This window comes from Camarhynchus parvulus, unplaced genomic scaffold (assembly GCF_901933205.1).
Source record: "Camarhynchus parvulus unplaced genomic scaffold, STF_HiC, whole genome shotgun sequence".
In the NCBI taxonomy this organism is placed as follows: domain Eukaryota; kingdom Metazoa; phylum Chordata; class Aves; order Passeriformes; family Thraupidae; genus Camarhynchus; species Camarhynchus parvulus.
Genome location: NW_022147770.1, coordinates 1 through 72,089, shown reverse-complemented (window position 1 = coordinate 72,089; position 72,089 = coordinate 1). Strand labels below are relative to the sequence as shown.

Sequence of the window (72,089 nt, the reverse complement as noted above, 5' to 3'; positions counted from 1 at the left end):
GGGATCCCCCAAATTCCCCCAATGGGCCCCCCGCCTGTCGCCAAAACCCCCCCATCCCATGGTGAGTCCCGCGCATTTCCGTGGGACGCCAATGGGCTGCCCATAGGTGAGACACCCCAAAAAAAAACCGGCACCCCAAAAACGGGACACCCCGAAAATGGGACACCCCAAAAACGGGACACCCCGAAAACCGGCACCCCAAAAACGGGCGCCCCAAAAAACGGGACCCCAAAACCCAAAGGGACCCCAAAAACGGGACACCCCAAAAACGGGACACACCAAAAACGGGGCGCCCCCAAAACGGGACACACCAAAAACCGGGACACCCCAAAAACGGGACACCCCAAAACCGGACACCCCAAAACGGGGCACCCCAAAAATGGGAAACCCCAAAAATGGGACACCCCAAAAACAGGGCACCCAAAAATGGGGAACCCCAAAAACAGGGCACCCCAAAAATGGGAAACCCCAAAAATGGGACACCCCAAAAAGGGACACCCCAAAAATGGGAAACCCCAAAAAATGGGGACCCCAAAACCCAAAAACCAAAATGGGCACCCCAAAAATGGGGAACCCCAAAAACGGGACACCCCAAAAAATGGGGAACCCCAAAAACGGGGACCCCCAAAATGGGGAACCCCAAAAACGGGACACCCCAAAAATGGGAAACCCCAAAAATGGGAAACCCCAAAAACGGGACACCCCAAAAATGGGAAACCCCCAAAAACAGGGCACCCCAAAAACCAGGGCACCCCAAAAAACGGGACACCCCAAAAATGGGAACCCGAAAACCAGGGCACCCCAAAAATGGGACACCCCAAAAACGGGAAACCCCAAAAACGGGACACCCCAAAAACCAGGGCTCCCCAAAAATGGGGAACCCCAAAAACCAGGGCACCCCAAAAATGGGAAACCCCAAAAATGGGAAACCCCAAAACGGGACACCCCAAAAACGGGAAACCCCAAAAACAGGGACACCCCAAAAACCAGGGCACCCCAAAAATGGGGAACCCCAAAAACGGGACACCCCAAAAATGGGGCACCCCAAAAACCAGGGCACCCCAAAAAGGGACACCCCAAAAAGGGACACCCCAAAATGGGAAACCCCAAAAATGGGAAACCCCAAAAACGGGACACCCCAAAAACCGGGACACCCCAAAAACGGGACCCCCAAAAATGGGAAACCCCAAAAACGGGAAACCCCAAAAACGGGACACCCCAAAAATGGGAAACCCCAAAAATGGGAAACTCCAAAAACAGGGCACCCCAAAAACGGGACACCCCAAAAATGGGAAACCCCAAAAACTGGGAACCCCAAAAACCAGGGCACCCCAAAACGGGACACCCCAAAACGGGACACCCCAAAAACCGTGGCCCCCAAAAATGGGACACCCCAAAAACTGGGACCCCAAAACACTGGCGACCCCAAAAACCGGGACACCCTAAAACCGGGAACCCCGAAAACTGGCAACTGGGAAACCCCCAAAAACAGGGCACCCCAAAAACCAGGGCACCCCAAAAACCGGGAACCCCAAAAACCAGGGCACCCCAAAAACCGGGGCACCCCAAAAATGGGGAACCCCAAAAATTGGGAACCCCAAAAATGGGGAACCCCAAAAACCAGGGCACCCCAAAAACCAGAGGACCCTCAAAGGGGGAACCCCAAAAACCAGGGCACCCCAAAAACCGGTAACTGAGAAACCCCAAAAAACAGGGCACCCAAAAACCAGGGCACCCCAAAAATGGGAACCCCAAAAATGAGACACCCCAAAAATGGGAACCCCAAAAATCGGGAACCCCAAAAACCGGGAACCCCGAAAACCGGGGCACCCCAAAAATGGGGAACCCCAAGAATGGGGAACCCCCAAAAATGGGGCACCCCGAAAACCTGGAACCCCGAAAACGGGACAGCCCAAAAACCGGGACACCCCAAAAATGGGACACCCCAAAAACGGGACACGCCAAAAACCAGGACCCCAAAAACTGGGACCCCAAAACACTGGCGACCCCAAAAACCGGGACACCCTAAAACCGGGAACCCCGAAAACTGGCAACTGGGAAACCCCCAAAAACCAGGGCACCCCAAAAACCAGGGCACCCCAAAAACCGGGAACCCCAAAAACCAGGGCACCCCAAAAACCGGGGCACCCCAAAAATGGGGAACCCCAAAAATTGGGAACCCCAAAAATGGGGAACCCCAAAAACCAGGGCACCCCAAAAACCAGAGGACCCTCAAAGGGGGAACCCCAAAAACCAGGGCACCCCAAAAACCGGTAACTGAGAAACCCCAAAAAACAGGGCACCCAAAAACCAGGGGCACCCCAAAAATGGGAACCCCAAAAATGGGAACCCCAAAAACCGGGGAACCCCAAAAGCCGGGGCGCCCCCAATGTTGGACCCCAACAACGGGCAGGGGGGACAATGTCTGTGTGTCCCTGTGTCCGTGTGTCCCCTGTCCCCCTGTCCCTGTCCCCCTGTCCCTGTCACCGTCCCTGTGTCCTTGTCCCTCTGTCCTTGTGCCCCTGTCCCCCTGTCCCTCTGTCCCTGTCCCCATCCCTGTCCCTGTCCCTGTCCCCCTGTCCCTGTCCCCCTGTCCCTGTCCCCCCATCCCCCTGTCCCGTGTCCCTGTCCCCATCCCCTGTCCCTCTGTCCCTGTCCCCCTGTCCCTCTGTCCCTGTCCCTGTCCCCATCCCTGTCCCCGTGTCCCTGTCCTTGTGTCCCACTGTCCTTCTGCCCCTGTCCTTGTGTCCCCACCCCTCTGTCCCTGTGTCCCTGTCCCCCTGTCCCCTCTGTCCCTGTGTCCCTGTGTCCCTCTGTCCCCATCCCCCTGTCCCTGTGTCCCTGTCCCTCTGTCCCTGTGTCCCTCTGTCCCCGTGTCCATGTCCCTCTGTCCCTGTGTCCCTGTCCCTGTGTCCTTGTGTCCCCCTGTCCCTGTCCCCATCCCCCTGTCCCTGTGTCCCTGTGTCCCTGTCCCTCTGTCCCTGTCCCTGTGTCCCTGTGTCCCCCTGTCCCTGTCCCCATCCCCCTGTCACCGTGTCCCTGTCCCCTGTGTCCCTGTCCCTCTGTCCCCGTGTCCCTGTCCCTCTGTCCTTGTGTCCCTGTGTCCCTGTCCCTGTGTCCCTGTCCTTGTCCCTCTGTCCTTGTCCCCCTGATCTTCTCCCCCTGTCCCCCTCTCCCCTGTCCCTCTGTCCCTGTGTCCCCCTGTCCCTGTCCCTGTGTCCCTCTGTCCCTCTGTCCCCCTGTCCACATGCACCTTGTCCCTGTCCCTGTGTCCCTGTCCCTCTGTCCCTGTGTCCCCCTGTCCCTGTCCCCATCCCCCTGTCCCTGTGTCCCTGTGTCCCCCTGTCCCTGTCCCCATCCCCCTGTCCCTGTGTCCCTGTCCCTGTGTCCCTGTGTCCCTGTGTCCCTGTCCCCTCTGTCCCTGTCCCCTGTGTCCCTGTGTCCCTGTCCCTCTGTCCCTGTGTCCCTGTCCCTCTGTCCCCGTGTCCCTGTCCCTCTGTCCTTGTGTCCCCCTGTCCCTGTCCCTGTGTCCCCCTGTCCCTCTCCCCCTCCCCCTGTCCCCCTGTCCCTGTGTCCCCCTGTCCACATGCACCTTGTCCCTGTCCCTGTGTCTCTGTCACTGTCCCCAGATCCCTCTGGCCTGGCTGGTGTCACAGGGCAGGGAGGTGACAGTGAGGTGACACTCAGGTGACACTCAGGTGACACTCAGGTGACAGGTGACATTGAGGTGACACTCAGGTGACACTCAGGTGACACTGAGGTGACACTCAGGTGACACTCAGGTGACACTCAGGTGACATTGAGGTGACAATGAGGTGACATTGAGGTGTCACTGACTGTCCCCTTTGCTGTCCCCGCAGATCCCGCTGGCCTGGCTGGTGTCACAGGGCAGGGAGGTGACAATGAGGTGACATTTGACAGGTGACACTCAGGTGACACTCAGGTGACACTCAGGTGACACTGAGGTGACACTCAGGTGACGCTCAGGTGACGCTCAGGTGACATTGAGGTGACAGTGAGGTGACACTCAGGTGACACTCAGGTGACACTCAGGTGTCACTCGTGTCCCCTTTGCTGTCCCCGCAGATCCCGCTGGCCTGGCTGGTGTCACAGGGCAGGGAGGTGACAGGGAGGTGACATTGAGGTGACAGGTGACAGGTGACACTCAGGTGACATTGAGGTGACAATGAGGTGACACTCAGGTGACACTCAGGTGACACTCAGGTGACACTCAGGTGTCACTCCTGTCCCCTTTGCTGTCCCCGCAGATCCCGCTGGCCTGGCTGGTGTCACAGGGCAGGGAGGTGACAGTGAGGTGACACTCAGGTGACACTCAGGTGACACTCAGGTGACACTCAGGTGACGCTCAGGTGACAGGTGACGCTCAGGTGACACTCGTGTCCCCGCAGATCCCGCTGGCCTGGCTGGTGTCGCGTTCCTGCGCGGGCACTACGGCAACGCGGCCGTGTGGATGTCGCTGATCCTGGGCCAGCCCATCGCCGTGCTCATGTACGTGCACGACTACTACGTGCTCAACTGCGACGGCTGACCCGGGATAAACCTGGGATGAACCGGGACAAACCCGGGATAAACCCGGGACAGACCCGGGATAACCCAGGATAAACCGGGGATGGATCCTGGGCAGGGGTCCAGTGAGGTACGTGCACACTACTACGTGCTCAACCGGCGACGGCTGACCCGGATAAACCTGCTCAGGTGGACAAACCCGGGACAGACCTGGGACAGACCCGGGATAAACCCGGGATAAACCCGGGATGGATCCCGGGCCAGCCCATCGCCCACGTGCTCGTGTGCGTGCACGACTACTATGTGCTCAACTGCGACGGCTGACCCGGGATAAACCCGGGACACACCCGGGATAAACCCGGGATACACCCGGGATAAACCCGGGATAAACCGGGATAACCCAGGATAAACCGGGGATGGATCCTGGGCCAGCCCATCGCCCCGTGCTCGTGTACGTGCACGACTACTACGTGCTCAACTGCGACGGCTGACCCGGGACAGACCCGGGATGAACCGGATAAACCGGGATAAACCGGGATAACCCAAACCCTCCCCGCAATGGATCCTGGGCCAGCCCATCGCCGTGCTCATGTACGTGCACGACTGCTGCATGCTCAACTGCGACGGCTGACCCGGGACAGACCCGGGATGAACCGGGATAAACCCGGGACAGACCCGGGATAGACCCGGGATAAACCGGGATAAACCGGGATAACCCAAACCCTCCCCGGGATGGATCCCGGGCCAGCCCATCGCCCCCGTGCTCGTGTACGTGCTCATCTGTGAGTCCTGACCCGGGACAGACCCGGGACAGACCCGGGACAGACCCGGGATAACCCAGGACAGACCCGGGACAGACCCGGGATAACCCAGGATAAACCCGGGATGGATCCCAGGCCAGCCCATCGCCCCGTGCTCGTGTACGTGCTCATCTGTGAGTCCTGACCCGGGACAGACCCGGGACAGACCCGGGATAATCCCCTGGGGCACCCCCAGCTCCCCCCAGAACTGCCCCGAGCTCCCCCACCCACCGGGGTCCCCCAAATCCTCCAGGGGGTCCCCAAACCCCACCCAGAATCCACCCGGGACAGACCGGGACAGACCCGGGACAAACCCGGGACAAACCTGGGACAAACCGGGACAGACCTCCGGCACACCCCCAAAACCGCCGGGGGTCCCGGGGGTTCCCGGGGTCCCCAAAATCCCCGGGACACCCCATATCCTCCAAGGGGTCCCCCCAAATCCCTCTGGGGACCCCTAAACCTCTCTGGGACCCCAAAAATCGGCCCTGGGACCCCAAATCCCCCCTGGGAGCCCAAGCCCTTCCTGGGACCCCCCAAATCCTCTCTGGGACCCCCAAATCTCTCTGGGACCCCCAAATCCTCTCTGGAACCCCCCAAATCCCTCTCTGGGACCCCAAAAATCCCCCTGAGACCCCTAAATCCTCTCTGGGACCCCCAAATTCCTCTGGGGACCCCTAAATCCCTCTCTGGGACCCCCAAATCCCTCTCTGGGACCCCAAAAATCCCTCTCTGGGACCCCCCAAATCCTCTCTGGGACCCCCCAAATCCCTCTGGGACCCCCAAATCCCCCCCAAAATCCCCCCTGGGACCCCCAAATCCTCTCTTTGACCCCCCAAATCCCTCTGGGACCCCCAAATCCCCCTGGGACCCCCAAATTTACCCCCAGGATCTCCCCCAAATCCCCCCTGGGACCCCTAAATCCCCCAGGACCCCCCAAAATCCCCCCTGGGAGCCCCAAATTCCTCTGGGGACCCCCAAATCCTCTCTGGGACCCCCAAAATCTCTCTGGGACCCCCAAACCTCCCCTGGGACCCCCAAAATCCCCCTGGGACCCCTAAATCCTCTCTGTGACCCCCCAAATCCCTCTGGGACCCCCAAATCCTCTCTGGGACCCCCAAATTCCTCTGGGGACCCCTAAATCCCCCTGGGACCCCCAAAATCCCCTCTGTGACCCCCAAATCCTCTCTGGGACCCCCAAAAATCCCCCTGGACCCCCAAATCCCCCCGAGGGACCCCAAGCCCTTCCTGGGACCCCCCAAACCCCCCAGGAGCCCCCCCCCCAGCCCCGTCCCGGGGCTCTGCGGTGGGTGGGTGTGGGGTCAGTGCAATTCCGGGGGGCTCGGGGGGGTTTGGGGACCCCCGGGGGGGTTTGGGGACCCCCCCGGCCTCGGTGGAGCCCCCGCGGCGCTTTCGGCACTTTATGGACTGAGCCTGACCCTGCCAGGACCTGGCCCTGTTCACGGCCCTGCCAGGACCTGGGGGTGTCCATGGCCCTGCCAGGACCTTCCAGGACATTTCCATGGCCCTGCCAGGACCTGGCCCTGCTCATGGCCCTGCCAGGACCTGGGAGTGTCCATGGCCCTGCCAGGACCTGGGGGTGTCCATGGCCCTGCCAGGACCTGGGGGTGCTGCTCTCCATGGCCCTGCCAGGACCTGACCCCGTCCATGGCCCGCCAGGACCTGGCCCCGTCCATGGCCCTGCCAGGACCTGGGGGTGTCCATGGCCCTGCCAGGACCTTCCAGGACATTTTCATGGCCCTGCCAGGACCTGGGGGTGCTGCTCTCCATGGCCCTGCCAGGACCTGGCCCTGTTCACGGCCCTGCCAGGACCTGGGGGTGTCCATGGCCCTGCCAGGACCTTCCAGGACATTTCCATGGCCCTGCCAGGACCTGGGGGTGCTGCTCTCCATGGCCCTGCCAGGACCTGGCCCTGTTCACGGCCCTGCCAGGACCTGGGAATGTTCATGGCCCTGCCAGGACCTGGCCCTGTTCACGGCCCTGCCAGGACCTGGCCCTGTTCATGGCCCTGCCAGGACCTGGCCCTGGCCCTTCCAGGCCCTTCCCGTGGCCCTTCCAGGACCTGCCCCTCCCCCCAGTGATTAAAATTCTCAAATTTTCTCAAATTTTTCTGTTTTATTTTTTTTTCCTGGGACTGGGAGGGACTGGGACCAAACTGGGATGGACTGGGACAAACTGGGAGGGACTGGGACAAACTGGGAGGGACTGGGAGGGAACTGGGAAGGACTGGGACCAAACTGGGATTGACTGGGATTAACTGGGAGGGACTGGGAGGGACTGGGATGGACTGGGATGGACTGGGACTGAACTGGGATTAACTGGGAAGAACTGGGAGGGACTGGGACCAAACTGGAACAGACTGGGAGGGACTGGGAGGGACTGGGACCAAACTGGGATGAACTGGGATGGAACTGGGATGGAACTGGGAGGGACTGGGATGGACAGGGATGGACTGAGACTGAACTGGGATTAACTGGGAAGAACTGGGAGGGACTGGGACCAAACAGGGACAGACTGGGATGGACTGGGACTGAACTGGGATTAACTGGGAGGAACTGGGAGGGACTGGGATGGACTGGGATGGACTGGGAGGAACTGGGATGGACTGGGATGGACTGGGAGGAACTGGGATTAACTGGGAGGGACTGGGACCAAACTGGGATTGACTGGGATGGACTGGGACCAAACGGGGATGGACTGGGATGGACTGGGACTGAACTGGGATTAACTGGGAGGAACTGGGAGGGACTGGGATGGACTGGGATGGACTGGGAGGAACTGGGATTAAATGGGAGGGACTGGGACCAAACTGGGATGAACTGGGAAGTGGGAGGGACCTGGGATGGACTGGGATGGACTGGGACCGAACTGGCATGGAACTGGGAGGGACTGGGATGGACTGGGACTGAACTGGGATTAACTGGGAAGAACTGGGAGGGACTGGGATGGACTGGGAGGAACTGGGATTAAATGGGAGGGACTGGGACCAAACTGGAACAGACTGGGAGGGACTGGGACCAAACTGGGACAGACTGGGATGGACTGGGACCGAACTGGCATGGAACTGGGAGGGACTGGGATGGACTGGGACTGAACTGGGATTAACTGGGAAGAACTGGGAGGGACTGGGATGGAACTGGAAATTTTATGGGATTTGAATGGGATTTGAATGGGGTTTTAATGGGATTTGAATGGGATTTGAATGGGGTTTTAATGGGGTTTTAATGGGATTTTATTAAAATTTTAATGGGATTTTTATGGGGTTTATATGGGATTTTCATGGGATTAATTTTATGGGAATTTTATGGGATATTAATGGGATTTTTATGGGATTTAATGGGGTTTTTATGGGATTTTTATGGGATTTTTATGGGATTGAAATAAAATGTGATGGGATTTTTATGGGACTATTTTTATGGGATTTTAACGAATTTTTAGTGGGAATCTTATGGGATTTGTATGGGATTTAATGGGATTTGTATGGGATTACTTTAATGGGATTTGTATGGGATTTAAATGGGATTTTTATGGGATTACTTTAATGGGATTGAATGGGATTTTAATGGGATTTTAATGGGATTTTTATGGGATATTAATGGGATTTTTATGGGATATTAATGGGATTTTTATGGGATTTGTATGGGATTTCAATGGGATTACTTTTATGGGAATTATATGGGATTTTAATGGGATTTTTATGTGATAATGGGATTTTTATGGGATTACTTTTATGGGATTTTTATGGGATTTTATGGGATTTTTATGGGATTTTTATAGGATTACTTAAATGGGATTTAATGGGATTTAATGGGATTTGTATGGGATTACTTTTATGGGATTTTTATGGGATTTTTATGGGATTTTTATGGGATTAATTTTATGGGATTTTTATGGGATTTTTATGAGATTCTAATGGGATTACTTTAATGGGATTTAATGGGATTTTCATGGGATTTTATGGGGTTTTAATAGGATTTTAATGGGATTACTTTTATGGGATTTTTATGGGATTCGAATGGGATTTTTAATGGGATATTAATGGGATTTTTATGGGATTACTTTTATGGGATTTTAATGGGATTTTTATGGGATATTAATGGGATTTGAATGAGCATTTAATGGGATTTTAATGGAATTTTAATGGGATTTTTATGGCATTACTTTTATGGGATTTTGATGCGATTACTTTAATGGGATTTAATGGGATTTTTATGGGATTACTTTTATGGGATTTTAATGGGATTTTCATGGGATTTTCATGGGATTTTCATGGGATTTTAAATGGGATTTTCATGGGATTTTAAATGGAATTTTTATGGGATTTTTATGGAATTTTAAATGGGATTTTTGTGGAATTTTATGGGATTTTTATAGGATTTTGTTTGGGTTTTCATGGGATTACTTTTATGGGATTTTTATGGGATTTAATGGGATTTTTATGGGATATTAATGGGATTTTTATGGGATTACTTTTATGGGACTTTATTGAAATTTTAATGGGATTTTAATGGGATTTCATGGGGTATTAATGGGATTTTAATGGGATTACTTTTATGGGATTTTAATGGGATTTAATGGGATTTGTATGGGATTACTTTTATGGGATTTTAATGGGATTTTTATGGAATTTGAAATGGGATTTTTAATGGCATTTTTATGGGATTTTATTTGGATTTTCAGGGATTTTCAGGGATTTTAAATGGGATTACTTTTATGGGATTTTTATGGGATTTTTATGGGGTTTTAATGGGATTTTATTAAAGTTTTAATGGGATTTGTATGGGGTTTTATGGGATTTTATTAAAATTTTCACGGGATTTTAATGGGATTTTCATGGGATTACTTTTATGGGATTTTTATGGGATTTTGATGGGGTTGAAATAAAATGTGATGGGATTTTTACGGGACTATTTTTATGGGATTTTAACGAATTTTTACTGGGAATCTTATGGGATTTGTATGGGATTTTATGGGATTTGTATGGGATTACTTTTATGGGATTTGTATGGGATTTAAATGGGATTTTTATGGGATTACTTTAATGGGATTGAATGGGATATTTATGGGATTTTAATGGGATTTTAATGGGATTTTTATGGGATTTTTATGGGATTTTTATAGGATATTAATGGGATTTTTATGGGATTTGTATGGGATTTCAATGGGATTACTTTTATGGGAATTATATGGGATTTTAATGGGATTTTTATGTGATAATGGGATTTTTATGGGATTACTTTTATGGGATTTTTATGGGATTTTATGGGATTTTTATGGGATTTTAATGGGATTTTTATAGGATTACTTTAATGGGATTTAATGGGATTTGTATGGGATTACTTTAATGGGATTTTAATGGGATTTTAATGGGATTACTTTTATGGGATTTTTATGGGATATTAATGGGATTTTAATGGGATTACTTTTATGGGATTTAAAACGGATTTTAATGGGATTTTTATGGGATATTAATGGGATTTTAATGGGATTACCTTTATGGGAATTATATGGGATTTTTATGGGATTTTTATGGGATTACTTTTATGGGATTTTAATGGGATTTTAATGGGATTTTTATGGAAATTTCCTTTAATGAGATTTAATGGGATTTTAATGGGATTTAATGGGATTTTAATGGGATTTTTATGGGATTACTTTTATGGGATTGTAATGGGATTACTTTTATGGGATTTTTATGGGATTTTCATGGAATTTGAAATGGGATTTTCAATGGCATTTTTATGGGATTTTATTTGGATTCTCATGGGATTTTATGGGATTTTAAATGGGATTTTTATAGGATTTTTATGGGATTTAAATCGAATTCTGATTGGGATTTCCATGGGATGCTTTAATGGCATTTTAGGGTTTTTAGGGTCGGGTTTGCAGGGTTTGGGTTTATGGGATCGTTTCTGACGGTTTGATTTTATAGGATTGGTTTTTTAGGGTTTTTGTTTTTTAAAGGGTTTCGTTTATCGGGTTGTTATGTTAGAATTTGCTTTTGTAGGGTTTTTTGTAGGGTTTTTGGAGGGTTTTTTAATGGGGTTTTTTAAATCGGGTTCTTTAACTAGAATTTTTAATGGGGTTTTTGAAAAGGGCTTTTTTATAAGGTTTTTTTTTTTAATAGGGTTTTTTAATAGGTTTGTTTCTGAAGGGTTTGGTTTGTAGGGTTTGGATTTTAGAGTTTGGGTTTGTAGGGTTGTTTTTTAAAGGGTTTGGTTTATGGGGTTGTTACTTTAGGGTTGTTCCTGTAGGGTTTGGGTTTATGGGGTTTGGGTTTATGGGGTTTGGGTTTATAGGATTGGTTTTATAGGGTTTGGATTTTAGAGTTTGGGCTTGTGGGGTTTTTTGGGTTTGTAGGGTTTGGGTTTGTAGGGTTTGGGTCTGTAGGGTTTGGGTTTATAGGATTGGTTTTATAGGGTTTGGTTTGTAGGGTTTGGATTTTAGAGTTTGGGTTTGTAGGGTTTTTGGGTTTGTAGGGTTTGGGTTTGTAGGGTTTGGGTTTTAGTGGTTTTGGGTTTTTAGGATTTGGGTTTTGTAGTTTTTGGGGTTTATAGGATTTTTTTTGAAGGGTTTGGTTTGTAGGGTTTGGTTTTACGGGATGGTTTTTGTAGGGTCGTTTTTAAAGGGTTTGGTTTATGGGGTTGTTACTTTAGGGTTGTTCCTGTAGGGTTTGGGTTTATGGGGTTTGGGTTTATGGGGTTTGGGTTTATAGGATTGGTTTTATAGGGTTTGGATTTTAGAGTTTGGGTCTGTAGGGTTTGGGTCTGTAGGGTTTGGGTTTATAGGATTGTTTTTATAGGGTTTGGTTTGTAGGGTTTGGATTTTAGAGTTTGGGTTTGTAGGGTTTGGATTTTTAGGTTTTGGGTTTTTAGGGTTTTTTGTGTTTTTAGGATTTGGGTTTTGTAGTTTTTGGGGTTTGTAGGATTGGTTTTATAGGGTTTTGTTGTAGAGTTTGGGTTTATGGGATGGTTTTTGTAGGGTCGTTTTTTAAAGGGTTTGGTTTATGGGGTTTTACTTTAGGATTGTTTCTGTAGGGTTTGGGTTTATGGGGTTTGGGTTTATAGGATTGTTTTTATACGGTTTGGATTTTAGAGTTTGGGTTTTAGGGTTTTTTGGGTTTGTAGGGTTTGGGTTTTAGGTTTTGGGTTTTTAGGGTTTTTTGGGTTTTTAGGATTTGGGTTTATAGGATTGGTTTTAAAGGGTTTGGTTTATAGGGTTTGGGTTTATAGCATTGTTTTTATAGGGTTTGGTTTATAGGGTTTGGGTTTGTAGGGTTTGGGTCTATAGGATTTTTTTTGTAGGGTCTGCGTTTGTAGGGTTTGGTTTATTTGAGATGCTTTTGTGGGGTTTGGTTTTGTGCGGTTGTTTCGGGAGGGTTTGTGTTTATAGGGTCACCTTTGTAGGGTTGGTTTTTATGGGGTCGATTCTATAGGGTTGATTTTTATAGGGTTGGTTTTTATAGGGTTGGTTTTTATAGGGTTGATTTCTATAGGGTTGGTTTTTATGGGGTCATTTTTATAGGGCTGTTTTATGGAATGGTTTCTGTAGGGTTGATTTCTACGGGGTTTGGTTTTATGGGGTTTTGTGGGTTTGTTTTATGGGGTTGATTTTTATGGGGTTGATTTTATAGGGTTGGTTTCTATGGGGTTGGTTTTTATTGGGGTCTGTAGGGTTGTTTTCATAGGGTTCCTTTTTATAGGGTTGATTTCTGTAGGGTTGATTTTTATAGGGTTGATTTTTATAGGGTTGGTTTTTATAGGTTTGATTTTTATAGGGTTGATTTTAAAGGGCTGATTTTTATAGGGTTGGTTTTTATGGGGTCGTTTTTGCAGGGCCGTTTTATGGAATGGTTTCTGTAGGGTTGATTTTTTCGGGTTTGGGTTTTACGGGTGTTTTGTGGGTTTGTTTTATGGGGTTGATTTTTATGGGGTTGATTTTATAGGGTTGGTTTCTATGGGGTTGGTTTTTATTGGGTTCTGTAGGGTTGTTTTTATAGGGTTCCTTTTTATAGGGTTGGTTTTTGTAGGGTTGATTTCTATAGGGTTTATTTTTATAGGGTTTGTTTTTATTGGGTTTGATTTTATAGGGTTTGTTTTTATGGGGTCGATTCTATAGGGTTGATTTTTATAGGGTTGATTTCTGGAGGGTTGATTTTTATAGGGTTGGTTTTTATAGGGTTGATTTTTATAGGGTTGATTTCTATAGGGTTTGGTTTTTATAGGGTTTGTTTTTATGGGGTCGATTCTATAGGGTTGATTTCTATAGGGTTGATTTTTATAGGGTTGGTTTCTATAGGGTTGGTTTTTATGGGGTCGTTTTTGCAGGGCTGTTTTATGGAATGGTTTCTGTAGGGTTGATTTCTACGGGGTTTGGTTTTATGGGATTTTGTGGGTTTGTTTTATGGGGTTGATTTTTATGGGGTTGATTTTATAGGGTTGGTTTCTATGGGGTTGGTTTTTATTGGGTTCTGTAGGGTTGTTTTTATAGGGTTCCTTTTTATAGGGTTGGTTTTTGTAGGATTGATTTTTTGTAGGGTTGATTTCTATAGGGTTGATTTTTATAGGGTTGATTTTTATGGGGTCGATTCTATAGGGTTGGTTTTTATGGGGTTTTCTAGGGTTGTTTCTATGGGGTTGATTTCTATAGGGTTCCTTTTTATAGGGTTGGTTTCTGTAGGGTTGATTTCTATAGGGTTGATTTTTATGGGGTTGGTTTTTATAGGGTTGATTTTTATGGGGTCGATTCTATAGGGTTGGTTTTTATGGGGTTTTCTAGGGTTGTTTCTACGGGGTTGATTTCTATAGGGTTGGTTTTTATGGGGTTGGTTTTATAGGGTTGATTTTTGTAGGGTTGTTTTTATAGGGTTGATTTTTATAGGGTTGATTTTATGGGGTTGATTTCTGTAGGGTTGATTTTTATAGGGTTGATTTCTGTAGGGTTGATTTTTACAGGGTTGATTTTTATAGGGTTGATTTTTATAGGTTTGATTTTTATAGGGTTGGTTTTTAAAGGGCTGATTTTTATAGGGTTGGTTTTTATGGGGTCGTTTTTGCAGGGCTGTTTTATGGAATGGTTTTTGTAGGGTTGATTTCTACGGGGTTTGGTTTTATGGGGTTTTGTGGGTTTGTTTTATGGGGTTGATTTTTATGGGGTTGATTCTATAGGGTTGGTTTCTATGGGGTTGGTTTTTATTGGGGTCTGTAGGGTTGTTTTTATAGGGTTCCTTTTTATAGGGTTGGTTTTTGTAGGGTTGATTTTTGTAGGGTTGATTTTATAGGGTTGGTTTCTATGGGCTTGGTTTTTATAGGGTTGGTTTTTATGGGGTCGATTCTATAGGGTTGGTTTTTATAGGGTTTTTTTTTAGGGTTGGTTTTATATGGGGTTGATTTCTATAGGGTTGATTTTTATGGGGTTGATTTTTGGAGGGTTGATTTTATAGGGTTGATTTTATGGGGTTGATTTCTATAGGGTTGATTTTTATAGGGTTGATTTTTATAGGGTTGATTTTTATAGGGGTTTTATAGGGTTGATTTTTATAGGGTTGGTTTTTATAGGGTTGATTTTTATAGGGTTGATTTCTATAGGGTTGGTTTTTATGGGGTTGTTTTTGCGGGGCTGTTTTATGGAATGGTTTCTGTAGGGTTGATTTCTACGGGGTTTGGTTTTACAGGGTTTTGTAGGTTTGTTTTACGGGGTTGATTTTTATGGGGTTGATTTTATAGGGTTGGTTTCTCCCAGATCCCAATTCCCACCCCATCCCATTCCCTACCCATCCCATTCCCCCCCAATCCCATTTTTGCCTCAAACCTCCCAACCCCCATCCCATTCCCCCCAGTCCCATTCCCACCTGCCGATCCCAACTCCCAACCCCAGATCCCATTCCTGTGCCCAGATCCCAACTCCCAACCCCCAATCCAATTCCAACCCCAATCCCATTCCCCCCCCCCCCCCCCCCCCCCCCCCCCCCCCCCCCCCAATCCCAATTCCCAACCCCCAGATCCCATTCCTGTACCCAGATCCCAATTCTGTGCCCAGATCCCAACTCCCAACCCCCAGATCAAATTTCCACCAGTCCCATTCCCTACCCAGATCCCATTCCCCCCAGATCCCATTCCTGTGCCCAGATCAACTCCCAAACTACGATCCAATTCCCCCCAGATCCCATTCCCTACAGATCCCATTCCCCCCAGATCCCAGTTCTGTTTTAGATCCCAACTCCCACCCCACCCCATTCCCACCCAGATCCCATTCCCGCCTCATCCCAACTCCCAACCCCAGATCCCATTCCTGTTCCCCAGATCCCAACCACCCCCCTCCCATTCCCAACCCAGTCCCAATTCCGTACCCAGATCCCAACTCCCCCCCCCTCCCATTCCCACCCAGATCCCACTTCCCCACCCCCTCCCACTTCACCCCACCTCCCATTCCTTGCCCAGATCCCAACTCCCACCCCGATCCCAATTCCCACCCGATCCCAATTCCCATACAATCCCAATTCCCCCCTCCAATTCTCCCTCCCCTTCCCTCCCATTCCACCCTCCAATTCTCACCCCAATCCGATTTCCACCCAGATCCCACATTCCACACCCAGATCCCAACTCCCAACCCCAATCCCATTTTCATACCCCAGATCCATTTCAGTGCTCCCCAGGATTCCCCACTTGGCGAGGGTGGGGCGGCGGGGGGCGCCCCGAGCAGCGTGGGTTTTATCAGAGAGAGGAGAGCGCTGACGCTGCGTCCCCACCGGGATCGCGTTCCCGTGGGATTTGACCATTCTCACAGGGGATCCACTTCCTGATTTTTATTCCTATAGGGGTACCTCCATTCCCGTGTGGGATTAATTCCATAGGGGGATCTGGCATTCCACGTGTAGGATTAGGACATTTCCCACAGGGGGATCCCCAAGCTTCCCACCTGGGATCCTGCACTCCCACTGGGGGGATCCCACATGGGTTAGGGCATTCCACATGGGATCTCACTTCTTAGTTGGATCTCACATTCCAACCACGGGATCGAACGCATTCCCCCGCGTGGGATCCCCCATTCCTATGTAGGATCCCCATTCCCATATGGAATTCAAAGGCATTTGCGTAAGGGACCCGCATTGCACCACGGGATCCCAGCGTTCCCATCACCGGATCCCAACGTTCCACATAGGGATCAGGGAATTCCCTACCGCGGGATCCCAGCATTTCCCCGCGATGGGATTTGGCCATTCCCACCACAGGATCCCCAATGTTCCCCACCTGAAATCCTGACATTCCACATGGGATTCGGGCGCTCCCATATGGAATTTTGGGCATTTCCCATGGGGATCCACATGGAATTCCGGGCACTCCCAGCTGTGGAATTTGGGCATTCCACTACGGGATCCCATATGCCAGGATTAGGGCATTTCCCACTCAGGATCTCAACATTTCATAAGGGGATCGGTATTCCTACCTGGGATCCCTGGCATTCCCCATAGGGGATTTTACACATGGAATTTGGGCATTCCATCCATGTGGGGTTTTAGGCATTCCCACATGGGATCCTCGAGATTCCCATGTGGAATTGGGCATTCCCCATATGGGATCCCACATGGGATGGGGGCACTCCCATGTGGGATTTGGGCATTCCACATGGGATCCTGACATTTCCCATATGGGATCCCACACATGGAATTAGGGCATTCCCACATGGGATCTCAACATTCCCATAGGGGATCCGGTATTCCCACATGGGATCTGGGCGTTCCCCACCACGGGATCCCACATGTGGATCCTGGCATTCCCGTGTATGGAATCCTGACATTCCCATATGGGATCCCACATGGAGTTAGGGCATTCCCACACATGGGATCTCAAGCATTCCACATAGAGGATCGGTATTCCAACATGGGATCCTGGCATTCCACACAGGATCCCACATGGAATTAGGGCACTCCCACATGGAATCTCAACATTCCCACCAGGGGATCGGTATTCCCATGTGGGATTACGAGGGCATTCCCACATGGAATCCTGACATTCCCATAGGGGGATCCCACATGGGATCTGGCATTCCCCTACGAGGGATCCCACTGGCATTCCCATAGGGGATCCTGACATTCCCACCACGGGATACTGGAATTTCACATGGGATCCCACATGGGATTCAAACATTCCGTATGGAATTCAAGGCCCTCCCATATGGAATTTGGGCATTCCCATGTGGAACCTGACTTGATTCCGCGTGGAATCCCGACTACGTTCCATAGCGGAATCCCGACACATTCCGCATGAAATCCCGACTCGTCCGTGCGGATCCCAGCACATTCCCGCATGAAATCGACTTCGATCCCGTGCGGAACCCCGACGCATTCCCGCGTGGGATCCACTTCGATCCCGTGTGGGATCCGTCCTTCTCTGCGTGTAAAATTCCCAAGTTCAGTTCGGACTCAGCTGCTCCCCGTCCACGAAGTCAGGGGAAAAATCCCAGAGCTGGAGCCAGAAAATCCAGGGACAACAAAAAATGGGATCCAGAATTTCATGCGGGATTTTCCAAAATTCCAGCAGGGGATCCCCTGGAATTCCAACAGCATCCCTCAAAGTTTCAGCAGATTTCCCAAAATTCCAATGGGATCCCCCAGAATTCCAACAGGATCCCCCAAAATTCCGCATGGATCCCCCAAAATTCCGGCGAGATCCCTCAAAATTCCAGCAGCATCCCCTGGAATTCCAGTGGGACCCCCACAAAATTCCAACAGGGTCCCCCAAAATTCCATTAGGGTCCCCCTGGAATTCCAACAGGATCCACCAGAATTCCAAGCAGGGATTTCCACGAATTCGATTGGATTTCCAAAATTCCAGCGGGGAGAAGCACGGGGAATACCCAGAGTAGGAACTGGAGGTGGGAATTGGGGCCTTGTGGGCGGGGGTTTGGGGTCCTGTGGGATCCCATTGGATTTTAGGGTCCTGTGGGATTTGGGCACTGCCAGGTTTTGGGGTCCTGCGGGATTTTGGGGTCCTGTGGGATCCCATTGGATTTTAGGGTCCTGTGGGATTTGAGCACTGCCAGATTTTGGGATCCTGTGGGATCCCATTGGATTTTAGGGTCCTGTGGGATTTGGGCACTGCCAGGTTTTGGGGTCCTGTGGGATTTTGGGGTCTCCACAGCTTTGGGGATCCCGTGGGATTTGGGCACTGCCAGATTTTGGGGTCCTGTGGGATCCAATTGGATTTAGGGTCCCTGTGTGGGATTTGGGCACTGCCAATTTTGGGGTCCTGGGGGGATTTTGGGGTCCTGTGGGATCCCATTGGATTTTAGGGTCCTGTGGGATTTGGGCACTGCCAGATTGTGGGGTCCTGGGGGATTTTGGGATCTCATTGAATTTTTAGGGTCCTGTGGGATTTGGGGCACCACTTGATTTTGGGGTCCCACTGGATTTTGGGGTCCCAATGAATTTTTAGGATCCTGTGGGATCTGAGCGCTGCCAAGTTTTGGGGCACTGGATTTCGGGATCCCACTGGATTTTGGGACTCCCCCGGTTTTGGGAATCTCGTGGCACTGCCAGGTTTTGGGGTCCTGTGGGATTTTGGGGTTCTGTGGGATCCCATTGGATTTTAGGGTCCTGTGGGATTTGGGCACTGCCAGATTTTGGGGTCCTGTGGGATTTTGGGGTCCTGTGGGATCCCATTGAATTTTAGGGTCCTGTGGGATTTGGGCACTGCCAGGTTTTGCACGGGGTCCCATGTGGGATCCCATTGGAATTTAGGGTCCTGTGGGATTTGGGCACTGCCAGATTTTTGGGGGTCCTGGGGGGATTTTGGGGGTCTCCACAGCTTTGGGGATCCCGTGGGATTTTAGGCACTGCCGAATTTTGGGGTCCATGTGGGATCCCATTTGGATTTTAGGGTCCTGTGGGATTTGGGCACTGCCAGATTTTGGGGTCCTGGGGGATTTTGGGGTCCTGTGGGATCCCATTGGATTTTAGGGTCCTGTGGGATTTGGGCACTGCCAGATTTTGGGGTCCTGGGGGAGTTTTGGGATCTCATTGAATTTTTTAGGGTCCTGTGGGATCTGGGGCACCACTTGATTTTGGGGTCCCACTGGATTTTGGGGTCCCACTGGATTTTGGGGTCCCAATGAATTTTTAGGATCCTGTGGGATCTGAGCGCTGCCAAGTTTTGGGGCACTGGATTTTGGGATCCCACTGGATTTTGGGACTCCCCCGGTTTTGGGAATCTTGTGGCACTGCCAGGTTTTGGGATCCTGTGGGATTTTTGGGGTTCTGTGGGATCCCATTGGATTTTTAGGGTCCTATGGGATTTGGGCACTGCCAGGAGTTCTGGGAGGTGAGGGTGCAATTTCCAGGATTTTTGGGATCTGCTGGATTTTTTGGGTTCCTGGGGCATTCCAGGTTTCCCCAGGATTTCGAGATCCCATGGAATTTTGGGATCCACTGGATTTTTGGGGTCCTGGGGCGTTTTAGGTTTCCCCAGGATCTCAAGATCCCACAGGATTTTGGGATCCACTGGATTTTTGGGGTCCTGAGGCTATTTTCCAGATTTCCCGGGATTTTGGGATCCTGTGGAGCTTGAGGGGTCCTGGGGCATTCCGGCTTCCCTGGGATTTTGGGGGTCCGTGGAATTTTGGGTCCCACAGGATTTTTGGGATCCTGGGGCATTCCAGGTTTCCTCAGGATTTCAAGAGCCCGCAGGATTTGTGGGACCTGCTGGATTTTTGGGGGTCCTAGGGCTATTTCAGGTTTCCCTGGGATTTTGGGATCTGCTGCATTTTGGAGTATTTCAGGACCCCGGTGCATTTTGGCACCATTTTTCCGGGGATATTCTGGGATTTGGGGATCCCTAGTTTCAGCTCCCCCCAGATCCCGGGGCTCCGTCGCTCTCCAGATCCCTGGGATCCTCCCGGATGTTCCAGGATTTTCTGGGATCCCCTGGGGTCCCCTGGGATGCTCCACGATTTTCTGGGATTCTCTGCGTTCCCAAGATGATTTGGGATCCTCCTGGATTCCTGGGATGCTCCGGGATCCTCTGGGATTTCCTGGAATTCTCCAGGATGCTCCAGCATTCCCTGGGATGATCTGGGATCCTTCAGGATCCTCGGGGATCCTCAGGATTTCCTGGAATTCTCCAGGATGCTCCAGGATCCCCGAATTCTCCACGATCCTCCGGGATTTCCGGGATGATTTTATGATCCTCCAAGATTCCCGGGATCCTCCAGGATTCCCTAGGGGATCCTCAGGATCTTTTGGGATTTCCTGGAACTCTCCAGGATTCCCTGGGACCCTCTGGGTTCCTCCAGGATTCCGCGGGATGCTCCAGGATCCTCCGGGATTTCCCAGAGTTCTCCAGGATGCTCCAGGATTCCCTGGAATCCTCGGGATTTCCCGGAATCCCCGGGCGTTGGCGGCTCGGGTTCTGTGTCCAAGCAGGGCGGAGTCACTTCGGGGCTCCCTTCCCCTTTTTGTTTTTTTTTTGGGATCCCGTTTTTGTTTTTGGGATCCTCGTTTTATTTTCGGGATCCTAGTCCCGATCCGGCTTTAGGGAGAGCTTTGGAAGTGGCGGCAGCTAGCGGTCCGGGATACTCTGGGATACTCCTCGGGATACTCCTCGGGTACTCCTGGGATACTCGGGATACTTCGTCCCGCCGGAAGCTTACGGGGCCCCTACCACCCTTCAAAAAAATGGGCAGATCCCGATCCGACGTCCGCGGCTGGAATCCCACCAGGAACAGCGGCTGGACGTGCAGGAACACGAGCTGCTTCCCTGGAACAAAAGCGGAGAATTTGGGAATGTGGGATTGGGAATTTGGGAATGTGGGATTCGGATAATCCACCAGGAACGGGGGCTGGACCGTGCAGGGCACGAGCTGCTTCCCTGGAACAAAACAGGAATTTGGGAATGTGGGATTGGGAATTTGGGATTGGGGGATTGGGATTGGGGGATTGGGGTGATTATGGGATTGGGATTTTGGGATAATCCACCAGGAGCAGGGGGCTGGACCGTGCAGGGGAGCGAGCTGCTTCCTGGAACAAAGTGGGGGAGTGTGGGATTGGGGTTTTGGGATTGGGGAATTTGGGAATGTGGGATTGGGATAATCCACCAGCAACAGGGGCTGGATTGTGCGGGAGCGAGCTGCTTCCCTGGAACAATGGGAATTTGGGATTGGGAATGGGAATTTGGGGTTGGGGAATGGGGGTTGGGATGAAATCCACCAGGAACACAAGGTACCATGCAGGCACAAGCTGCTTCCTGGAACAAAACAGGAATTTGGGAATGTGGGATTGGGAATTTGGGATTGGGAATTTGGGATTGGGATAAGTGGGATTGGGATCATGAACGGTGCAGGGCACGAGCTGCTTCCCGGAAATGGGAATTGGGAATGTGGGATAATCCACCAGGAACGGGGCTGGACCGTGACAGGGACCCGACGCTGCTTCCCTGGAACAAAACGTAATTTGGGAATGTGGGATTGGGAATTTGGGATTAAAGGATTGGGATTGGGGATTGGGGGGATGGGATTATGGGATTGGGAATTTGGGATGTCTCCACCCAGGAACGGGGCTGGACCGTGCAGGGCACGAGCTGCTTCCCCTGGAACAAAATGGGAATTTGGGATTGGGAATTGGGAATTTGGGAATGTGGATAATCCACCAGGACAGGGGCTGGACCATGCAGGGACCCGAGCTGCTTCCCTGGAAACAAAATGGGAATTTGGGAATGTGGGATTGGGAATTTGCGGATTGGAAATTTGGGATTGGGAATTTGGGATAATCCACCAGAAATCCGGCTGGACCGTGCAGGAGGAACCAGCTGCTTCCCCTGAAGAAAACTTGGAATTTGGGAATTTGGGATAAATGGGATTGGGAATTTGGGATTGGGATAAATGGATTGGGATCACAAACGTTGCAGGGCACAAGCTGCTTCCCTGGGGAAAATGGGAATTTGGGAATTTGGGATAATCCACCAGGAACAGCGGCTGGACCGTGCAGGGCACGAACGCTTCCCCTGGAACAAACGGGGTGTTGGGAATGTGGGATTGGGAATTTGGGATTGGGGCATTGGGAATTGGGAGTTATGGGATTGGGAATTTTGGATTGGGAATTTGGGAATGTGGGATTGGGATAATCCACCAGGAACAGCGGCTGGACGTGCAGGAGGGCACTGAGCTGCTTCCCTGGAACAAAACGGAACCCGGGAATGTGGGATTGGGGAATTTGGGATTGGGGGATTGGGATTGGAGATTGGGGTCGGGATTTATGGGATTGGGAATTTGGGATAATCCACCCAGGGCAGGGCGAGACGTGCAGAGGGAACGGGCTGCTTCCCTGGAAAAATGGGACCATTTGGGAATGTGGGATTGGGATAAATGGGATTGGGAATTTGGGAATGTGGGATTCGGATAATCCACCAGGAACAGGGGGCTGGATTGTGCAGGGCACGAGCTGCTTCCCTGGAACAAAACGGGAATTTCGGAATGTGGGATTGGGAATTTGGGATTGGAGGTGGGAATGGGATTATGGGATTGGGAATTTGGGATAATCCACCAGGAACACAAAGCTGGACTGTGTACGGCGCAACTAGCTTCCCTCCCCTGGAAAGTCGGTTTTTGGGAAATTGGGATTGGGAATTGGGGGATTGGGGCAACCTGGGGATAGTCCACCCAGGAACAAGCTGCTGGACCCACAGGGCACGAGCCAAGCTCTTCCTGGAACAAAATGGGAATTTGGGATTGGGAATTTGGGATTATGGGATTGGGGAATTTGGGATTATGGGACTGGGAATTTGGGATTGGGAAATGTGGGATTGGGATAATCCACTGTGCAGAGAACCAGCTGCTTCCCTGGAACAATGGAATTTGGGAATGTGGGATCTGGGGGAAAAATGGGATTGGGAATTTGGGAATGTGCGGATTTGGGGAAGAATGGGATGATGGGATGAGGTGTGGGAAATGTGGGAGTGGGGTCGGCACTGTGCAGCAAGCAGCAGCTGCTTCCCCTGGGGAAATGGGAATTTGGGATTGGAAAAGGGGTGTGGGAATGTGGGATGGGGATTGTGGGGGATTTGGGAAAGGGGGATAAGGATAAGGGGGTTGGAAAATCCACCTGGAACGGGGAGATTGTTTGGGCTAGAAATATCCCCAAATTTCCTTCTTGGGATACCGGAGTCCCCATTCCCAAATATCCCAAAAATCCCAAAATTCCCATTGGGAAACTGGCCCCCATTCCCGTAACAACCCAAAATCCCAAATTCCCATTGGGAAACTGAGCCCCATTCCCAAATATCCCAAAAGTCCCAAAATCTCCCATTGGGAAACCAGAGTCACCCATTCCCAAATCCCTAAAATCCCAAAAATTCCCATTGGGATACCGAGTCCCCCATTCCCAAAAATCCCCAAAACCCCAAAACTCCCAAGAGTGCCCCATTCCTAAATAATTCCAAATTCCTGTGGGATACAGGAGTCCCCATTGACACGGGGGAGAGGGCTTGTGAGGACGTGGGGGAGGATGGGAGGGCACGGGAGGCATTGGGCACTGTGAGGAACAGTGGGGGGGACACTGGGGTGACATGGAAGGGCCATGGGGGGAACCTAGGTGGGAAATGGGGAGGAGACAGGTGAGGAATGTGGGGCTTGGGGGGACTGTGGGGGGGGCTGGGGGGGATAGAGGGTACATTGGGGGACTGGAGGGAGTGGGGGCATTTGGGGGGGCCAGGGGACACTGGGGAGAGACATTAGGGGGACCAGGTGAGGGATGGGGGGGACTTGTGAGGACACTGGGGGACTGGGGCTGAGGAGGACACACAGGGGACAGTGAGGGAGGCAGAGCGTTGAATGTTGGGGATTCCCGCTTCTTTGGGATCCCCTCAGTTGAGGCAGGGGGTGAACTGGGGATGTGCCACCCCCTGCGGATCCTCGGGGGCTAAGGCTCGATCCCACCCATTAAGGGCTTCCCGAGTTCCCTCTATCCCACTCCCACTCTACTTCCCGCTCTCCCCCCCTCCCGTGTCCCACAATACATCCCAATTCCCACTCATCCCATTGGTCACCCACTCCAGATCCAATTCTTTCATCTATTCAGGTGTTCAATTCAGGGGCTGATCCCAATTCTCCTCAGATCAATTCCCCTGATCAACTCCACTCATCCAATCCAGTCTCAACCCTATTCCTGTGGCTGCCCAATTCCAAGCTCTGGATTCAATTCCAACAGTGTCTTAGGATACAGATTCAATTCAGATCCCAACTCCAGGAGGCGTTAAATTCCAGTGCCTGGATCCAATTCCTCCCCAGATCCCAATTCAGGCTGGATCTAATTCAGTGCCCAGATCCCATTCACGAAGTTCCAGATCCCAGACCCAGCCTGGATCCCAGTTCGAGGGCTGGATCTATTCCCCCACAGATCAGTTCCTCCAATCCCAATTCTCAACTCTAGATCCCAATTCCCACGGGCTGATCCCAAATCCCAGCACTATCAATTCCCCCCCTCCCATTCCAGCTCCAAATCCCAAATCCCAGGGGCTGGATGCCCCCCAGCCTTGGATCCCAATTCCCAACTCAGATGCAGCTACCTCCAGATGCCAACTCCCCAGATCCCCATTCCCAGTGCGATCCCAATTCCCACTCAGATCAGCTCTGGGAGGCTGATCCCAGTTCCCATGTCTAATCCCAATTCCCGTGCGATCCCAATTCCAGGGCTGGATCCCCATTCCCAACCCCAGATCCCAACTCCCAACCCCACCCAATTCCTCCCCAGATCATTCCCAACCCCCAGATCCCACTTCCCAACCCCCAGATCCCAATTCCTGTGCTAGTCCCATTCCTTTAGATCCCCATTCCCAACCCCAGATCCCACCCCAACCCCAATTCCCCTGTGCCCAGATCCCCATTCCCAACCCCCAGATCCCAATTCCTGTGCCCAGATCCCAATTCCTGTGCCCAGATCCCAATTCCCAACCCCAGATCCGCACCCCTCCCAGCCCAGATCCATTCCCAACCCAGATCCCACTTCCAGCCCAGTTCCCAATTCCCAACCCCCAGATCCCAATTCCTGTGCCCAGATCCCAATTCCTGTGCCCAGATCCCAACTCCCAACCCCAGATCCCAATTCCCAGCCCAGATCCCAATTCCCATCCAGATCCCACTTCAGCCAGATCCCATTCTGTGCCCAGATCCCAACTCCCAACCCCAGATCCCACTTCCCAGCCCAGATCCCAATTCCCAGCTGGATCCCAACTCCCCAACCCTAGATCCCAATTCATTGCTAGATCCCAACTCCCAACCCCAGAGTCCCAATTCCCAGCTCCAGAACCCACTTCAACCCCAGATCCCAATTCCCAACCCCCAGATCCCATTCCTGTGCCCAGATCCCAATTCCTGTGCCCAGATCCCAACTCCCAACCCCAGATCCCAATTCCCAGCCCAGATCCAATTCCCATACCCAGATCCAATTCCCAGCTCAGATCCCAATTCCTGTGCCTAGTCCCACTCCTCCACCCAAGATTCCATTCCCAGCCCAGATCCCAATTACATACCCAGATCCCAATTCAGCCCAGATCCCAATTCCTGTGCCCAGATCCCAACTCCCAAACCCAGATCCCAATTCCCAGCCCAGATCCCACTTCAGAACCTGGATCCCAACTCCAACCCCCAGATCCCAATTCCTGTGCCCCAGATCCCAACTCACCCCCCAGTCCCAATTCCCAGCCCAGATCCCAATCCCACCCAGATCCCAACTCCCAACCCCAGTCCCAATTCCCAGCCCAATCCCAATTCCCCAACCCCCAGATCCCAATTCCAAGCCCAGATCCCAATTCCTGTGCCCAGATCCCAACTCCCAACCCCTGATCCCAATTCCCAGCCCAGATCCCAATTCCCATACCCAGATCCCAATCCACCCTTAGATCCCAATTCCTGTGCTCAGATCCCAACTCCCAAACCCAGATCCCAATTCCCAGCCCAGATCCCAATTCCCAACCCCAGATCCCGATTTCCAGCCCAGATCCCAATTCCCAGCCCAGATCCCAACTCCCAACCCCAGATCCCAATTCCCATACCCAGATCCCATTTCAAGTGTCCCCAGATTTCCCCATGGCGAGGTCGAGGATGGAGGCTTGAGCAGCGGTTTTATCGAGAGAGAGATCGAGAGAAACGAATAAGACGTCCCACGGGATCCCGGCCCAGTTCCCAGTGGGATTTGACCATTCCCACAAGGGATCCGACGTTCCAACGGATTGGACATTCCTATAGGGGATCCTGGCATTCCCACGTGGGATTCGGACATTCCCATAGGGGATCCTGGCATTCCCACGTGGGATTCGGACATTCCCACAGGGGATCCCAACGTTCCCACATGGGATCCTGACACTCCCATAGGGGGATCCCACACATGGAATTCGGGCATTCCCACATGGGATCCTGACATTCCCATGGGATCTCAGCATTCCAGTACGGGATCCGAACATATTCCCACGTGTGGGATCCCGGCATTCCCATGTGGGATCCGGCATTCCCATATGGAATTCAGACACTTCCGTAAGGGACCCCGGCATTCTCCCATCGGGATCCCAACGTTCCCATACGGGATCCCAAACATTCCCACATGGGATCCAGGAATTCCCTCACGGGATCCCAGCATTCCCCGTGGATGTGGTTGCCATTCCCCACACAGGATCCCAATGTTCCCACCTGAAATCCTGACATTCCCACATGGGATTCGGGCACTCCATATGGAATTTGGGCATTCCCATAGGGGATCCCACATGGAATTCGGGCACCTCCCATGGGGAATTTGGGCATTCCACACGGGATCCCATATGGATTCGGGCATTCCACATGGGATCTCAACATTCCCATAGGGGATCCGTATTCCCACATGGGATCCTGGCATTCCCATAGAGGGATCCCACATGGAATTTGGGCATTCCCATGTGGAATTTGGGCATTCCACATGGGGATCCTTGAATTCCCATGTGGAATCTTCGGCATTCCCATATGGGATCCCCACATGGGATTCGGGCACTCCCATGTGGGATTTGGGCATTCCCACATGGGATCCTGACATTCCCATGGGGGATCCCACATGGAAACCGGGCATTCCCACATGGGATCTCAACATTCCCATAGGGGATCCCCGGTATTCCCACATTGGGATCCCTGGCGTTCCCCACACGGGATCCCACATGGGATCCTGGCATTCCCGGTATGGAATCCTGACATTTCCCATATATGGGATCCCACATGGAATTCGGGCATTCCCACATGGGATCTCAACATTCCCATAGGGGATCCGTATTCCAACATGGGATCCTGGCATTTCCCACACAGGATCCCACATGGGAATTCGGCACCCCAACATGGAATCTCCAACATTCCCATAGGGGATCCGTATTCCCATGTGGGACTCGGGCATTCCCACATGGAATCTGACATTCCCATAGGGGATCCCACATGGGATCCTGGCATTCCCCACACGGGATCCCACATGGCATTCCCATAGGGATCCTGGCATTCCCACACGGGATCCTGGAATTTCCACATGGGATCCCACATGGGATTCAGACATTCCCGTATGGAATTCAGGCCCCTCCCATATGGAATTTGGGCATTCCCATGTGGAACCTGACTTGATTCCACGTGGAATCCGACCGTTCCCTAAGACGAATCCGACACATTCCCAGCATGAAATCCCGACTCCATCCCGTACGAATCCCAACACATTCCCCAATGAAATCCCGACTCTATCCTGCAAAACCCCTACATTCCCACGTGGGATCCCGACTCGATCCCGTGTGGGATCCGGGTCCTTCTCGTGTAAAATTCCCAAGTTCAGTTCGGGCTGCTGCTCCCAGTCCCAAGTCCAGGAAAAAATCCCAGAGCTGGTGCCAGAAAATCCAGGGACAACAAAAAATGGGATCCAGAATTTCAGCGGAATTCCCCAAAATTCCAGCAGGATCCCCTGGAATTCCAACAGCATCCCCTCAAAGTTCCAGCAGATTTCCCAAATTCCAAATGGGATCCCCAGAATTCCAACAGGATCCCCAAATTCGCATGGATCCCCAAAATTCGCGAGATCCCTCAAAATTCCAGCAGCATCCCCTGGATCTACAGTGGGACCCCCCAAAATTCCAACAGGGTCCCCCCAAAATTCCATTGGGTCCCCCCTGAATTCCAATAGGATCCACCAGAATTCCAGCGGGATTTCCGGAATTCGGTGGATTTCCAAAATTCCAGCGGAGAAAACCGGGAATGCCCAGAGCAGGAACTGGAGAAGTCGGAATTGGGGCCTTGTGGAGCCGGGGGTTGGGGTCCTGTGGGATCCCCATTGGATTTTAAGGGTCCTGTGGGATTTGGGCACTGCCAGGTTTTGGGGTCCCTGTGATTTTGGGGTCCTGTGGGATCCCATTGGGTTTTAGGGTCCTGTGGGATTTGAGCACTGCCAGATTTTGGGATCCTGTGGGATCCCATTGGACCTTAGGGTCCTGTGGGATTTGGGCACTGCCAGGTTTTGGGGGTCCTGTGGGATTTTGGGGTCTCCACAGCTTTGGGGATCCCCTGGGATTTGGGCACTGCCAGATTTGGGGTCCTCTGGCTTGGGTTCCCTTGGTGGTCCTGTGTAGGGTTTGCCTGCCAGATTTTGGGGTCTTGGGGATTTTGGGGTCCTGTGGTCCATTGACCCGCCATTTTAGGTCCTGTGGGACTACTGCCAGATTGTGGGGTCCTGGGGGATTTTGGGGTTTTTAGGGTCCTGTGATTTGGGGCCCCACCTGATTTTGGGGTCCCCTGAATTTGGGGTCCCAATGGATCTTAGGATCCTGTGGGATCTGAAGCTCCAAAGTTTTGGGGCACTGGATTTCGGGATCCCACTGGATTTTGGGACTCCCCGGTTTTGGGAATCTCGTGGCTTTTCTGGTTTTGGGGTCCTGTGGGATTTTTGGGGTTCTGTGGGATCCCATTTGGATTTTAGGTCCTGTGGGATTTGGGCACTGCCAGATTTTGGGGTCCTGTGGGATTTTGGGGTCCTGTGGGATCCCATTGAATTTTAGGGTCCTGTGGGATTTGGGCACTGCCAGGTTTTGGGGTCCTGTGGGATCCCATTGAATTTTAGGGTCCTGTGGGATTTGGGCACTGCCAGATTTTGGGGTCCTGGGGATTTTGGGGTCTCCACAGCTTTGGGGATCCCGTGGGATTTGGGCACTGCCAGATTTTGGGGTCCTGTGGGATCCCATTGGATTTTAGGGTCCTGTGGGATTTGGGCACTGCCAGATTTTGGGGTCCTGGGGGATTTTGGGGTCCTGTGGGATCCCATTGGATTTTAGGGTCCTGTGGGATTTGGGCACTGCCAGATTTTGGGGTCCTGGGGGATTTTGGGATCTCATTGAATTTTTAGGGTCCTGTGGGATCTGGGGCACCACTTGATTTTGGGGTCCCACTGGATTTTGGGGTCCCACTGGATTTTGGGGTCCCAATGAATTTTTAGGATCCTGTGGGGATCTGAGCTGCCAAGTTTTGGGGCACTGGATTTGGGATCCCACTGATTTTGGGACTCCCCGGTTTTGGGAATCTTGGGCACTGCCAGGTTTTGGGATCCTGTGGGATTTTGGGGTTCTGTGGGATCCCATTGGATTTTAGGGTCCTGTGGGATTTGGGCACTGCCAGGTTCTGGGGTCGGGTGCAATTTCCAGGATTTTGGGATCTGCTGGATTTTGGGTTCCTGGGGCATTCCAGGTTTCCCCAGGATTTCGAGATCCCATGGAATTTTGGGATCCACTGGATTTTTGGGGTCCTGGGGCGTTTTAGGTTTCCCCAGGATCTCAAGATCCCACAGGATTTTGGGATCCACTGGATTTTTGGGGGTCCTGAGGCTATTTCCAGATTTCCCCGGATTTTTGGGATCCTGTGGAGCTTGGGGGTCCTGGGGCATTCCGCTTCCTGGGATTTTGGGGTCCGTGGAATTTTGGGTCCCACAGGATTTTGGGATCCTGGGGCATTCCAGGTTTCCTCAGGATTTCAAGAGCCCACAGGATTTTGGGACCTGCTGGATTTTTGGGGTCCTAGGGCTATTTCCAGGTTTCCCTGGGATTTTGGGATCTGCTGCATTTTGGAGTATTTCAGGACCCGTGCATTTTCGAACCATTTTTTCCGGATATTCTGGGATTTGGGGATCCTGGTTCAGCTCCCCCCGGATCCCGGCTCCGTCCGGCTCTCCAGATCCCTGGGATCCTCCCGGATGTTCAGGATTTTCTGGGATCCCCTGGGATCCCCTGGGATGCTCCACCATTTTCTGGGATTCTCTCTGCGATTTCCCAAGATGATTTGGGCTCCTATTCCCTGGGTGTCGGGATTTGGTTTCTTTCTCATCTCCAGCATTCCCTGGTGATCTGGATCCTTCAGGATCCTCCGGATCCTCCAGGATTTCTGAATTCTCCAGGATGCTCCAGGATCCCCCGGAATTCTCACGATCCTCCGGGATTTCCCGGTGATTACATCTCCAAGATTCCCGGGTCTCCAGGACTCCCTGGGATCCTCCAGGATCTTTTGGGATTTCTGGAACTCTCAGGATTCCCTGGGACCCTCTGGGTTCCTCCAGGATTCCCCGCGGTGCTCCAGGATCCTCCGGTTTCCCGAGCTCCAATGCTCAGATTCTGGTCTCATTTCCGTCGGCGCGTTGCTCCGTCTGAAGGGGTTCGGGTCCCCCTTTTGTTTTGTTGGATCCCGTTTGTTTTGGGATCCCTTTTGTTTTTCGGGATCCTGTCCCGCCCCGTCCGTTTAGGAGGTTGGTGGCAGCAGTGGCTACGTATTCGTTTTGGTATCCGTACCGTAAAAATGGGCGATCCCGGATCCACGTCCACGCTATCCACCCGTGCGGCAGAGCTGCTTCCCTGAACAAGGGAATTTGGGAATGTGGGATTGGGGAATTTGGGAATGTGGATTGGATAATCCACCAGGAACGGGGCTGGACGTGCAGGGCACGAGGCTGCTTCCTGAACAAAACAGAATTTGGGAATGTGGGATTGGGAATTTGGGATTGGGGATTGGGATTGGGGGGATTGGGAATGGGGTATGGGTGGGTTTTGGGTAATCCACCAGGGCAGGGCTGGACCGCAGGAACGAAGCTAGCTTCCCTGGGAACAAAGTGGGAATTTGGGAATGTGGGATTGGGAATTTGGGATTGGGAATTTGGGAATGTGGGATTCGGATAATCCACCAGCAACAGGGGCTGGATTGTGCAGGGAACGAGCTGCTTCCCTGGAACAATGGGAATTTGGGATTGGGAATGGGAATTTGGGGTTTGGAATTTGGGAATTTGGGATAATCCACCAGGAACACCGGTTGACCATGCAGGGGCACAAGCTGCTTCCTGAACAAAACAGGAATTTGGGAATGTGGGATTGGGAATTTGGGATTGGGAATTTGGGATTGGGATAAATGGGATTGGGATCATGAACTTTGGTCAGGGTACGAAGCTGCTTCCCCGGAAATGGAATTTGGGAATGTGGGATATCCACCAGGAACGGGGCTGGACTGCAGGGCACGAAGCTGCTTCCCCTGAACAAAATGTGAATTTGGGAATGTGGGATTGGGAATTTGGGATTGGGGGATTGGGATTGGGGATTGGGGAATTCGATTATGGGATTGGGAATTTGGGATAATCCACCAGGAACGGGGGCTGGACCGCGAGCGGCACGAAGCTGCTTCCCTGGAACAAAATGGGAATTTGGGATTGGGAATGGGAATTTGGGAATTTGGGATAATCCACCAGGAACAGGGGCTTGACCATGCAGGGCACGACAAGCTGCTTCGAACAAATGGGAATTTGGGAATGTGGGATTGGGAATTTGGGATTGGGAATTTGGGATTGGGAATTTGGGATAATCCACCAGGAACAGCGTGTTGACCGTGCAGGAACGAAGTAAGCTTCCCTGGAAACAAAAAGGGAATTTTGGGAATTTGGGATAAATGGATTGGGAATTTGGGATTGGGATAAATGGGATTGGGATCACAACGGTGCAGGGCATCAAGCTCTTCCCTGGGAAAAGGGAATTTGGGAATTTGGGATAATCCACCAGAACAGCGGCTGGACCGTGCAGGGCGACGGTGCTGCTTCCCTGAAACAAAAACGGAATTTGGGAATGTGGGATTGGGAATTTGGGATTGGGGCATTGGGAATTCGGGATTGTGGGATTGGGAATTTTGGATTGGAAGTTTGGGAATGTGGGATTCGGATAATCCACGAGGAACAAGGGCTGGACCGTGGCAGGGCACGAGCTGCTTCCCTGGAACAAACGGGAATTTGGGAATGTGGGATTGGGAATTTGGGATTGGGGATTGGGATTGGGGGATTGGGAATGCGATTATGGGATTGGGAATTTGGGATAATCCACCAGGAGCAGGGGCTGGACCTGCAGGGAACGCGTGCTGCTTCCCCTGAAAATGGGAACTTGGGAATGTGGGATTGGGATACAAATGGGATTGGGAATTTGGGAATGTGGGATTCGGATAATCCACCAGGAACAGGGGCTGGATTGTGCAGGGCACGAGCTAAGCTTCCTGAACAAAACGGGAATTTGGGAATGTAGGTTGGGAATTTGGGATTGGGGGATTGGGAATTCGGGATTATGGGATTGGGAATTTGGGATAATCCAATCAGGAACAGCAGCTGGACTGTGTACGACCGAGCTAAGCTTCCCCTGAAAATGGGAATTTGGGGAATGTGGGATTGGGAATTTGGGATTGGGGGATTGGGAATTCGGGATAATCCACCAGGAACAGCGTTTGAACAACGAGGGCACCTAGTCCTTCCCTGGAACAAAATGGGAATTGGGATTGGGAATTGGTTATGGATTGGGAATTGGGATTATGGGACTGGGAATTTGGGATTGGGAATGTGGGATTGGGATAATCCACTGTGCAGAGAACCAGCTGCTTCCTGGAACAATGGAATTTGGGAGATGTGTGGGATTCGGAGGAAAAAATGGGATTGGGAATTTGGGAATGTGGGATTGGGAAGAATGGGATGATGGGATTGGGAATGTGGGATTGGGGTCGAATTGCACTGTGAGGGCAGCAGCTGCTTCCCTGGGAAATGGGAATTTGGGATTGGAAATGGGGGTATTGGGAATGTGGGATGGGGATTGTGGGGATTTGGAATGGGAGTTGGGATTGGGGGGCAGGAGAAAATCCACCAGGAGCGAGGAGGTATTTTGGGATGGAGAAATATCCCAAATTTCCTTTTTGGGATGCGGGTCCCCATTCCCAAATATCCAAAAATCCCAAAATTCCCATTGGGAAGCCTGGGCCCCATTCCAAATATCCCAAAATCCCAAAATTCCCATTGGGAAGCTAGGCCCCCATTCCCAAATATCCCAAAAGTCCCAAAATTCCCATTTGGGAGCCAAGTCTTATTTTAATCCCTAAAATCCCAAAATTCCATTGGGATAAGTCCCCCATTTAAAATCCCCAAACCCCCAAAAAATCCCCAGAGTGCCCCATTCTAAATACCCCCAAATTCTGTTGGGATACAGGAGTCCCCATTTGATATAAAAAATCCAATTTATTAGGATACAAATTACATTCCCAATACCCCCAAATATCCCAAAACTAAATTCCCCAATTACGTGGATGCGAGGTCACCGGCGGACTCGTCTCCGTCGGTTTCTGCTATACAGTTCGAGAGGAGATCCTGGATCTGCAGTCAAATTAACAGCCATTCCGAGTTTTGGGTTTGAAAGGATCCCAAGCTCAGCCCCTGCTCATCCCAAGCGTTCCCAGAAATGATCCGGGAGGAAAATCCGGGAATGGGCTGGTGTGCTGCCATCCGAGGGGACAGCGAGAGCGATCGGTTCTGATCCCAATCCCAGCCCCTGTGTCCCAATCCCAGCCCGATCCCAATCCCGGCAGTCACAATCCCAGCTAATCCCAAATCCCAATCCCAATCCTAGCTAGTCCATCCAAGTAGCCCTGATGCAAACCCAATTCCAGTTTTGATCCCAATCCCAATCCCAATCCCGTCAGCCACAGGCTGTCCAGTCCTCATCAATCCCCAATCCAGCCCCAATCCCAATCCCAGCCCCAATCCCAATCACAGCCCAGTCCCAATCCCAGCCTAGTCCAATTCCAGCCCTGATCCGCACCCTGGCCCTGATCCGATCAATCCCCAATCAGCCCTGATCCCAATCCAGCCCGATCTAATCCAAGCCCCGATCCCAATCCCAGCCCCAATCCCAATCCCAGCTTTGATCCCAATCCCAATCCCAGCCCTGAACCCAATCCAATTCAGTTTGATCCCAATCGATCCCAATCCCAGCCTGTGCTGATCCCAGCCTGATCCCAATCCAGCCCAGGTATTCTGGCCTGATCCTAGTCAATCCCAATCCCAATCCAGCGATCCAACACCAGCCACGTCCCAATCCTGGCCACAGTCCCAATCCAATCCCAGCCCCGTGCAATCCAGTCCCAATCCAGCCCCAATCCCACAGTCCCAGCCACAGTCCAACTCAATTCCAGCCCCGTGACCTAATGGCTAGTCCCATCCCAGCCTGATCCCAATCCCAGTCCCAGCCCACAGTGCAACCCCAATCCCAGCCCCTGATCCCAATCCAGCCCCAATCCCAATCCCAACCCGATCCCAATCCAGCCTGACCACAGTCCCAATCAGCCCTGATCCCCAATCCCAATCCCAGCCTAGTCCCAATCCCAGCCCCAGTGCAATCCCAGCCCTGATCCCAATCCAGCCCTGATCCCATCCATTAGCCCGATCCCAAATCCCAATCCCAAGATTTTCCCACAGAATTCCTGGGAAATTTCCTGGGAATCCCCCGCCCCACTGGGGGGGCTGAAGTAGAAGATCCCAGGGGCTGGAAAATTCAGAGTTGCCCAGCACCTAGGAGGGGGGTGGTGTTGAGAATTCCCAGGAGTCCTGAGATTCCCAAGGATTCCCGAGGAATTCCCAAGTTCGAGGAATTCCCAAGGATTTTTGGGGTCCACGCTGGCCAGGCTGCTGTCCAGGTCGGCAGGGTCACGTCCATGCAGCCACCCGAGGGAGCTGAAGAGCCGGAAGAATGAGCAGGCGAATTCCCGAAATGCCGGAATAGAATTCCTAGGAGCTTGTATTTGAGAATGGGAATTCCTGGGCATCCCATCCCAAACCGAGAATTCTTGAGACCATCCCATCCCCGGACGGGAATTCGGCCCCACCCCCAGACGGGAGCGGGGCTGGGATCCTAGGAATTCCCACTGGGAGTGGGATTCACGGGCATTGATTCTAGGAGAATTCTAGGTTGGAATTTTTGGGAATTTAGAAATTTTGGGGTTTCTGGGAATTCTCATATCGAGCAGGGGCCCAGTTTATCTAGAATTTCTGACTGGGAGCGGGCTGGGATCCTGGGAATTCCCACTGGGAATTGGGGATTTTGGAAGATCCCAGTTAGATTTTGGGAATTCTGGGGTTTTTCTGGGAATTTTGGGGTTTTGGGAATTTCAGTGGTCACGCTCACATCGAGCAGGGACATTTATCGAGGAATTCCCACTGGGAACAGAGCTGGGATCCTGGGAATTCCCAGTGGGCATTGGGGATTTTGGGGATTTTTGGGATTTTGGGAGGAGTTCCCAGTGGGAATTTTGGGAATTTTTGGGGAATGCACCGTCGAGGCAGGGCACAGATTTATCCTGGAATTCCCACTGGGAGCAGACTTGAGGTACCCAGTGGGCACTGGGGTACAGGGATTTTGGGAGGAGTTCCCAGTGGGAATTTTTGGGAATTCCGTGAATTTCTGGGAATGCTCACGTCGAGCAGGACTGGTTTATCACCAAATTCCCACGGGGAATGGGCTAGAGAGTACCAGTGGGCACTGGGGATTTGGGGGATTTTGGGATTTTGGGACCCAGTTCCCAGGTAAATTTTTGGGAATTTTGGGAAGCTCACGTCGAGCAAGGGCGGGTTTATCACAGAGATTCCCACTGGGAGCCGACAGGAATTCTCAGTGGGCATTTAAGGGGATTTGAAGTTTTGGGATTTTGGGACCCAGTTCCCAGAGGAATTTTGGGAATTTTGGGGGCCTCCGCGTCCCGAGCAGGGCAGGTTATCCTGGGAATTCCACTGGGAATGGGCTAGGAATTGCCGAGGAGGCGTTGGGGATTTGGGGACTTTGGGGGTGGGGTTTTAAATTCCGTGAATTTCTGGGGAGATACTCCGATCAAGCAGGGACTGGTTTATCCTGGGGAATTCCCACTGGGAGCAGGCGGGGAGGTGCCAGTGACTAGGATTTTGGGGATTTTGGGAGGTTCCCAGTGGGAATTTTTGGGAATTCGTGAATTTCTGGGAATGCTCAATCGAGCAGGGACTGTACCCACAGAATTCCCACGAATGGGCTGTAGAATTGCCAGTGGGCACTGGGGATTTAGAGGATTTTGGGATTTTTGGGACCCAGTTCCCAGTGGGAATTTTTGAATTTTTAGGGCTCACGTCGAGCAGGGGCGGGTTTATCCTGGAATTCCCACTGGGAATGGGCTGGGAATTGCCAGTGGGGCGTTAGGATTTTGGGGACTTTTGGGAATTTTGAATTTTGGGAATTCCATTGAATTTCTAGGAATGCTCCGTCAAGCAGGACTGGTTTATCCTAGAATTCCCACGGGAATGGGCACAGAGATTGCCAGTGGGCACTGGGGATTTTAGAGTTTTAGGATTTTGGGATTTGGTTTGATGGGAATTTTGGGAATTTTGAGACTCACGTCAGTAGGAGGACTGGTTTATCCTGGGAATTCCCACTGGGAATGGGCTTGAGTGCCAGTGGGCACTGGGGGATTTTGGGGTTGGGACCCAGTTCCCAGTGGGAATTTTTAAGAATTTTGGGAGTTCTACGTCCCCTAGAGCAGGGGCCAGGTTTATCTAAGAATTCCACTGAGACGGGCGAGAATTGCCAGTGGCACCTAGAGGGATTTTGGGTATTTTGGGGAATTTTGGGAATTTTGGGAGGTTGATTAGAATTTTGGTGGGCGTGTGTAGAGCAGAAGCGCTGTCCATGCTGAGCCGTGGGTGCTGAGCAGCGCCTACGGGTGTCAGGCTGGAGTGATGGTGTCCAGGTGTTTCCGTTCAGCTCCGACCTGGGAGCGGCGACAGCGAACAGGAATAGACAACAACTTAATGGAATAAACAACAGCGGAGCGGAATGAACAACAGCGAATGGGAATGAACAACAACAGCGGGAGATAGGAATGAACAACAGCAGGGAATGGGAATGAACAACAGCGGAATAGGAACTGTTTAACAACAGCGGAATGGGAATGAGTAACAACAGCGGAATAAACAACAGCGGAGCAGGAATGAACAACAAGCGAGGAATGAACAACAACAGTGGGAATGGGAATGAACAACAACGAGAATGAACAACGCTTAAGCGGGGAATAGGAATGAACAACTTAAGCCCGGAAATAGGAATGAACAAAAAGCGGAATAGGAATGAACAACAACAGCAGAATAAAACAACAGCGGAATGGGAATAGAACAACAGCGAATAGATGAACAACAACGGCGGAATAAACAACAGCGGAATGGGAATAAACAACAGCGGGAATGGGAATGAACAACAACGGGGAATGAACAACAACAGCGGGAATGGGAATGAACAACAACAGCGGGGAATAGAATGAACAACAGCGGGAATGAACAACAGCGAGAATGGGAATGAACAACAACTTAGCGGGAATGGGAATGAACAACTTAAGCGGGAATAGGAATAAACAACAGCGGAATGAGAACAACAGCGGGAATGGGAATAAACAACAGCGAATGAGAATGAACAACAAGCGGGAATAGGAATAAACAACAGCAGTGGAGAATGAACAACAAGGAATGGGAATGAACAACAACAGCGGGAATGGGAATAAGCTTAACCGCGGAATGAACAACAACTTAGCGGGAATGGGAATGAACAACAGCGGAATAGGAATGAACAACAACAGCTGAGAATAGGAATGAACAACGCGGCGGAATGGGAATGAACAACAAGCGGGAATGAACAACTTAACAAGCGGGAATGGGAATAAACAACTTGGCAGATAGGAATGAACAACAAGCGGGGCCGACAACCTGGCCGGGAATGGGAATGAACAACAGCTGGAATGGGAATGTGAACAACAGGTGAGCAACAACAGATAGGAATGAACAACAAGCGGGGAATGAGGAATGAAAAACAGCGGGAATGAGGAATGGGCAACAACAGCGGGGAATGGGAATGAACAACAGCGGGAATGAACAACAGCGGGAATGAATGAACAACAACAGCGGAATGGGAATGAACAATAGCCAGAATGAGAGACCGAACAACAGCGGGAATGAATGAACAACAACAGCGAATAGGAATGAACAACAACCAGAATAGGAATGAACAACAACGGGAATGGAAATAACAACAGCAGGAATACAGGAATAACAACAGCGGAATAAACAACAGCGGAATATAGGAATGAACAACAAGCGGGAATGAACAACTTAGCGGAATAGAGACAACAGCGAGGAATGAACAAGAACAGCCGGGAATGGGAATGAGCAACAGCGAGAATGGAAATAACAACAACAGAATGGGAATAACAGCAAGCGGGAATGGGAATGAACAACACCAGGAATGGGAATGAACAACGAGGAATGAACAACAACACCGGGAATGGGAATGACAACAGCGGGAATGAACAGCGGGAATGGGAATAACAACAACGGGAATGGAAGTAACAGCGGGAATTAAAAACAACAGGGCTGAATCAACACCGGAATGACACAGGAATGAACAATGGGACTGGCGAGGAACAAACACGGGAGACAATGAACAACACGGGAATGAACACCGAGACGAACAACAGCGGGAAGGAACAGGCACCAGGGAATGAACAACAGCGGGAATGAAGGAACAACAGCGCTGGAAATGATCAACAACCGCGAGGAATGAATGATCAGCGGGAATAACAGCGGGAGTGATGAATGAACACCAGGGCGAACAACAACAGGAATGATGAACAACAATGGGAGTGAACACCGGAATGAACAACTAACAGGAATGAGCATTTTGGAATGAGCAATTGCAGGGAATGATGAACGGAATGAATAAACACGGGAATGAATAGACCTACCGGAATGATAGACGCAATGGGAGTGAACACCGGAATGAACAACAACAGGAATGAGCGAGCGGGAATGAGCAACACCGGGAATGAACAACAGCAGGAATGATGAACAACAATGAATTGAACACCCGGATGAACAACAACAGGATGAGCGAACACCCGGGAGATGAAGCGAACACCGGGAATGAACAACAACAGGAATGAATAGACACGAGGTGGATTATAGCAGGAATGAAGCGAACACGGGAATAGACAAACACGAGAATGAACAAGCAGAATGAACAAACGAGAATGAACAACAACAGATCAATAGACACCAGGAATGGACACAACAATGAGGTAGACACGGAATGAGCGCAGGAATGAATGAACACGAGAATGAAACAACGAGGAATGAACAACAACAGGAATGAATGAGATCGCTAAATCCCAGCCCCTGATCCCAATCCCAGCCCTGATCCCAATCCCAATCCCAGCCCCGATCCCAATCCCAATCCCAAGATTTTCCCTGGGAATTCTGGGAAATTTCCTGGGAATCCCCCCAGCCCCCACTGTGGGGGCTGAAATGGGAATCCCAGGGGCTGGAAAATTTGGGATTTGCCCTTTTCGGAGGGGGTGGTGGTGACTGAGAATTCCCAGAATTCCTGAGAATTTGGCGATTCCTGAGAATTCCTACGATCCTAGGGAATTCTGGCGATTTTGGGGCTCACGCTGGCCAGGCTGCTGTCCAGGTCCGGCAGGGTCACGTCCGGCACCGCCACCGAGGGGCTGAAGAGCTGCCGGGAAAAGCGGGAATGAAAACCGGGAACGCCGGAATTCCCGGGAAATCCCTGCCCCGGAATGGGAATTCCTGGGAAAAACCTGTCCCGAGAATGGGAATTCCTGGAAAAATCCCATCCCCAGACCGGGAATTCTTGGGACAATCCCATCCCCGGACTGGGAATTCCCGGGAAAACCCCACCCCCAGACCGGGAACGGGGCTGGGATCCTGGGAATTCCCACTGGGAATTGGGGATTACGGGCATTGGGGATTCTGGGGAATTCTCGGTTGGAATTTTTGGGAATTTAGGGAATTTTGGGGTTTCTGGGAATTCTCATATCGAGCAGGGACGGATTTATCCTGGGAATTTCCTGACTGGGAACGGGCTGGGATCCTGGGAATTCCCACTGGGAATTGGGGATTTTGAAGATCCCAGTTGGAATTTTTGGGAATTCTGGGGTTTTTTTTTTCTGGGAATTTTGGGGTTTTTGGGAATTTCAGTGGTCACGCTCACATCGAGCAGGGACACATTTATCCCGGGAATTCCCACTGGGAACAGGCTGGGATCCTGGGAATTCCCAGTGGGCATTGGGGATTTTGGGGATTTTTGGGATTTTGGGAGGAGTTCCCAGTGGGAATTTTGGGAATTTTGGGGAATGCACACGTCGAGCAGGAACTGATTTATCCTGGGAATTCCCACTGGGAACGGGCCGGGAATTGCCAGTGGGCACTGGGGATTTTGGGGATTTTGGGAGGAGTTCCCAGTGGGAATTTTTGGGAATTCCGTGAATTTCTGGGAATGCTCACGTCGAGCAGGGACTGGTTTATCCTGGGAATTCCCACCGGGAATGGGCTGGGAATTGCCAGTGGGCACTGGGGATTTGGGGGTTTTTGGGATTTGGGACCCAGTTCCCAGTGGAATTTTTGGGAATTTTTTGGGAGCCGCGCACGAGCCAGCCCGCAGGGGCGGGTTTTTGCGGGTTTGCCCCACTGGGAATGGGCTGGAATTGCCAGTGGGCGTTGGGGATTTGGGGGATTTTTGGGATTTTGGGGACCCAGTTCCCAGAGGGATTTTTGGGAACTCTGGGAGCCACTCCAAAGCGCGATGTTTTATCCTGGGAATTCCCACTGGGAATGGCTGGGAATTGCCAGTGGGCTTTTGGGGATTTTGGGGACTTTTGGGAATTTTGGGAATTTTTTGGGAATTCGTGAATTTCTGGGAATGCTCACGCTCAAGCAGGACTGGTTTATCCTGGGAATTCCCCTGGGAACCTGGCGGAATTGCCAGTGGGCACTGGGGATTTTGGGGATTTTGGGAGGAGTTCCCAGTGGGAATTTTTGGAATTCTTGAATTTCTGGGAATGCTCACGTCGAGCAGGGACTGGTTTACCCTGGGAATTCCCACCGGGAATGGGCTGGGAATTGCCAGTGGGCACTGGGGATTTGGGGGATTTTTGGGATTTTGGGACCCAGTTCCCAGTGGGAATTTTTGGGAATTTTTGGGAGCGCTCACGTCGAGCAGGGACGGGTTTATCCTGGGAATTCCCACTGGGAATGGGCTGGGAATTGCCAGTGGGCGTTGGGGATTTTGGGGACTTTTGGGGAATTTTGGGAATTTTTGGGAATTCCGTGAATTTCTGGGAATGCTCACGCCAAGCAGGGACTGGTTTATCCTGGGAATTCCCCACCGAATGGTTGGGAATTGCCAGTGGGCACTGGGGATTTTGGGGATTTTTGGGATTTTTGGGACCCAGTTCCCAGTGGGAATTTTTGGGAATTTTGGGAGCTCACGTCGAAAGCAGGGACTGGTTTATCCTGGGAATTCCCACTGGAATGGCTGGGAATTGCCAGTGGGCACTGGGGGATTTTGGGGATTTTGGGACCCAGTTCCCAGTGGGAATTTTTGGGAATTTTGGGAGTTCTCACGTGAAAGGGACGGGTTTATCCCGAATTCCCACTGGGAACGGCCGAATTGCCAGTGGGCACTGGGATTTTGGGTATTTTTGGGGAATTTTGGGAATTTTTGGGGAGGAGTTCCCAGTGGGAATTTTTGGGAATTTTCGACGCTCGCGTCGAAGCGGGGCGCTGTCCATGCTGGGAAGCGGGTAATGAGTTGTGCCTGCAGATTGTCCAGGCAGGGAGTCGATGGTGTCCAGGTGCTCGTTCAGCCCGACCTGAAAACGGCGACAGCCGAACAGGAAATGAACAACAACAGCGAGAATAAACAACAGCGAACGGGAATGAACAAATGCCGGAATGGGAATGAACAACAACAGCGGGGAATGGGAATGAACAACAACGGAATGGGAATGAACAACAGCAGGAATGGAATGAACAACAACAGCCGGAATGGGAATGAACAACAACAGCCGAATAAACAACAGCCGAAAGGAATGAACAACAACGGAAATGAACAACAACAGTGGAATGGAATGAACAACTAACGGGAATGAACAACAACAGCGGAATGGGAATGAACAACGAAAATGGGAATGAACAAAAGGCGAATGGAATGAACAACAACAGCGGAATAAAACAACAGCGGGAATGGGAATGAACAAAAGCAAAATGGAATGAATGAACAAATACAGGGAATAAAAACAAGCGGAATGGGAATAAAACAACAGCGGAATGGGAATGAACAACAACGGGAATGAACAAAACAAGCGGGAATGGAATGAACAACAACAGTGGAATGGGAATGAACAACAACGGAATGAACAACAGGAGGAATGGAATGAACAACAACAGCGGGAATGGGAATGAACAACAACTGAATGGGAATAAACAACAGCGAATGAGAATGAACAACAACGGAATGGGAATAAACAACAGGGAATGAGAATGAACAACAAGGGAATGGGAATAAAACAACAGCCGGAATGAGAATGAACAACAACGGGGAATGGAATGAACAACAACAGCGGGAATGGGAATAAACAACAACGGGAATGAACAAAAACAGCGGGAATGGAATGAACAACAACGGAATGGGAATGAACAACAACAGCGGAATGGGAATGAACAACAACGGCCGGAATGGAATGAACAACAACGGAATGAACAACAACAGCGGGAATGGGAATAAACAACAGCGGGAATGGGAATGAACAACAACGGGAATGAACAACAGCGGGAATGGGAATGAACAACAGCTGAATGGGAATGAACAAAAACGGAATGAACAACAACAACGGGAATGGGAATGAACAACAACTGGAATGGGAATGAAAACAGCGGAATGGGAATGAACAACAACAGCGGGAATGGGAATGAACAACAACGGGAATGAACAACAGCGGGAATGGGAATGAACAACAACAGCCGGAATGGGAATGAACAACAGCGGGAATGGGAATGAACAACAGCGGGAATGGGAATGAACAACAACAGCCGGAATGGGAATGAACAACAGCCAGAATGGGAATGAACAACAACGGAATGGAAATAACAACAGCAGGAATGGGAATAACAACAGCCGGAATAAACAACAGCGGAATGGAATGAATAACAGCGGAATGAATAACATAGCGGGAATGGGAATAACAACGGAATGAACAAGAACAGCGGGAATGGGAATGAGCAACAACGGGAATGGAAATAACAACAGCAAAGAATGGGAATAACAACAGCGGAATGGGGAATGAACAACAAGGAATGGGGAATGAACAACAGCGGGAATGAAACAACAACACCGGAATGGGGAATGACAACAGCGGGAATGAACAGCGGGAATGGGAATAACAACAACGGGAATGGAAATAACAATGGAATTAAAAAACAACGGGGAATGCATCAACAACACCAGGAATGACACCAGGAATGAACAATGGGACTGACGGGAACAAACACTGAACAATGAACAACACCGGAATGAACACCAGGCGAAATCAACAACAACGGAAGGAACAGGCACCAGGAATGAACAACAGCGGAATGAAGGAACAGCAACGCTGGAAATGATCAACAACAACGGGAATGAATGATCAACAACAACGGGAATAAACAAGGGAGGATGAATAAACACCAGGAAATCAACAACAACAGGAATGATGAACAACAATGGGAGTGAACACCCGGAATGAACAACAACAGGAATGAACGAACACCTGGAATGAACGAACACCGGGAATGATGAACAGGAATGAATAAACACCGGGAATGAATGAACACCAGGAATGATGAACAGCAATGGGAGTGAACACCCGGAATGAACAACAACAGGAATGAACGAACACCGGGAATGAACGAACACCGGGAATGAACAACAACAGGAATGATGAACAACAATGGGAGTGAACACCGGAATGAACAACAACAGGAATGAACGAACACCGGGAATGAACGAACACCGGGAATGAACAACAACAGGAATGAATGAACACCGGGAATGGACAACAAGAGGAATGAACGAACACCGGGAATGAACAAACACCGGGAATGAACAAACACCGGGAATGAACAAACACCGGGAATGAACAACAACAGGAATCAATGAACACCAGGAATGGACAACAACAATGGGAGTGAACACCCGGAATGAACAACAACGGGAATGAATGAACACCGGGAATGAACGAACACCGGGAATGAACAACAACAGGAATGAATGAACACCGGGAATGAATGAACACCGGGAATGATGAACAACAATGGGAGTGAACACCGGGAATGAACAACAACAACAGGAACAACACCGGGAATGAACAACACTGGGAATAAGAGGAACGAACACCAGGCAGGCAGTGGAATGAATGGGTTCAAGGGAACACACCGGGAATAACGGGAATGGGAGCGGGAAAAACCCCGGGAATAACGGGAACGGGAAACCGGGAATGGGAAACCAGGAATGGGAATTTTGGGAATGGGAATTTTGGGAATGGGAAACTTGGAATGGAAAACTGGGAATGGGAATTTTGGGAATGGGAAACTGGGAATGGGAAACCAGGAATGGGAATTTTGGGAATGGGAATTTTGGGAATGGGAAACTGGGAATGGGAAACCAGGAATGGGAATTTTGGGAATGGGAATTTTGGGAATGGGAATTTAGGGAATGGGAAACCGGGAATGGGAATTTTGGGAATGGGAAACTGGGAATGGGAAACCAAGAATGGGAATTTTGGGAATGGGAATTTTGGGAATGGGAATTTAGGGAATGGGAAACCGGGAATGGGAATCTTGGGAAACCAGGATTGGGAAACCAGGAATGGAAGCAGAAAATGGGGATTGGCAAACTGGGATTGACTGGGGCCAGGAAACCGGGATTGGGAAACCGGGATTGGGAATTCTGAGAAACCGGGATTGGGATCAGGGCTGGGAACGGGGTCAGGAAACGCCGGGAATGGGAATTCTGCCCCACACACACTCTTCCCGAGCTGGGAATTCCTGAAATTCCGGGAATTCCACCCTGTTCCCACTGTCCTTCAGCTGGAATTCCAGGAATTTTGGGGAATTCCATTCCAATCCTGCTTTTCCCAAACTGGGAATTCCAGGAATTCTGCCCCATTCCCACTTCTCCCAAGACAGGAATTCTGTGAGTTTTGGGAATTCTGGGAATTCCATCCCAATCCTGCTTTTCCCAATCTGGGAATTCTGGAAATTTCAGGAACTCCTCCCCATTCCCACCTTCCCCGAGCTGGGAATTCCACGAATTTTGGGAATTCCAGGAATTCTGCCGTGGTCCCCTCTCTTCCCAAGCTGAGAATTCCAGGAATTTTGAGAATTCCATCCCAATTCCCAGCTTTTCCAGAGCCGGGATTTCTGGGAATTCCACCCCGTTCCCACTTCCCTTGAGCTGGGAATTCTGGGAATTCCAGGAATTCCACCTCACACCCGCTTTTTTCCCTGGAGCTGGAAATTCTGGGATTTCCTCCCCATTCCCACTTTCCCCGGGCTGGGAATTCCAGGAATTCTGGGAGTTTTGGGAATGGCGTGGCTCACTTGTCGAGGCAGGCGACGCTCAGGCACTTTTCCTGGGATTGGGGATTCCCGGAGCGGCCCGTGAGTCGTTTTTCCGCAGGATGGAGTCGATGAAGGTGGAGGGGGACAGGGGGGTCTCGGAATTCCCGGAATTCCCGGAATTCCCGGCGCTCTTGGGCTCCTCCACCTGCGGGCTCCCCGTGGGGCTGGGAGGCTCCTCCTTGATCCGGATCGCCGGGCTGCTCCTGGGAGGGGAAACAATGGGGAAAATAATGGGAAAAAGAATGGGGAAAACAATGGGAAAAACAATGCGGAAAATAATGGGAAAAATGGGGAAAATAATGGGAAAAACAATGGGAAAATGGGAAAAACAATGGGAAAAGCAATGGGGAAAAATGGGGAAAATAATGGGAGAAATAGGAAAATAACGGGAGAAATGGAAAACAATGGGGAAAATGGGAAAATAACGGAAAAATGGGAAAAACAATGGGGAAAACAATGGGGGAAATAGGAAGAATAATGGGAGAAATGGGAAAAACAATGGGAAAAACAATGGGGGAAATGGGAAGAATAATGCGAGAAATGGGAAAAATAATGGAAAAAATGGGGAAAATAATCGAGAAAATGGGAAAAATAATGGGGAAATTGAAAAACAATGGAGAAAATGGGAAAAATAGCAGGAAAAACGGGAAAACAATGGGAAAAAGCAATGGGGAAGTGGGAAAACAATGGGAAAAGCAATGGGGAAAATGGGAAAAATAACGGAAAAATGGAAAAACAATGGGAAAAACAATGGGGAAAATAGGAAAAATAACGGGGGAAATTGGAAAAACAATGGGAAAAGCAATGGGGAAAATGGGAAAAATAACGGGAAAAATGGAAAAAAAAAATGGGAAAAACAATGGGGAAAATAGGAAAAATAATGGGGAAATTGGAAAAGCGAATGGGGAAAAGGGGAAAATAACGGGAAAAATGGGAAAACCAATGGGAAAAGCAATGGGGAAATGGGAACAATAATGGGGAAAAATGGGAAAAACAATGGGAAAACCAATGGGGAAAATAGGAAAAATAACGGGAAAAATGGGAAAACAATGGGAAAAACAATGGGGAAAATAGGAAGAATAATGGGAGAAATGGGAAAAACAATGGGAAAAGCAATGGGGGAAATGGGAAAAATAATGGGAGAAATGGGAAAAATAATGGGAAAAATGGGGAAAATAATGGGGAAAATAATGGGAAAAATAATGGGGGAAATTGGAAAAACAATGGGGAAAATGGGAAAAGTAACGGGAAAAATGGAAAAAACAATGGGAAAAACAATGGGAAGAATGGTAAAAGCAACGGGAAAAGCAATGGGGAAAATGGGAAGAATAATGGGAAAAATGGAAAACCAATGGGGAAAATGGGAAAAATAACGGGGAAAATGGGAAAAACAATGGGAAAAACAATGGGGGAAATAGGAAAAATAACGGGGGAAATTGGAAAAACAATGGGGAAAAGGGGAAAAATAACGGGAAAAATGGGAAAAACAATGGGAAAATTAATGGGGGAAATGGGAAAAATAATGGGAAAAATTGGAAAAACAATGGGAAAAATGGGAGAAACAATGGGAAAAACAATGGGGGAAATGGGAACAATAATGGGGAAAAATGGGAAAAACAATGGGAAAAGCAATGGGGAAAATAGGAAGAATAATGGGAGAAATGGGAAAAATAATGGGAAAAATGGGGAAAATAATGGGAAAAATAATGGGGGAAATTGGAAAAACAATTGGGAAAATGGGAAAAATAACGGGAAAAATGGAAAAGACAATGGGAAAAACAATGGGAAGAATAATGGGAGAAATGGGAAAAATAATGGGAAAAATGGGAAAACCAATGGGAAAACCAATGGGGAAAATGGGAAAAATAACAGCAAAAATGGAAAAAACAATGGGAAAAACAATGGGGGAAATGGGAAGAATAACAGGAAAAATGGGAAAAACAATGGGAAAAGCAATGGGGAAAATAGGAAGAATAATGGGAGAAATGGGAAAAATAATGGGAAAAACAATGGGGGAAATGGGAAAAATAACGGGAAAAATGGGAAAAACAATGGGAAAAACAATGGCAAGAATAATGGGAGAAATGGGAAAAATAATGGGAAAATTGGAAAAACAGTGGGAAAAACAATGGGGGAAATGGAAAAAATAACAGGAAAAATGGGAAAAACAATGGGAAAAACAATAGGAAAAATGGGAAGAATAATGGGAAAAACAATGGGGGAAATGGGAAAAATAACGGGAAAAATGGGAAAAACAATGGGAAAAATGGGAAAAACAATAGGAAAAGCAATGGGGAAAATAGGAAGAATAATGGGAGAAATGGGAAAATAATGGGAAAATTGGGAAAAACAATGGGAAAAAAAAGGGGGAAATGGGAAAAATAACAGGAAAAATAGGAAAAACAATGGGAAAACCAATGGGAAAACCAATGGGAAAAGCAATGGGAAGAATAATGGGAGAAATGGGAAAAATAATGGGAAAAATGGGAAAAACAATGGGAAAAACAATGGGGAAAATGGGAAGAATAATGGGAAAAATAAGAAAAATGGGAATGGGGAAAATGGGAACAGGGAAAATAGTGGGAAAAATGGAATGGGAAATGGGAAAAATGGGAAAAATGCTAAACGGAAAAAATTGGAATGGGGACAGGAAAAAAGGGAGAAATGGAAATGGGAAAAATGAGAAAAAATGGGAAAAATTGGGAAATGGGAAAAATGGGAAAGGGGATGGGACAAAGGGAATGGGAAAAATGGGAAATAGGAAAAATGAGAATGGGGAAAAATGGGGAACGGAAACGGGAAAAATAGGGGAAATGGGGAATGGGGAAAATGGGAATGGGAAAAATGGGAATAAGGGAAATGGGAAAAATGGGAATGGGGAAGAGGAAATGGGAACGGGGAATGGGAAATATGGGAAAAATGGAAATGGGGAGGGGGAATGGGAAACAGGAATAATCCAGCTCATTTCCCCCACTCCCAGGGAATTTTTGGGAATCCTCTCCCACCTGTGCTCCCCCATTCCCAGGGATTTCTAGGATCCCATTCCCAGGGAATTTCAGGACCCCATTCCCAGGGATTTTCAGGCTCCCATTCCCATGGAATTTTCGGGAATTCTCCCCACCTGCCCTCCCCTATCCCCAGGGATTTCAGGCTCCCATTCCTATGGAATTTTCGGGAATTCTCCCCACCTGCCCTCCCCTATCCCCAGGGATTTCAGGCTCCCATTCCCATGGAATTTTTGGGAATTCTCCCCACATGCCCTCCCCTATCCTCAGGGATTTCAGGCTCCCATTCCCATGGAATTTTTGGGAATTCTCCCCACATGCCCTCCCCTATCCTCAGGGATTTCAGGCTCCCATTCCTATGGAATTTTCGGGAATTCTCCCCACCTGCCCTCCCCTATTCCCAGGGATTTCAGGCTCCCATTCCCATGGAATTTTGGGAATTCTCCCCACCATTCCCATGGAATTTTCCGGAATGATCCCCACCTTCCGTCCAGGCTCCCTCCCGGGGAGGCCTCGGGGCTGGACGGGGGCAGCTCGGTCACGTCCGAGATGATGGGGCCGGAATTGGGGCCGGGATCGGCCGCCAGCAGCGCGGGGCCCGACAGCGCCGGGGCCGGGGCCTGCGGGGACGGGACAGCCCTGAGCACAGCACGGCCCAATCCCAATAAATCCCACTGAGTCCCAGCCCCGAGCCCAACCCCAAAAAATCCTAACCCACATAAATCCCAGTCCCGCCAATCCCATTCCCAACAAATCCCAATAAATCCCATTCCCACCAATCCCAATCCCAACAAATCCTAACCCCAATGAATCCTAATCACACAAATCCCATTCCAAATAAATCCCGATAAATCCCAAACCCACCAATCCCATTCCCAATAAATCCCAATAAATCCCAATCAATCCAAATAAATCCCAATAAATCCCAATAAATCCCAATCAATCCCAATCAATCCCAATAAATCCCAATCCCAATCAATCCCAATCAATCCCAATAAGTCCCAATCCCAATAAATGCCAATCCCAATCAATCCCAACAAATCCCAATAAATCCCAATCCCAATAAATCCCAATAAATCCCAATCCCAATCAATCCCAATAGATCCCAATCAATCCCAATCCCAATAAATCCCAATCAAGCCCAATAAATCCCAATCAATCCCAAGAAATCCCATTAATTTTTTGGGAATTCTCACGGAATAACTGGCATTCCCGTGGTGCTCCAGGGAGTTCCCAACAAATCCCAATAAATCCCAATAAATCCCAATCAATCCAAATAAATCCCAATCCCAATCAATCCCACTAAATCCCAATAAATCCCAATCCAAATAAATCCCAATCAATCCCAATCAATCCCAATAAATCCCAATCCCAATAAATCCCAATCAATCCCAATCCCAATAAATCCCAATCAATCCCAAGAAATCCCATTAATTTTTTGGGAATTCTCACGGAATAACTGGCATTCCTGTGGTGCTCCAGGGAGTTCCCAATAAATCCCAATCCCAATCAATCCCAATAAATCCCAATAAATCCCAATAAAGCCCAATGAATCCCAATCCATCCCAATAAATCCCAATCAATCCCAATCAATCCCAATAAATCCCAAGAAATCCCAACAAATCCCAAGAAATCCCAATCCCAATAAATCCCTATAAATCCCAATAAATCCCAATAAATCCCAATAAATCCCAATAAATCCCAAGAAATCCCAATGAATCCCAATCCCAATAAATCCCAATCAATCCCAATAAATCCCAATAAATCCCACTAAATCCCGATCAATCCCACTAAATCCCACTCAATCCCATAATTATTTTGGGAATTCTCACGGAGTACGCGGCGTTGCCGTGGTGCTCCAGCGAGTACGGCCGGCTGTACTTGGGCATGGAATGGGCGGCGCCGCCGTCGTTCAGCATCAGGGGGCTGCAGGTCCCAAACAAAACATTGGCAGTTGGTACCGGGGGGGGTTTTTTGGGATTTGCACCTTTTTCCCAGGATTTTCCCGGTTTATTTTTGGGATTTTCACCTTTTTTCCCCGGATTTTTCCAGGTTTTTTCTGGGATTTTCAGCCTTTTTCCCAGGGTTTTTTCTGGGATTTTCACCTTTTTTCCCCGGATTTTTCCAGGTTTTTTCTGGGATTTTCAGCCTTTTTCCCAGGGTTTTTTCTGGGAATTTCAGCCTTTTTTCCCCGGATTTTTCCAGGTTTTTTCTGGGATTTTCAGCCTTTTTCCCAGGGTTTTTTCTGGGATTTTCAGCCTTTTTTCCCCAGATTTTCCCAGGGTTTTTTCTGGGATTTTCAGCCTTTTTCCCAGGGTTTTTTTGGGATTTTCACCTTTTTTCCCCGGATTTTCCCAGGGTTTTTTCTGGGATTTTCAGCCTTTTTTCCCCAGATTTTCCCAGGGGTTTTTCTGGGATTTTCAGCCTTTTTCCCAGGGTTTTTTCTGGGATTTTCAGCCTTTTTTCCCCGGATTTTCCCAGGGTTTTTTCTGGGAATTTCAGCCTTTTTCCCAGGATTTTTCCAGGGTTATTTTTGGGATTTTCACCTTTTTTCCCCGGATTTTCCCAGGGTTTTTTCTGGGATTTTCACCTTTTTTCCCAGGATTTTCCCAGGGTTTTTTCTGGGATTTTCAGCCTTTTTCCAGGATTTTTCCAGGCTTCTTTCAATTTTTTGGGGGGGGATTTTCACCCTTTCCCCCAGGATTTTTCCCGGTTTTTTCCGGGATTTTCAACCTTTTCCCCAGGATTTTTCCAGGCTTTTTTCAATGTTTTTTTTTCTGGGATTTTCAGCCTTTTCCCCGGATTTTTCCAGGGTTTTTTCAATTTTTTTTCTGGGATTTTCATCGTTTTCCCCAGATTTTTCCGGGTTTTTTTTCTGGGATTTTCACCTTTTTCCCAGGATTTTTCCAGGGTTTTTTCTGGGATTTTCACCTTTTTTCCCCGGATTTTCCCAGGGTTTTTTCTGGGATTTTCAGCCTTTTCCCCAGGATTTTTCACGGTTTTTTGGGGGGATTTTCACCTTTTTTTCACAGGATTTTTCCAGGCTTTTTTCAATGTTTTTTTTCTGGGATTTTCAGCCTTTTCCCCAGGATTTTTCACGGTTTTTGGGGGGATTTTCACCTTTTTTCCCAGGATTTTTCCAGGGTTTTTTCAATTTTTTTTCTGGGATTTTCAGCGTTTTTCCCAGGGTTTTTTCAATGTTTTTTTCTGGGATTTTCACCTTTTTCCCAGGATTTTCCCAGGGTTTTTTCTGGGATTTTCAGCCTTTTTTCCCAGGATTTTTCCAGGTTTATTTTTGGGATTTTCACCTTTTTTCCCAGGATTTTCCCAGGGTTTTTTCTGGCATTTTCAGCCTTTTTCCAGGATTTTTCCAGGCTTTTTTCAATTTTTTGGGGGGGGATTTTCACCCTTTCCCCCAGGATTTTTCCAGTTTTTTCTGGGATTTTCAGCGTTTTTCCCAGGATTTTTCCAGGGTTTTTTTTCAATGTTTTTTTCTGGGATTTTCAGCGTTTTTCCCCAGATCTTTCCAGGTTTTTTTCTGGGATTTTCACCTTTTTTCTGGGATTTTCCCAGGGTTTTTTCAATGTTTTTTTCTGGGATTTTCATCGTTTTCCCCAGATTTTTCCGGGTTTTTTTTCTGGAATTTTCACCTTTTTTTCCCAGGATTTTTCCAGGGTTTTTTTGGGGGGATTTTCAGCCTTTTTCCCTGGATTTTTTCTGGGATTTTCAGCCTTTTTCCCAGGGTTTTTTCTGGGATTTTCACCTTTTTTCCCAGGATTTTCCCAGGGGTTTTTCTGGAATTTTCAGCCTTTTCCCCAGGATTTTTCACGGTTTTTTTGGGGGGATTTTCACCTTTTTTTCACAGGATTTTTCCAGGCTTTTTTCAATGTTTTTTTTCTGGGATTTTCAGCCTTTTCCCCGGATTTTTCCAGGGTTTTTTCTATGTTTTTTCTGGGATTTTCAGAGTTTTTCCCAGGATTTTTCCAGGGGTTTTTTTGGGATTTTCACCTTTTTCCCCAGGATTTTTCACGTTTTTTTGGGGGGATTTTCACCTTTTTTTCCCAGGATTTTTCCAGGCTTTTTTCAATGTTTTTTTTTCTGGGATTTTCAGCCTTTTCCCCGGATTTTTCCAGGGTTTTTTCAATTTTTTTCCTGGGATTTTCAGCGTTTTTCCCAGGATTTTTTCAATGTTTTTTTCTGGAATTTTCACCTTTTTTCCCAGGATTTTTCCAGGGTTTTTTCTGGGATTTTCACCGTTTTTCCCAGGATTTTCCCAGGTTTATTTTTGGGATTTTCACCTTTTTCCCAGGATTTTCCCAGGGTTTTTCTGGGATTTTCAGCCTTTTTCCAGGATTTTTCCAGGCTTTTTTCAATTTTTTGGGGGGGGATTTTCACCCTTTCCCCCAGGATTTTTCCAGTTTTTTCTGGGATTTTCAGCGTTTTTTCCAGGATTTTTCCGAGGCTTTTTCCAATTATTTTTTCTGGGATTTTGACCTTTTTTTCCCAGGATTTTTCCAGGGTTTTTTTTCAATGTTTTTTTTCTGGGATTTTCAACCTTTTTCCCAGGATTTTTCCAGGATTTTTTCTGGAATTTTCACCTTTTTTCCCAGGATTTTCCCAGGGTTTTTTTCTGGGATTTTCAGCCTTTTCCCCAGGATTTTTCACGTTTTTTGGGGGGGATTTTCACCTTTTTTTCACAGGATTTTTCCAGGGTTTTTTCAATTTTTTTTCCGGGATTTTCAGCGTTTCCCCCAGGATTTTTTCAATGTTTTTTTTCTGGAATTTTCACCTTTTTTCCCCGGATTTTTCCAGGGTTTTTCTGGGATTTTCAGCCTTTTTTCCCCTCATTTTTCCGGACTTTTTTCTAGAATTTTCACCTTTTTCCCAGGATTTTTCCAGGCTTTTTCAATTTTTTTTTTCTGGGATTTTCACCTTTTTCCCAGGATTTTCCCAGGTTATTTTTTGGCGATTTTCAGCGGTTTTCCCCAGGATTTTTCCAGGGTTTTTACAATTTTTTTTCTGGGAATTTCAGCATTTTTCCAGGGTTTTTCCAGGTTTTTTTTCTGGGATTTTCAGCGTTTTTTCCAGGATTTTTCCAGGATTTTTTCAATGGGGTTTTTTGGGATTTTCACCTTTTTCCCAGCATATTTCCAGGGTTTTTTCTGGGATTTTCACCTTTTTTCCCCAGATTTTCCCAGGGTTTTTTCTGGGATTTTCAGCCTTTTCCCCAGGATTTTTCACGGTTTTTTGGGGGGATTTTCACCTTTTTTTCACAGGATTTTTCCAGGCTTTTTTCAATGTTTTTTTTCTGGGATTTTCACCTTTTCCCCGGATTTTTCCAGGGGTTTTTCTATGTTTTTTCTGGGATTTTCAGCGTTTTTCCCAGGATTTTTTCAATTTTTTTTCTGGGATTTTCACCTTTTTTCCCAGGATTTTTCCAGGGTTTTTTCTGGGATTTTCAGCCTTTTCCCCAGGATTTTTCACGGTTTTTTGGGGATTTTCACCTTTTTTTCACAGGATTTTTCCAGGGTTTTTTCAATTTTTTTTCTGGGATTTTCAGCGTTTTTCCCAGGGTTTTTTCAATTTTTTTTTCTGCGATTTTCACCTTTTTCCCAGGATTTTCCCAGGGGTTTTTCAATGTTTTTTCTGGGATTTTCACCTTTTTTCCCCGGATTTTTCCGATTTTTTTTCTGGAATTTTCACCTTTTTTCCCAGGATTTTTCCAGGGTTTTTTTGGGGGGATTTTCAGCCTTTTCCCAGGATTTTTCCAAGGCTTTTTCAATGTTTTTTCTGGGATTTTCAGCGTTTTTCCCAGGATTTTCCCAGGATTTTTCCAGGTTTTTTTCTGGGATTTTCAGCCTTTTCCCCAGATTTTTCCGGGTTTTTTTTCTGGAATTTTCACCTTTTTTCCCAGGATTTTCCCAGGGTTTTTTCTGGGATTTTCAGCCTTTTTTCCCCGGATTTTTCCAGGGTTTTTTTTTGGGGATTTTCACCTTTTTTCCCTGGATTTTTCCAGGTTTATTTTTGGGATTTTCACCTTTTTTCCCAGGATTTTCCCAGGGTTTTTTCTGGGATTTTCAGCCTTTTTCCAGGATTTTTCCAGGCTTTTTTCAATTTTTTGGGGGGGGATTTTCACCCTTTCCCCCAGGATTTTTCCAGTTTTTTCTGGGATTTTCAGCGTTTTTTCCAGGATTTTCAGGTTTTTCCAATTATTTTTTTTGGGATTTTCACCTTTTCCCCAGGATTTTTCCAGGCTTTTATTTCTGACACTTTCAGCTTTTTTCCCAGGATTTTCCCAGGATTTTTCCAGGGTTTTTTTTCAATGTTTTTTTCTGGGATTTTCAGCGTTTTTCCCCAGATCTTTCCAGGTTTTCTTCTGGGATTTTCACCTTTTTTCTGGGATTTTTCCAGGGTTTTTTCAATGTTTTTTTCTGGGATTTTCACCTTTTTTCCCCGGATTTTCCCAGGGTTTTTTCTGGGATTTTCAACCTTTTTCCCAGGATTTTTCTGGGATTTTCAGCCTTTTTTCCCAGGATTTTCCCAGGGTTTTTTCTGGGATTTTCAGCCTTTTCCCCAGGATTTTTCACGTTTTTTTGGGGGGATTTTCACCTTTTTTTCACAGGATTTTTCCAGGCTTTTTTCAATTTTTTTTCTGGGATTTTCAGTGTTTTTCCCAGGATTTTTCCAATGTTTTTTTCTGGGATTTTCACCTTTTTTCTGGGATTTTTCCAGGGTTTTTTCAATGTTTTTTTCTGGGATTTTCATCGTTTCCCCAGATTTTTCCAGGTTTTTTTTCTGGAATTTTCACCTTTTTTTCCCAGGATTTTTCCAGGGTTTTTCTGGGATTTTCAGCTTTTTTCCCTCATTTTCCGGTGTTTTCTAGAATTTTCACCTTTTCCCAGGATTTTTCCAGGCTTTTCAATTTTTTTCTGGGATTTTCACCTTTTCCCAGGATTTTCCCAGGTTATTTTTTTCGATTTTCAGCGGTTTTCCCCAGGATTTTTCCAGGGTTTTTTACAATTTTTTCTGGGAATTTCAGCATTTTTCCAGGGTTTTCAGGTTTTTTCTGGGATTTTCAGCGTTTTTTCAGGATTTTTCCAGGATTTTTCAATGGGGTTTCTGGGATTTTCAGCCTTTTTCCCAGGATTTTCCGTTTTTGGGGTTTTCAGCTTTTTCCACAGGATTTTTCCAGGCTTTTTTCAATGTTTTTTTCTGGGATTTTCAGCCTTTTCCCCGGATTTTTCCAGGGTTTTTCAATTTTTTTCGGGATTTTCAGCGTTTTCCCAGGATTTTTCAATTTTTTCTGGAATTTTCACCTTTTCCCAGGATTTTCCCAGGGTTTTTCTGGGATTTTCAGCCTTTTTCCCGGATTTTTCTGGGATTTTCACCTTTTTCCCAGGATTTTTCCCAGGGTTTTTGGGATTTTCAGCGTTTTCCCAGGATTTTTCCAGGGGTTTTTCTGGTATTTTCAGCGTTTTCCCCAGGATTTTTCCAGGGGTTTTTTTGGGATTTTCATCGTTTTCCCAGGATTTTTCCAGGCTTTTATTTCTGACACTTTCAGCTTTTTCCAGGATTTTCCCAGGATTTTTCCAGGTTTTTTCCGGGATTTTCAGCCTTTTCCCAGATTTTTCCAGTTTTTTCAATGTTTTTCTGGGTTTTCAAGCGTTTTCCAGGATTTTTCCAGGCTTTTTCAATGTTTTTTCTGGGATTTTCACCTTTTCCCAGGATTTTCCCAGGGGTTTTCAATGTTTTTTCTGGGATTTTCAAGCGTTTTCCCAGGATTTTCCCAGGGTTTTTTTGGGATTTTCAGCAGTTTCCCCAGGATTTTTCCAGGGTTTTTTCAATTTTTTGGGGGGATTTTCAGTGTTTTTCCCAGGTTTTTTTTGGGATTTTCACCTTTTTCCCCAGGATTTTCACAGGGTTTTTTGGGATTTTCAGCATTTTCCCAGGATTTTTCCAGGTTTTTTTTTCAATGTTTTTTCTCGGAATTTTCAGCGTTTTCCCCAGATCTTTCCAGGTTTTTTTCTGAGATTTTCACCTTTTTTCTGGGATTTTTCCAGGGTGTTTTTTCAATGTTTTTTTCTGGGATTTTCATCGTTTTCCCCAGATTTTTCCGGGTTTTTTTTCTGGAATTTTCACCTTTTTTTCCCAGGATTTTTCCAGGGTTTTTTTGGGGGGATTTTCAGCCTTTTTCCCAGGGTTTTTTCTGGGATTTTCAGCCTTTTTCCCAGGGTTTTTTCTGGGATTTTCACCTTTTTTCCCAGGATTTTCCCAGGGTTTTTTCTGGGAATTTCAGCCTTTTTCCCAGGATTTTTCACGGTTTTTGGGGGGATTTTCACCTTTTTTCCCAGGATTTTTCCAGGGTTTTTTCAATTTTTTTTCTGGGATTTTCAGCGTTTTTCCCAGGGTTTTTTCAATGTTTTTTTCTGGGATTTTCACCTTTTTCCCAGGATTTTCCCAGGGTTTTTTCTGGGATTTTCAGCCTTTTTTCCCAGGATTTTTCCAGGTTTTTTACAATTTTTTTTCTGGGAATTTCAGCATTTTTCCAGGGTTTTTCCAGTTTTTTTTTCTGGGATTTTCAGCGTTTTTTCCAGGATTTTTCCAGGATTTTTTCAATGGGGTTTTTTGGGATTTTCACCTTTTTCCCAGCATATTTCCAGGGTTTTTTTTGGGATTTTCACCTTTTTTCCCCGGATTTTCCAGGGTTTTTTCTGGAATTTTCAGCCTTTTCCCCAGGATTTTTCACGGTTTTTTGGGGATTTTCACCTTTTTTTCACAGGATTTTTCCAGGCTTTTTTCAATGTTTTTTTTTCTGGGATTTTCAGCCTTTTCCCCGGATTTTTCCAGGGTTTTTTTTCAATGTTTTTTTCTGGGATTTTCACGTTTTTCCCCAGATCTTTCCAGGGTTTTTTCTGGGATTTTCACCTTTTTCTGGGATTTTTCAGGGTTTTTCAATGTTTTTTTCTGGGATTTTCATCGTTTTCCCCAGATTTTTCCGGGTTTTTTTTCTGGAATTTTCACCTTTTTTCCCAGGATTTTTCCAGGGCTTTTTCTGGGATTTTCATCGTTTTCCCCTCATTTTTCCGGAGTTTTTTCTAGAATTTTCACCTTTTTCCCAGGATTTTTCCAGAGTTTTTTCTGGAATTTTCACCTTTTTCCCAGGATTTTTCCAGAGTTTTTTCTAGAATTTTCACCTTTTCCCAGGATTTTCCAGGCTTTTCAATTTTTTTCTGGGATTTTCACCTTTTTCCCAGGATTTTCCCAGGTTATTTTTTGGCGATTTTCAGCGGTATTCCCCAGGATTTTTCCAGGGTTTTTACAATTTTTTTTCTGGGAATTTCAGCATTTTTCCCCGGATTTTTCCAGGTTTTTTTCTGGGATTTTCAGCGTTTTTTCCAGGATTTTTCCAGGATTTTTTCAATGGGGTTTTCTGGGATTTTCAGCCTTTTCCCCAGGATTTTTCACGGTTTTTTGGGGGGATTTTCAGCTTTTTTTCACAGGATTTTTCCAGGCTTTTTTCAATGTTTTTTTTCTGGGATTTTCAGCCTTTTCCCCGGATTTTTCCAGGGTTTTTTCAATTTTTTTTCCGGGATTTTCAGCGTTTTTCCCAGGATTTTTTCAATTTTTTTTCTGGAATTTTCACCTTTTTTCCCAGGATTTTCCCAGGGTTTTTTCTGGGATTTTCAGCCTTTTTCCCCGGATTTTTCTGGGATTTTCACCTTTTTTCCCAGGATTTTCCCAGGGTTTTTTTGGGATTTTCAGCGTTTTTCCCCAGGATTTTTCCAGGGGTTTTTCTGGTATTTTCAGCGTTTTCCCCAGGATTTTTCCAGGGGTTTTTTTTGGGATTTTCATCGTTTTCCCCAGGATTTTTCCAGGCTTTTTATTTCTGACACTTTCAGCTTTTTTCCCAGGATTTTCCCAGGATTTTTCCAGGTTTTTTTCTGGGATTTTCAGCCTTTTCCCCAGATTTTTCCAGGGTTTTTTTCAATGTTTTTTTCTGGGTTTTTCAGCGTTTTTTCCAGGATTTTTCCAGGCTTTTTTCAATGTTTTTTTTCTGGGATTTTCACCTTTTTCCCAGGATTTTCCCAGGGGTTTTTCAATGGTTTTTTCTGGGATTTTCACGTTTTTCCCCAGATCTTTCCAGGTTTTTTTCTGGGATTTTCACCTTTTTCCTGGGATTTTTCCAGGGTTTTTTCAATGGTTTTTTCTGGGATTTTCATCGTTTTCCCCAGATTTTTCCGGGTTTTTTTTCTAGAATTTTCACCTTTTTCCCAGGATTTTTCCAGGCTTTTTCAATTTTTTTTTTCTGGGATTTTCACCTTTTTCCCAGGATTTTCCCAGGTTATTTTTTGGCGATTTTCAGCGGTTTTCCCCAGGATTTTTCCAGGGTTTTTACAATTTTTTTTCTGGGAATTTCAGCATTTTTCCAGGGTTTTTCCAGGTTTTTTTTCTGGGATTTTCAGCGTTTTTTCCAGGATTTTTCCAGGATTTTTTCAATGGGGTTTTTTGGGATTTTCACCTTTTTCCCAGCATATTTCCAGGGTTTTTTTTGGGATTTTCACCTTTTTTCCCAGGATTTTCCCAGGGTTTTTTCTGGAATTTTCAGCCTTTTCCCCAGGATTTTTCACGGTTTTTTGGGGGGATTTTCACCTTTTTTTCACAGGATTTTTCCCGGCTTTTTTCAATGTTTTTTTTCTGGGATTTTCACCTTTTCCCCGGATTTTTCCCGGGTTTTTTCAATGTTTTTTCTGGGATTTTCAGCGTTTTTCCCAGGATTTTTTCAATTTTTTTTCTGGGATTTTCACCTTTTTTCCCAGGATTTTCCCAGGGTTTTTTCTGGGATTTTCAGCCTTTTTTCCCAGGATTTTTCCAGGGTTTTTTCTGGGATTTTCAGCCTTTTCCCCAGGATTTTTCACGTTTTTTTGGGGGGATTTTCACCTTTTTTTCCCAGGATTTTTCCAGGGTTTTTTCAATTTTTTTTCCGGGATTTTCAGCGTTTCCCCCAGGATTTTTTCAATGTTTTTTTCTGGAATTTTCACCTTTTTTCCCCGGATTTTTCCAGGGTTTTTCTGGGATTTTCAGCTTTTTTCCCCTCATTTTTCCGGGTTTTTTTTCTAGAATTTTCACCTTTTTCCCAGGATTTTTCCAGGCTTTTTCAATTTTTTTTTTCTGGGATTTTCACCTTTTTCCCAGGATTTTCCCAGGTTATTTTTTGGCGATTTTCAGCCGTTTTCCCCAGGATTTTTCCAGGGTTTTTACAATTTTTTTTCTGGGATTTTCACCTTTTTTCCCCGGATTTTCCCAGGGTTTTTTCTGGGATTTTCAGCCTTTTCCCCAGGATTTTTCACGTTTTTTTGGGGGGATTTTCACCTTTTTTTCACAGGATTTTTCCAGGGTTTTTTCAATTTTTTTTCTGGGATTTTCAGCGTTTTTCCCAGGGTTTTCCCAGGGTTTTTCTGGGATTTTCACCTTTTTCCCCAGATCTTTCCAGGATTTTTTCTGGGATTTTCACTTTTTTCCCAGGATTTTTCCAGGGTTTTTTGGGGGGGATTTTCAGCCTTTTTCCCTGGGTTTTTTCTGGGATTTTCAGCGTTTTTCCCAGGATTTTTCCAGGGTTTTTTTCTGGAATTTTCACCTTTTTTCCCCGGATTTTTCCAGGTTTTTTTCTATGATTTTCAGCATTTTCCCAGGATTTTCCCAGGGTTTTTTCAATGTTTTTTTTCTGGGATTTTCAGCCTTTTCCCAGGATTTTTCCAGGATTTTTCCAGAGTTTTTTCTGGTATTTTCAGTGTTTTCCCCAGGATTTTTCCAGGGGTTTTTTTTGGGATTTTCACCTTTTCCCCAGGATTTTTCCAGGCTTTTATTTCTGACACTTTCAGCTTTTTTCCCAGGATTTTCCCCGGATTTTTCCAGGTTTTTTTCTGGGATTTTCAGCCTTTTCCCCGGATTTTTCCAGGGTTTTTTCAATTTTTCTTCTGGAATTTTTACCCTTTTTCCCAGGATTTTTCCAGGGTTTTTTCTGCGATTTTCACCTTTTTCCCAGGATTTTCCCAGGGGTTTTTCAATGTTTTTTTTCTGGGATTTTCAGCGTTTTCCCCAGGATTTTTCCAGGGTTTTTTCAATTTTTTGGGGGGGATTTTCAGTGTTTTTCCCAGGTTTTTTTTGGGATTTTCACCTTTTTCCCCAGGATTTTCCCAGGATTTTCCCAGGGTTTTTTGGGATTTTCAGCGTTTTTCCCAGGATTTTTCCAGGGTTTTTTTTCAATGTTTTTTTCTGGGATTTTCAGCGTTTTTCCCCAGATCTTTCCAGGTTTTTTTCTGGGATTTTCACCTTTTTCCTGGGATTTTTCCAGGGTTTTTTCAATGGTTTTTTCTGGGATTTTCATCGTTTTCCCCAGATTTTTCCAGGTTTTTTTTCTGGAATTTTCACCTTTTTTTCCCAGGATTTTTCCAGGGTTTTTTTGGGGGATTTTCAGCGTTTTTCCCTGAATTTTTTCTGGCATTTTCAGCGTTTTTCCCAGGATTTTTCCAGGGTTTTTTCTGGGATTTTCAGCTTTTCCCCAGGATTTTTCCAGGGTTTTTTCAATGTTTTTTTCTGGGATTTTCACCTTTTTTCCCAGGATTTTTCCAGGGTTTTTTTCAGGATTTTTCAGTTTTTCTCCGGGATTTTCCAGGGGTTTTTCCCAGGTTTTTGTTTTTTTTTTTTTCCCATGGGTTTTTCCAGGGATTTTCTAGGATTTTTTTTCTGGAATTTTCCTGGGTTTTTCCAGGGTTTTTCCTGGGATTTTCAGGATTTTCCCAGGATTTTTCCAAGGATTTTTCCAGGGTTTTTCATGGGATTTTCAGGATTTTCCGAGGATTTTTCCAGGGTTTTTCCCAGGATTTTTCCAAGGATTTTTCCACAGATTTTCCCAGGGTTTTTCAGGATTTTTCCAGGGATTTTCCAGGGATTTTCCCAGGGATTTTTCCAGGGATTTTTCCATGGTTTTTCATGGGATTTTCAGGATTTTCACAGGATTTTTCCACGGATTTTCCAAGGATTTTTCCACAGTTTTTCCAGGGTTTTTCCTGGGATTTTCAGAATTTTTCCAAGGATTTTCCCAGGGTTTTTCCAGGCTTTTTTTTTTCCAGGATTTTTCCAGAGGTTTTCCCAGCAGAGAAAGGGTTGGAAATGGATTTATGGAATTTTGGGAAGGAATTCCCAGAGAATTCCAGGGGCTGCTGCTCCATGTCTGGAAAAATCCAAATCCCCACAATTCCAGAATTCCCAGATTTTTGGCAATGCCAGGAATTCCTATTTTCCCAATTTTCCCAGGAAAAAAATGAGAATTCCAAGAATTCTTTGTTCCCTTTATCCCAAGGAATTCCCCAATCCCAGCCTGGCCCCTTCCCGAGGATTTTTGGGTCCCAATCCCGAATTTTTGGGGGATTTTGGGAATTCTGGGAATTTCTCTCACATTTTCCTCTTGACGCCCAGGATCCGGTTGGATTGAACCAGGGAGATCAGGAACTGGATCAGCTGCCGAGAGAAAACCGGGAAAAAACGTCAGGAAAACTGGGAAAAAATGGGGGAAAATTGGGGGGAAAAATTGGGGAAAAATTTGGGGAAAAATAGGGGGAAAAGTGGGAAAATAGGGGGGAAAAGTGGGGAAAAATGGGGGGAAAATTGGGGAAAAAATTGGGAAAAATGGGGGGGAAAAGTGGGAAAATAGGGGGGAAAATTGGGGAAAAAATTGGGGAAAATGGGGGGGAAATTGGGAAAAATTGAGGGGGAAATGGGGGGAAAACTGGAAAAAATTGGGGGAAATTGGGGGGAAAAAGTGGGGAAAAACTGGGGAAAATTGGGGGGAAAATAGGGGGGATATTGGGGAAAAATGGGGGGGAAATCGGGAAAAAATTGGGGGAAATGAGGGGAAATTGGGGGGAAAAATGGGGAAAAATTGGGGAAAATGGGGGGGAAATGGGAAATTGGGGAAAAATGGGGGGAAAATTGGGGAAAAAATTGGGGAAAAATAGGGGAAAAAATTGGGGAAAAATGGGGGGAAATTCGGGGAAAATGGGGGGAAAATTTGGGGAAAATTGGGGGGGAAATGGAGGGAAGAATTGGGGAAAAATTGGGGGGGAAATGGGGGGAAATGGGGGAAAAATTGGGAAAAATGGAGGGGGAAATGGGAGGAAAAGTGGAAAAAATTGGGGAAAATTGGGGGAAAATTGGGGAAAAAACTGGGGAAAATTGGGGGGAAAGTGGGAAAATTGGGGGGAAAAATTGGGGAAAAATTGGGGCAAAATTGGGAAAAATTGGGGGGAAAAGTGGGAAAATTGGGGGGAAAAATTGGGGAAAAATAGGGGGGAATGGGGGGAAAGTGGGAAAAATTGGGGGAAAAATTGGGGGAAAATTGGGGGAAAATGGGGGGGCAGAAATTGGGGAAAATGGGGGGGAAATGAGGGGGAAATGGGGGAAATTGGGGAAAAACTGGGAAAAAACCCTAGGAAAAACATGGAATAACTGGGGAAAACTGGGGAAAAAAAACTGGAAAAACATGGAATAAATGGGGAAAAACTGGGAAAAATCTGGGAAAAAACCCTGGGATAAAACCCTGGGAAAAACATGGAATAAATGGAAAAAAATGGGGAAAACTGGGAAAAAACCCTGGAAAAACATGGAGTAACCAGGAAAAAAAAACTGGGAAAAAACCTGGGAAAAAACCCTGGGAAAAACATGGAATAAATGGGAAAAAACCTGGGGCAAAAACTGAGAAAAATAAAGAATAACTGGGGAAAAAAAATGGAAAAAAACTGGGGGAAAACTCTGGGAAAAATATGGAATAACTGGGAAAAACTGGGGGAAAAACTGGGGAAAAAAACTGGAAAAAAACCCTGGAAAAACATGGAATAACTGCAAAAGAAACCTGGAAAAACATGGAATAACTGGAAAAAAACCCCTGGAAAAACATGGAATAACTGGGGAAAACTGGGGAAAAACTGGGAAAAAACCCTGGGAAAAACATGGAATAAATGGAAAAAAAAAAACTGGGAAAAAACTGAGAAAAAACCTGGGGAAAACCATGGAATAACTGGGAAAAAACCCGGAAAAACTGGGAAAAACCCTGGGGAAAAAACTGGAATAACTGGGAAAAACCTGGGAAAAACTGGGGAAAAAAACTTGGAAAAATATGGAATAACTGGGGAAAAAACTGGGAAAAAACCCTGAGAAAACCCTGGGAAAAACATGGAATAAATGGGAAAAAACCTGGGGCAAAAACTGGGAAAAATATAGAATAACTGGGAAAAAATCCTGGGAAAAAAGTGGGGAAAAATCCTGGGAAAAACTGGGAAAAAAATCCAGGAAAAACATGGAATAACTGGAAAAAACTGGGAGAAAAATTGGGGGAAAACTGGGAAAAAGCCCTGGAAAAACATGGAATAACTGGGAAAAAAAAACTGGGAAAAAACCCTGAGAAAAACATGGAATAACTGGAAAAACTGGGAAAAAAACCTGGGAAAAACACGGAATAAATGGGAAAAACCCTGGGAAAACCATGGAATAACTGGGAAAAAACCTGGGAAAAAACTTGGGAAAACTGGAAAAAAACCCTGGGGAAAAACATGGAATAACTGGGAAAAACTGGGAAAAACTGGGGAAAGAACCCGGAAAACCATGGAATAACTGGGGAAAAAACTGGGGAAAAAAACTGGGGAAAAACCCTGGGAAAAACTGGGAAAAAATCCAGGAAAAACATGGAATAACTGGGAAAAAACTGGGGAAAAGGGGGGAAAAAACCCGGGAAAAACACGAAATAAATGGGAAAAAAACCCCTGGGAAAAACATGGAATAAATGGAAAAAAAAAGTGGGAAAAACCCTGGGAAAAACATGGAATAACTGGGGAAAAACTGGGGGAAAAAACCCTGGAAAAACATGGAATAAGTGGGAAAAAAAACTGGGAAAAAACCTGGGAAAAATCCTGGAAAACCATGGAATAAATGGGGAAAAAACTGGGAAAAACTGAGAAAAAAACTGGGGAAAAACCCTGGGAAAACATGGAATAAGTGGGGAAAAAACTGGGAAAAACTGGAAAAAAAAACCCTGGAAAAAACTGGGAATAACTGGGAAAAAAAACTGGGAGAAACACGGAATAAATGGGAAAAACTGGGGAAAACCTGGGAAAAACTCTGGAAAAACATGGAATAAAATGGGAAAAAACCCTCGGAAAAACTGGGGGAAAAACTGGGGGAAAACATGGAATAACTGGGAAAAACTGGGGAAAAAAATGGGAAAAAACATGGAATAAATGGGAAAAAAAACCTGGGAAAAACCCTGGGAAAAACTGGGAAAAAATCCAGGAAAAACATGGAATAACTGGGAAAAAACTGGGGAAAAGGGGGGAAAAACACTGGAAAAACACGGAATAAATGGGAAAAAAAACCCTGGAAAAACATGGAATAAGTGGGAAAAAACCTGGGGCAAAAACTGGGAAAAATATGGAATAACTGGGGAAAAAAACTGGAAAAAAACTGGGAAAAAACCCTGGGAAAAATATGGAATAACTGGGAAAAACTGGGAAAAAACCCTGGAAAAACATGGAATAACTGGAAAGAAATCTCGGAATAACTGGGAAAAACCCTGGGGAAAAACTGGGGAAAAACCGGGAAAAAACCCTGGAAAAACACGGAATAACTGGAAAAAAACTGGGGAAAAGGGGGGGAAAAACCCTGGAAAAACACGAAATAAATGGGAAAAAAAACCCTGGGAAAAACATGGAATAAATGGAAAAAAACTGGGAAAAACCTGGGGCAAAAAACCCGGGAAAAACATGGAATAAATGGAAAACCTGGGAAAAACTGGGAAAAAAAACCTGGGAAAAACATGGAATAAATGGAAAAACTGGGGAAAAAACTGGGAAAAAAACCTGGGAAAAACCCTGGAAAAACATGGAATAACTGGGAAAAACCTGGGGCAAAACTGGGAAAAATATGGAATAACTGGGAAAAAAACTGGAAAAAACCTGGGAAAAATATGGAATAACTGGGAAAAACTGGGGAAAAAACTGGGGAAAAAAACCAGGAAAAAACCTGAGAAAAACTGGGGAAAAAATCCAGGAAAAACATGGAATAACTGGGAAAAAAATGGGAAAAACTGGGGAAAAGTGGGAAAACCTTGAGGGGAAGAAATCTGGGGAAGGCAAAGTGGAAGACGAGAGATCAGGGAAGGGAAAACCGGGAAAAATTGGGAAAACCTGGGAAAAAGCACAGGGGAGGGAGAGGAAAAAAACCTGGGAATGAGCCCTGGAAATTTGGGAATTCTCCTGGAAATTTGGGAATTATCCCCTGGAAAATCGGGAATTACCCCTGGAAAAGAGGGAATTAATCCCAGAAAGCTGGGAATTCTGCCTGGGAATTTGGGGATTTTCCTGGAAAATTGGGAATTTTCCCTGAAAATTGGGGATTGGCTTGCCAAATTCAGGAATTCTCCAGGAAAATTGGGAATTATCTTGGGAAAATTGGGAATTGTCCCCAGAAAACTGGGAATTCTGCCCGGGAATTTGGGGATTTTCCCTGGAAAACTGGGAATTGACCCTGGAAAATCTGGATTTGCCGTTGAAAAATTGGGAATTACTCCTGAAAGTTGGGAATTCTCCCCCAAAAACTGGGAATTCTGCCTGGAATTTGGGGATTTTCCTGGAAAATTGGGAATTGTCGTGGAAATTGGGGATTGGCTCTGGAAATTCAGGAATTCTCCAGGAAAATTGGGAATTATCTTCGGAAAATTGGGAATTAGCCCTGGAAATTCAGGAATTTCCCAGAATTTAGGAAAAATTGGGAATTGGCTCTGGAAATTCAGGAATTCTCCAGGAAAATCAGGAATTACCCCTGGAAATTTGGGAATTCTCCCCAGAAAACTGGGAATTCTGCCTGGGAATTTGGGATTGACCCTGGAAAATTGGGAATTGTCGTGGAAAATTGGGGGATTGGCTCTGGAATTCGGGGAATGACCCCTGGAAAATTGGGATTTGCCGTTGAAAAATTGGGAATTACTCCTGGAAAGTTGGGAATTATCCCCTGGAAAATCAGGAATTACCCCTGGAAAAGAGAGAATTAATCCCAGAAAATTGGGAATTCTGCCTGGGAATTTGGGGATTTTCCTGGAAAATTGGGAATTGTCGTGGAATTGGGGGAATTGGCTCTGGAATTCGGGGAATGACCCCAGGAAAATTGGGATTTGCCTCCAGAAAAATCAGGAATTTCCCCTGGAAATTTGGGAATTACCCCTGGAAAATGGGGAATTTCCCTGGGAAATTGTGGAATTGGTTCTGGAAATTTGGGAATTATCCCCAGAAAACTGGGAATTCTGCCTGGGAATTTGGGGATTTTCCTGGAAAACTGGGAATTGTCGTGGAAATTGGGGGATTGGCTCTGGAAATTCAGGAATTCTCCAGGAAAATTGGGAATTATCTTGGGAAAATTGGGAATTGTCCCCAGAAAATTGGGAATTCTGCCTGGAAATTCGGGATTGACCCTGGAAAATTGGGAATTGTCGTGGAAAATTGGGGGATTGGCTCTGGAAATTCAGGAATTCTCCTGGAAAATTGGGAATTATCCCTTGGAAATTTGGGAATTAGCCCTGGAAATTCAGGAATTTCCCAGAATTTAGGAAAAATTGGGAATTGGCTCTGGAAATTCAGGAATTCTCCTGGAAAATCAGGAATTACCCCTGGAAATTTGGGAATTATCCCCAGAAAATTGGGAATTCTGCCTGGGAATTCGGGATTGACCCTGGAAAATTGGGAATTGTCGTGGAAATTGGGGGATTGGCTCTGGAATTCGGGGAATTACCCCTGGAAAATTGGGATTTGCCGTTGAAAAATTGGGAATTACTCCTGGAAAGTTGGGAATTATCCCCTGGAAAATCAGGAATTACCCCTGGAAAAGAGAGAATTAACCCCAGAAAATTGGGAATTCTGCCTGGGAATTTGGGGATTTTCCTGGAAAATTGGGAATTGTCGTGGAATTGGGGGAATTGGCTCTGGAATTTGGGGAATGACCCCAGGAAAATTGGGATTTGCCTCCAGAAAAATCAGGAATTTCCCCTGGAAATTTGGGAATTCTCCTGGAAATTTGGGAATTTCCCTGGGAAATTGTGGAATTGGTTCTGGAAATTTGGGAATTCTCCCCAGAAAACTGGGAATTCTGCCTGGGAATTCAGGATTGACCCTGGAAAATTGGGAATTGTCGTGGAAATTGGGGGATTGGCTCTGGAAATTCAGGAATTCTCCAGGAAAATTGGGAATTATCTTGGGAAAATTGGGAATTGTCCCCAGAAAATTGGGAATTCTGCCTGGGAATTTGGGGATTTTCCTGGAAAATTGGGAATTGACCCTGGAAAATTGGGGGATTGGCTCTGAATTGGGAATTACCCTGGAATTTGGGAATTACCCCTGGAAAATTTGGATTTTGCCGTTGAAAAATTGGGAATTACTCCTGGAAAGTTGGGAATTATCCCCTGGAAAATCAGGAATTACTCCTGGAAATTTGGGAATTATCCCCAGAAAATTGGGAATTCTGCCTGGGAATTTGGGGATTTTCCTGGAAAACTGGGAATTGTCGTGGAAATTGGGGGATTGGCTCTGGAATTTGGGGAATTGGCTCTGGAATTCGGGGAATGACCAGAGGAAAATTGGGATTTGCCTGCAGAAAATCAGGAATTTCCTCTGGAAATTTGGGAATTACCCCTGGAAAATGGGGATTTTCCCTGGGAAATGGTGGGGTTGGTTTGTGGGGATTATTTGGGGATTTGGGATGGGCCAGGACTCACCTTGTTGACGACTTTCTGCTGCTGCGCGTGCTTCTGCCGCAGGCCGGCCACCTCCCACCACAGCGCCTCGTTCTCACTGCCGGCGACACGGAACGGAACGCCGTGGGAAACACGGGAAACAGCCACGGGAAACGGGGGGGAATTGCAGGGAAAAGGGGGGGGAAATTCCGTGGGGAATGGGGGAAAATTGAGGGAAGTAAGGGGAAAAATTCTGTGGGAAATATTCCAGGAAATGGGGAAAAATCCATGGGAAACCTGGGGAAATTCCCAGGAAAGGGGGGGAAAAGTCCATGGGAAATGGGGGATTGCAGGGGAAAATGGGGGAAAATTCTGTGGGGAAATGGGGAAAAATCCAATGGGAAATGGGGGAAATTCCAGGGAAATAAGGGGAAAAATTCTGTGGGAAATATTCCAGGGAAATGGGGAAAATATTCCATGGGAAACACGGGAAAAATCCATGGGAAACCTGGGGGAAATTCCAGGGAAAAGGGGGAAATTCTGTGGGGAATGGGGGAAAAATTCCAGGGAAATAAGGGGAAAAATCCATGGGAATGGGGGAAAATTGAGGGAAGTAAGGGGAAAAATTCTGTGGGAAATATTCCAGGGAAATGGGGAAAAATCCATGGGAAACCTGGGGGAAATTCCAGGGAAAGGGGGGGAAAAAGTCCATGGGAAATGGGGGGGAATTGCAGGGAAAATGGGGGGGAAAATTCTGTGGGGAAATGGGGAAAAATCCTATGGGAAATGGGGGGAAATTCCAGGGAAAGGGGGGAGAAAATTCCATGGGAATGGGGGAAAATTCCAGAGAAATAAGGGGAAAAATTCTGTGGGAAATAGGGGGGGGAATTCCAGGGAAATAAGGGGAAAAATTCTGTGGGAAATATTCCAGGGAAATGGGGGAAATATTCCAGGGAAAAGGGGGGGAGAAAATTCCGTGGGGAATGGGGGAAAAATCCATGGGAAACCGGGGGGAAATTCCAGGGAAAATGGGAGAGAAAATTCCATGGGGAATGGGGGAAAATATCAGGGAAATAAGGGGAAAAATTCTGTGGGAAATAGGGGGGAGAATTCCAGGGAAAATGGGGGAAAATTCCAGAGAAAGGGGGGAAAAATCCAGGGATAAAAGGGGAAAAATTCTATGGGAATGGGGGAGAATTGAGGGAAGTAAGGGGAAAAATTCTGTGGGAAATAGGGGGGAGAATTCCAGGGAAAGGGGGGAAAATTCTGTGGGGAATGGGGAAAAATTCCATGGGGAACAGGGGGGAAATTCCAGGGAAATGGGGGAGAAAATTCCATGGGAATGGGGGAAAATTGAGGGAAATAAGGGGAAAAATTCTGTGGGAAATATTCCAGGGAAATGGGGAAAATATTCCAGGGAAAAAGGGGGGAGAAAATTCCGTGGGGAATGGGGGAAAAATCCATGGGAAACGGGGGGGGAAATTCCAGGGAAAGGGGGGAGAAAATTCCATGGGAATGGGGGAAAAAGTCCGTGGGAAATGGGGGGAGAAAATTCCATGGGGAATGGGGAAAATTCCAGGGAAAGTGGGGAAAAATCCATGGGAAACCTGGGGGAAATTCCACGGAAAGGGGGGAGAAAATTCCATGGGGAATGGGGGAAAAATTCCATGGGAAACATGGGAAAAATCCATGGGAAATAGGGGGGAGAATTGCAGGGAAAAACGGGGGGAAATTCCAGAGAAAAGGGGGGGAAAATTCTGTTGGGAGTGGGGGGAAATTCCGTGGGGAATGGGGAAAAATTCCATGGGAAAGCAGGGGGGAAATTCAGGAAAGGGGGAAAATTCTGTGGGAAATGGGGGAAAATTGAGGGAAATAAGGGGAAAAATTCTGTGGGAAATGGGGGAAAATTGAGGGAAATAAGGGGAAAAATTCTGTGGGAAATGGGTGAAAATTCCAGGGAAATGGGGGGAAAAAATTCCAGAGAAAATCCAGGGAAATGGGGAAAAATCCATGGGAACCGGGGGGGAAATTCCAGGGAAAGGGGGGGGAAATTCCATGGGAATCGGGGAAAATTCCATGGGAAACACGGGAAAAATCCATGGGAAACCTGGGGGAAATTCCAGGGAAAATGGGGGGGGGAAATTCTGTGGGAATGGGGGAAAATTGAGGGAAATAAGGGGAAAAATTCTGTGGGAAACGGGGGGGGAAATTCCAGGGAAAGGGGGGAGAAAATTCCATGGGGAATGGGGGGAAATTGCAGGGAAATAAGGGGAAAAATTCTGAGGGGAATGGGGGAAATATTCCAGGGAAAATCCAGGGAAATGGGGAAAAATCCATGGGAAACCTGGGGGAAATTCCAGGGAAAATGGGGGGTGGAAATTCCGTGGGAATGGGGCAAAATTGAGGGAAATAAGGAGAAAAATTCTGTGGGAAACCTGGGGGAAATTCCAGGGAAAGGGGGGAGAAAATTCCATGGGGAATGGGGGAAAAATTCCATGGGAAACATGGGAAAAATCCATGGGAAACCTGGGGGAAATTCCAGGGAAAGGGGGAAATTCTGTGGGAAATGGGGAAAATTCGAGGGAAATAAGGGGAAAAATCCTGTGGGAAACGGGGAGAAATTCCAGGGAAAATGGGGGAGAAAATTCCATGGGGAATGGGGGAAAATATCAGGGAAATAAGGGGAAAAATCCTGTGGGGAATGGGGAAATATTCCAGGGAAAATCCAGGGAAGGGGGAACTGTGGGGAATGGGGGAAAATTCCAGGGAAATAAGGGGAAAAATCCATGGGAAAAGAGGGGGAAATTCCAGGGAAAGAGGGGGGAAATTCCAGGGAAATAAGGGGAAAAATTCTGTGGGAAATATTCCAGGGAAATGGGGAAAATATTCCAGGGAAAATCCAGGGAAATGGGGAAAAATCCATGGGAAACCTGGGGGAAATTCCAGGGAAAGGGGGGGAAAAAGTCCATGGGAAATGGGGGAACTTGCAGGAAAATGGGGGAAAATTCTGTGTGGAAATGGGGAAAAATCTTATGGGAAATGGGGGAAATTCCAGGGAAATGGGGGAAAATCGAGGGAAATATAGGGAAAAAAATTCTGTGGGAAATATTCCAGGAAATGGGAAAATATTCCAGGAAAAGGGGGGGAAAAAA

At 47.3% G+C, this 72,089-nt stretch overlaps 1 protein-coding gene across 1 annotated transcript; it reads right to left on the bottom strand.

Annotated features, from left to right (window-relative positions):
- Positions 1 to 46,162: 46,162 nt before the first annotated feature.
- LOC115915906 (heat shock factor protein 1-like) lies at positions 46,163 to 69,055 on the bottom strand (the record flags this gene model as incomplete). The annotated part of the gene is made up of 5 exons (XM_030969615.1): positions 46,163 to 46,367; positions 49,653 to 49,789; positions 51,002 to 51,095; positions 62,626 to 62,687; positions 68,980 to 69,055. Coding segments are annotated over 5 exons (574 nt in total), but the record flags the coding sequence as incomplete, so codon positions are not given.
- Positions 69,056 to 72,089: the final 3,034 nt, after the last annotated feature.